Source organism: Mixophyes fleayi, chromosome 2 (genome assembly GCF_038048845.1).
Source record: "Mixophyes fleayi isolate aMixFle1 chromosome 2, aMixFle1.hap1, whole genome shotgun sequence".
NCBI classification, from domain to species: domain Eukaryota; kingdom Metazoa; phylum Chordata; class Amphibia; order Anura; family Limnodynastidae; genus Mixophyes; species Mixophyes fleayi.
The window spans coordinates 116,941,236-117,013,324 of NC_134403.1; the positions used below are offsets into that span (position 1 = coordinate 116,941,236).

The window sequence follows — 72,089 nt, forward strand, 5'->3', positions numbered from 1 at the left end:
TACATACTCTGCCCCCCTGGGCAGCGATGGTGCTGGTCAGCCTGGTAGCTTGCCTGTCAGAGACAACACAGCATAATACTGGCTTTAGCCAGTCTGCATGATAGCACACATGCCTGCCATTTAATCCTGCCGCTGCTTCCCATTCTACCATCATTAACACCTTTATTGTTGAGAGCCGTACAATGTGCCAGGGGAGTATAGACATGCTGCATTAAAAGTTTAATTTACTTAGGAGGATTGTGCACATGACATGAGTGCCACTGCAGTGTGGAAATAGGGTACAATCTGCCACTGAGTAATAACAGACCCTTCAAAATAAACTCTCCCATCTGGTACAAAATTCTCTGCTCCTGATCTTCCCATTTAATTTAATATTACAGCTACCTGTGGTAATGTAAGTAATTTTAAATAAAACAACTCTCTCATCAAGTAACTCATTCTGCACATGTAACTACAATAAGTGGGGAGATAGGGTGCAGAGCATTTTGGAAGAGATGGAAGGGGTTATATTGGAAACAAGATTAATTAACAATTGTTGTAAAACTGGGTATTCAAACTGGTTTATTAGTTAAGATTAACTAACAGGGGCTGGCAGCACACCAGTGGCTACAGTGGCTTGATGAGGAGGGAATTTCAGCAGTAAAATCACTATCCTAGTTGTTCACTTAATAGAGAGGAGTGAAGCAGTAAATCAGCACTCCCCAAAGGGCTTGGTTTGTTGTTATCTTTAAGACAATATTTACTTTATGATTGTTGATAATTATAGCTAATTTATGTTTGAAACTGAATTACCTGGTAGAAACCCATTTTTTTCAGCTAAATACTAAAAGTCTGCTACCTTTAAGATTAATCCTGACTCATTAAGCAAGAAAATCCAGTGCACTATCCATTTATTGGAAACTTTCAAATTAAATTTGGAACAAAAAGTATTTTGCTATCTCAATGACCTTGGCAATTGTCTGTGCAATTTAAAATAAGTTATGCTAGTCCGGGAAAATAGCATGCCTTAGGTATTTTTGAATGTTACAATGCATGCTTTTATTAAGCAACATATCATAGTTTAAATTTAAATGTGTAAATAATAATAATAATAATAATAATATTCTTATTGTTATTATTTTTATTATTATTATTATTTAGCTACATTTTTCAAAACTGTTATGCTAAATATTTTCCTCATTCTGCATGAAATTTTGGCACTTTCCTTGTCTGTAGTTATTTTTAATAAGCACAGAGATAATCTAACAATACCAACTGCTGTAATGTCACAATCCACATAGAGGGCCTGATTCATCTTCGGACATACTGTAGGTCCCGCAGAGTGCTGTATGTTTTGTGAAATTGCTCTGTCAGAAATGGACTTCATGCCAGTGAACACAACTTCATGCAATTTAAATCCAAAGACACTTCAGATTGTCTATGATTTGAAGGACGGAACAGGTAAGGGGTTATAGTATTAAGAGTTGTTAATGCATGTATTAGATTTTTTTTTACATTATTTCTGATAGGACTTTATATTGCAAATGTGCATGTTCGTATCCTGCAGTGTGTTCTGTTTGTCTACATACGGCAAGTAATGTATAGCATAATATATAGCATACATAACAGATTCAAATGAAAATGTTTCTTGAGATCCGCTTGTACTTGAATACAGGTGTGCGTGTGTGTAATTAATGTTCAATTTTAAAAGATGCAAATTGCGTTCCAAGACTAATCAAGTATGTTTTAGAAACTGTAACAGTGTTACAACATGGAAGCCAGTCTGACATGTAAATAGGAAATCTCTTACAAATAACATGTCACAAATGTAAGCCACGTGTAATAAATTGCCAAATCAGGTCACTATTTTATGCTATTGCAGAGGCCTAAGCACCTGAGTATTTTTACCTTTTCTATTCTACTACTCTTCATCTTAGAGAAGGACAATGAACTGCTGAAATGAAAGAAAAATCTATCGTTGCCACTGATCCTTCTGTAATGATTTTTTTCTCCAGTGTGTTACATTGCTTGTTACTATAACTTGCAGTGGAACAGCCAGACTCCAGATAAATATACTGATTCTGGTAAATGAGATTAAAGAGGATTATGGTGAGGTAACAATGTATTTGTCTATACAATTTAAAACCACATCATTTATATGAACCCAGTAATGTTGCCAACCACCAGAAAATGATTCTTAAGATAATAAAATATTGCTTGCCTTCAGCCATACTTAGCAAAAAAAAAAATGAACCTGCATCAATTGGAGTTAATTTAATGATTATCATGACCTTTCAATATGATAGATTTCTCATTATATCATTATTCACAGGACTAGCTGTTGATGTAAACATGCCAGCTATTTCAAGTCATCTAATATTTCTGGGCTCATGGAAAAATAGATCATTTCTATTCTATCTTTTCAACCTTGTATAAAAATAGTACAACAAATAAAAAGTTAAATGAAATGCTAAACAAACAAACAAACAAACAAAAATCCATACATGCCAACCAGCCCCTTTACCAATCACCAAGATGTTATCAACTCATTCTGTGTGAAATAGACATATCATGAATTAATGCACTCAAATAGAATACATAGCATCAGAGGGACAAAAGCTTTTACATGAAAAGTAAAAATAAAATGTTATTATGGGCCTACATCCAAGTCATATTTAGTATTCATATACTGAGATAAACTAGCTGATAAATTGGTGGGGTAAATTTCTGAAATTGCGCTTCCATCATAAAATAAATAATGGGAACAATTCTATTAGTAACATATTCATCAAACAAGAATAATTATGATAAGACGTCAAGTAATGAAACAATAATAAATGTATAATAATCAATAAATGTGCAAAAACTGCATGCCTGTTAGTATCATTAATACTCACATATACTATATATATGTATAAGGGTAAAATGTTGTCCAACTGCAAACACAAAGCATATACTGCATAATCCCATACAGTTCTATCCTAAAAACTAAAACCTAATATTTATTATATGTATTTAAAATGTTAAAAAAGGAGAGCTCAGATGAAAACTGAAAGCCAGTGATCAGGATATAGGGATATAAAACTGTGTAAAATGTATCATTTGCATAACGCAACACAACAAATTTCTACACCTAGGTAGATGACATTATGCTTTGTTTGACTCCATTCATTTCTTTGTCATTTAGTTACCAGATAGAGTAGGTATGGAAAATACATTATATACATAATATAGCATTGTACTCAGATAGAAAGCATAGTGTACAATTGTACTACACTGTATTGTAAATGCTGAATCTGGTGCAAACATGCATCATACCCTTAACATGACATTACCCAGGTATACAGCTTTCTACCTCCATTCATATCAATATCATTTAGATCTCAGTTACAGTAGGTATGGAAAATGTGTCGTATGCACAACATAACACTGTTATATGTTTTTGCTGTACCATTGTACTATACTGTAGTTATAAAAGCTAAATCTATATGTAAATACTATAGCAACTGCTATTAGAGCCATTGGCAACTGCTATTAGAGCTATTAGAGTTATGTCTAGTCTAGCTAGTAGAGCATTATTCTTGAGGTGTGCAGACGTGTCTGCTGAGAGCTCCCACTGGAGCCCTACTTAGAACATCCATCTGGGCCCCGTATTTCTTACCTGGGATGCCTCTCCACGCTGCCTTCCACTGACCTTTTCCATGGCTTTGTCCTCTTCCTCCGTGCCTGACTACCGGCCGCTGCCGCCGCAGCCTCCATCTACTGCAGTCCTCGGCTTCGGCCCTCCATCCAGCTGGTCTCTTCTACTCTGTGGGCCATCCAAACAACCGCTCGGCCTCCTCTGCTCCTCTCCTAACTCCCGGCCGCCGAGATGTATCTGACGCTGTAACCCGGTCTTGCCACCGGTCGACTTCCGTTGATGTGGGACTTCCGGCCGTCGCCAACTCCATCTACTACAGGCCGCGGCTTCGGCCTACCTCTCAGCTGGTCCCCGCTCCGACCTCGTCTATGTTCCGGTCTCTCTGGTCCTGCCGCCTCCAGCTCTCCCGGCTCCTGATACCTCGCCAGTGTGCCCTGCTGGTCGCCCACTCTCCGACTGGACTGTCCCCCATTGTTGGCCTCCTGCTCCAGCCTCACGTGGCCTCCGCTCCAGCCTCCTACTGCCTCCTTGGCCTGGTCTCCGCTCCTCCGGCCTGGCCTGCCTCTGTCAGTCCTCCACGTTCTCCTCCCTGCTTTTGATCTCTGTTCCTGGGACCCTCCAACTGGACTGTCCACCATTGTCTGCCTCCCACTCCAGCCACACGTGGCCTCTGTGATCCAGCCTTTGCTCCAGCCTCCTATTGCCTCCTGGTCTGGTCTCCGCTCCTCCGGCCTGGCTTGCCTCTGTCGGTCCTCCACGCTCTCCTCCCTGCTGTCTGATCTCTGTTCCTGGGACTCGTCCATCCATCCTCCGCTGGCCTCTGCTCCTGTGGACTCGCATCCCAGCCCTGCTCCCATGGTCTCCCATCCTGGATATCCTGCTCCCGTGAACACTCATGCTCTGGCTGCACTGGTGAACACTCTGCCTTTTCCTCTTTGTTATCTACGCTGATTTTATTTTACTGTATTGTATTGCATTTTATCTTCTCCCGATTATTATTTCTGCTCTGCTCCTCCATTTTTATTCTCTGATTGTCCTCTTGCTGTGCCCTGCCCTACACTCACTATTACTGTACCATATTGCTCATTTGGTCACTTGTTTTGTCCCCATCTACTTTTTTCCTCGTTTTCATTGTAACCTCTACCCTCGTGCATTGAAACCTCTACCCCCATTGGAACCTCTACCCTCATGCATTGAAAGCTCTACACGCATTGAAACCTCTACCCTTGTGCTCCTGCCTCTGCCTCCATAACCTTTCTCTCACCAAGCCGCCCCGCTCGGCTCCTATACCCATCCTCTCCCCTCGCCCCCTTTCTGGCCCCATTTCTCACTGCCCCTGCTCTCACCCTCCGCTTCGCTCCATCAACCCTGACAATCTTATCCAAATCTCCCCTCTTCCCTCCCTCCCCTTCTCATGTGCCCTCTGGAACTCCAGGTCCATCTGCAACAAACTCCCCTCCATCCACGACCTCTTCATCTCTAACTCTCTTAACCTCCTCTCCATCACTGAAACCTGGCTCTCCTCTTCTGACACCGTCTCACCTGCTGCTCTCTCCTACGGGGGTCTCTCCTTCACCCACTCCACCAGACCCGATGGGCGTCCGGGAAGTGGAGTGGGCCTACTCCTATCCCCCAGCTGCACCTTTCGGGTCATTCCCACCATACCTTCCCTCTCTTTCTCCTCATTTGAAGTTCATTCCATTCGTCTCTTCTCCCCCATCCACCTCCGCGTCTCTGTCATCTACCGTCCCCCTGGCCCTACTTCCCTCTTCCTTGACAACTTCGCTGCCTGGCTCCCTCACTACCTTTCCTCCGACCTTCCATCCATCATACTTGGAGACTTTAACATCCCCATTGACAACTGCTCTGACCCTGCCACCATCAAACTTCTCGCCCTCTCCACCTCACTAGGCCTCACCCAATGGACCTCTTCTCCCACCCACTCTCATGGTTATGCCTTGGACCTCGTCTTCTCTCATCTCTGTGACCTCTCCGACTTCTCTAACTCTCCCTTCCCACTCTCCGACCACCATCTCCTCTCCTTCACTCTCTCCTCTTGCCAAGCTCCCACCTCGCCTAAAATCTACCTTCACTAGGCGCAACCTTGATGCTATTGACCCTACTGCTTTCTCCTCCTTGCTCGAAAACTCTCCTCTCACCTCTTCCCTCCCTGACCTGCCCTGACCAGGTGTCCTCTCAATACAACCTTTCCCTCACTACTGCCCTTGATGCTGTTGCCCCGGCCTCCTCCATCCGCCAGCGCCGCCTCATTCCCCAACCCTGGTACTCCAACCTTACCCGCTTCCTCCAAAAGTGCTCTCGCACTGCTGAACGCCTCTGGAGGAAATCTCGCTCCCTGGCCGACTTCCTCTATTTTAAATTTATCCTCACCTCATTCTGCTCCGCCCTCTCCCTTGCTAAACAATCCTTCTTTAAGTCCCTCATTTCTTCTCACTCCTCTAATTCTCGCCATCTCTTTGCCACCTTCAACTCCCCCCTCCCATCCCGCCTTCCCTCTCTGCCTCTGACCTCGCCACCTTTTTCACATCAAAAATCGAGGCCATCAGACTTAACATCTCCTCCTCCCATACCTCTCTTCCCCCCCTCTTCCCTCCCCCTCCCCCCAACATCCAACCCTGGTGCTCCTTCTGCCCCACCTCGGGTGAAGAAGTTCGCTCACCTATTCTATCCTCTCCACCCTCCACCTGTCCTCTCGACCCTATCCCCTCTCGCCTCCTTTGCTCTCTCTCTTCCACTGCCTGCTCTTACCTCGCTCACCTCTTTAACTTTTCACTCTCCTCTGGAGTAGTCCCCTCCTCATTCAAACATGCTCATATCTCTCCTATCCTCAAAAAAACCTAACCTTGACCCCACCTCACCTGCTAACTATTGCCCTATCTCACTTCTCCCCTTTGCCTCCAAACTACTTGAGAGGATTGTCTACAACCGCCTCACCAAACACCTCTCGGACTACTCCCTCCTCGACCCTCTCCAATCAGGCTTCCGCCCCCTCCACTCCACTGAAACTGCCCAGGCCAAAGTTACCAACGACCTCTTATTAGCCAAATCCAAGGGTCACTTCTCCCTACTCATCCTCCTCGACATCTCTGCGGCCTTCGACACCGTTGACCACCCCCTCCTGCTACAAACTCTTCTCTCTCTTGGCCTATCTGGTTCTGTCCTCGCCTGGTTCACCTCATACCTCGCCAACTGCTCCTTCTCTGTATCCACGTCTGACTCCTCCTCCACCCCCTCCCCTCTCCCTGTTGGAGTCCCTCAGGGCTCTGTTCTCGGCCCTCTTCTATTTTCGCTCTATACCTCATCCCTTGGTGCTCTCATCTCCTCCTTCGGTCTTCAGTATCACCTTTATGCTGACGACATCCAACTCTACATCTCCTCGCCCGATCTCTCTCCCTCCCTTCTCTCTCGTGTATCCGACCTGCCTCTCGGCCATCTCCTCCTGGATGTCCTCGCGCTTTCTTAAAATTAACATCTCTAAAACTGAAATAATTGTCTTTCCTCCTCCCAGGCTTCCCTTCCACCATGACCTCTCTATCACTGTCAACAACACCTCCATCTCCTCTGTCACCCAACTTCGCTGCCTTGGCGTTACCTTCGACTCTTCTCTCTCCTTTACCCCCCACATTCAAGCCTGTTGCTTTCAACTTCGCAACATTGCCCGCATCCAGCCTTTTCTCTCCTAGGATGCCACCAAAACTATCATCCACGCTCTCATTATCTCACGCCTCGACTACTGCAACCTCTTCCTCACCGGCCTCCCCCTCTCCCACCTCGGCCCCCTCCGCTCTATTCTGAACGCAGCTGCCAGACTCATCTTCCTCTCTCGCCGCTCCTCCTCCGCTTCCCCTCTCTACCTTGCCCTACACTGGCTCCCCATCCCCTACAGAATCATCTTCAAACTCCTGACCACCACATACAAGGCACTCTCCCAGTCTACTGCCCCCTACATCTCCAACCTCCTCTCCATTCACACTCCTGCCCGCTCCCTGCGCTCGGCCAATGACCGTCGCCTCTCCTCCTCTCTGATTACCTCTTCCCACTCCAGAATCCAAGACTTCTCCCGGGCAGCCCCCCTTCACTGGAATGACCTCACTCGCTCCGTCCGTCTCTCTCCCACTCTTATCTCCTTCAAATGGGCACTAAAAACTCACCTGTTCCTTAGAGCCTACCATCCCTCCACCTAACCCGCTCTCCCCTCCCTCCTTTACATCAACTGGCCCCTCTTGTACCTGAGTTTTGTTCACCCTCCCTTAGGATGTAAGCTCATTTGAGCAGGGCCCTCTTCCCTCCTGTGTCCTTACCTACTCTTCTGCTCCGTCCTTTCTGCATTAGCCTGCTTGGAGCTTCAGAACTGTTGGTATTTTTGTTTACTGCTCAGTAATGTTTTACCCTGTACTGTCTATTGTCTGTGCATTGTACGGCGCTGCGGAACTCTTGTGGCGCCTAACAAATAAAGGATAATAATAATAATAATAATGTCAGCATGAATCTAATAGTAATGCCTTGCATGGAATTGCTGATTCAGGAGTACTATATCATTTTAGTGATAAGTCATAAAAATACCTGTGGCATGGCACCACCAAATATGAAGTTTGTAAATGTCATTCTGCATGAAGGGATTCCTATAACTGATGTCATTTAGGCCCTTACCTATTACACTGTAATGGGGAAAAACACAATGCACTTGATTTTAAAAAAATTAAAAAACAATTTTAAACTCGTTATTTTAAAATTTGGTAATTTGATTCCTTTCATTGTCCTCTTTGTTGAAAAAATATTTCCATAGTTATTTGCATATTCTGTTTCATACTTCTCCAGACAATGACTTGAAATTTTATATAGACCCCATTCTTAGATCTGATTGATTGATTCTGGTCAAACATTATATTTTCAGTTTAAAAAGTGGAGATGTTGCCTATAGCAACTAATCAGATTCTAGCTATCATTTATTTAGTACATTCTACAAAATGACAGCTATAATCTGATTGGTTGCTATCGGCAACATCTCCACTTTTTCAGCTTGATAAATTTAGCCCCTGAACTTACATTGTTGCTAGAAGATTTTCCCACAGAAAAAAATTTGCCTTTGATTTTTTGATAACACTAATATTATTTGAACCACAGGCTAAATAACCCACTAGGAAGTCTTGATGGAGAAAAGTTTTATTTGACCCTCTATATTTCTAGTAGGTGCAAGGTTATTTGTTTCCAAGAAGGATTGTGATTTACATACTCTTATTGACTACCTAGGACTTAATAAAATTGCTATCAAATATAGAAGCCCACTGTCTTTGATTTATGAGATTTTTTATCAGCGATATGCTTTTTATCAAGATATATTTATGAGGATTACAATCTTTGTTTGGATCAGGGAAGGCACCTACTACTGCTTTAATAAAAAAGGAGCAAATCTTGACTATGGCTTGCAGAGGCCTTATCTGCTTTTAAGTGCTTGGAGATGGCCTTTACTATTGCCCCTGTCTTCCATCATCACAACATTTATTTTCCTTTTATTGTTAAAGTGGATGCTTCTGATGTTGGTATTGGAGCAGTACTTTTATAAGCAAATCATAATGACAATAAGTTGCATTTGTATTCCTCATATAAAGGATTAATCAATTATGACATAGGGAACTGCAAACTCTTGGCAATTAAATGGGCATTTGAAGAATGAAGACATTGGTTAGATGGGCCCTGTCACCCTACAATGGTATGTACAGATCATAAAATTAGCTATATATACTTCTTGTGCCAGCGGGTCCAATTCGGGATACAGTTGCCCCCATTGCACACTGGGGACAACTGTGTACAGTTGAGTATAACACACATTTTGGGAAAGGAGGCTGCTTGAGGTGAAAACCACGGTTTGCAGGATCAAGAAATATTTTCCTGTGTTCAGACCCCCAACCTCACAGATTATCAATTTATTCAAAAGCACTGCACAGTGCTACACACTTTCTTTTTTTAATTATGGATGCAAAAACAACATTTAATTTTGTGTGACAAGAATATGTTAATGAGATACAATGGGAGATGTTCCCTGTTTATCACAGAATTTTTTCTCCATGCAATAGAAAATAATTTTTATGGTGCTCATAATCAGGAGTTATCCTAATTTTTCTGTAGGATGTTTTTTTCTCCCTTATAGGTGCACTTATACAGGAAATTCCATTTCTAGGCCTATTTCAACCAATTTAATAAAAAATTAAAAGAGACAAAGTGACACATGTAATAAATAAATACTAAAGAGTCGCATACTTGCAAGTTTTACAGTTTTGTAAATTACTTTTAATGAGAGAGATCATCATGACAGCTTATGGTCAGTAAACATAAGTTATTATCAAGTTTAAAGCAATATATTGTGTATTTATGTGTGTGTATATATATATATATATATATATATATATATTAGGGATGTGCACCGGCGACTTTTGGTGTCTCGTGTTTTGTGTTTTGGATTCGGATTTTCGCGACGTTTTGGGTTCGGATTTGTTTCGCAAAACACCTGCCGAAAGGTTTTGGTTCGGATTTAAGGTTTTGGATTCTGATTTTTTTTGAAAAAAGCATAAAAAGTTCAAAAATCAAGTTTTTGGGCTTATTTTCACTCCTACGCTATTATTAGCCTCAATAACATTCAATAACAAGCATTTCCACTAATTTACAGTGTATTCTGAACACCTCACAATATAGTTATTAGTCCAAAACATTGCAACGAGGTATCTTTATGGACTGCGTAGTGGAGTGGCCCCCACAATATAAATTAAAAACCCTGAACTTGTATGATTCGCACCAATAAATGTATCTGGACTGCATAGAGGAGTGGGTCACCACAATATATATAATAAGGAAACCATCAACTGGTATGAATCGCACCGAATAATGTACCTGGACTGCATAGAGGAGTGGTCACCACAATATAAATTAAAAACCCTGAACTTGTATGATTCGCACCAATAAATGTATCTGGACTGCGTAGAGGAGTGGGTCACCACAATATATATAATAAGAAAACCATCAACTGGTATGAATCGCACCGAATAATGTACCTGGACTGCGTAGAGGAGTTGGTCACCACAATATAAATTAAAAACCCTGAACTTGTATGATTTGCACCAATAAATGTATCTGGACTGCGTAGAGGAGTGGGTCACCACAATATAATAAGAAAAGGCCTTACTACTCATTTCATTTACAACTTCAGCAGGGGTGTGCTGTACCTGATCAGACATATATATAGTATAGGGGGCATACATTATTTAGTAATGCTCTGTGAGTAAATACAATGAACTGATTGAGCAATCCCCCAAATGGGTGAGGAGACAGAGGAAGTGATGGGACAGCTAATTGATCAATCAATCAAAAATCATAGACACAAATTAGTGGCTATTTTTTGATTAGCACCTGTCTAATGAGTGGTTTGAGACAATGATATTGGAGGCAGGACTAGAGTATGATCCCTTATTCTAGTTGGACAAACCACCAAAAAGGGAGACAAATATAAATCTTTATTGCAGCAATTCTTTATTAGAGCAATACTGCTTATGTTCCATATGTTCCATAAAGTGCTTATCTGTCTTAGCTGCGGTATTAGTGGCACAATATAAATAGCTACTGCTGCTGCTGCTGATTAATATATGCTTTCTTTTTGAGATATGAAACAATGACCAAATTGAACAAATGCATATTATTTGGTTTATTAAGATCAAATGCTGACAAAATTGGTTAAATATTTCCCCCAGCCACTAGCAAAGATCGCCAGAGCACAGCAAAGGATGTGCTATATCTGAATCACACCGAATAATGTACCTGGACTGCGTAGAGGAGTGATCTGGTCACCACAATATAATTAATAAAAAACCCTCCACGGCTCTGAATTTCCCCAAAAAAAAATCTGGCCTTTGTAGTGGGGTGGCCCCGGTACTAAATTTGATACCGGGGCCACAATATAATAAATAGTTACACCCTCAACTGGTCAGAATTCCACCAAACAAGTATCTGGACTGCGTAGTGGGGTAGCCCCGGTACTAAATTGGATACCGGGACCACAATACCTCCTCCAAGTTCCAAGTGTAGTGTTTATAACATATTAACACTACACTAATTCTAGCACGTCAAACCCTCTTGTTTAAAATAATGACAGGGCATTTAAGTTTTGATTAAATTTTTTGAATTTGTTGACATTTTCTAATTTTCTTTTACTTTGTGAACATGGCAAACGACTGTTGAATGGTCACATAATGCCAAAAAAATAGTTGCAAGATGGAATTGTCCTTGGGCCCTCCCACCCTCCCTTATGTTGTTGAAATAGGACATGCACACTTTAACAAACCGATCATTTCAGCGACAGGGCCTACCAAACAACTGTGGCTGAAATGATTGGTTTGTTTGGGCCCCCACACCAAAATAACAATTCATCTCTCCCTGTTCAACTACAAAGTAAACAGGCTCTACTGAGGAAAGATGTCGTCCTCATCCTCAACCTCTGATTCCTCTCCCCCTACAGTGTGCACTTCCTCCTCCTCACACATTATCAATTCGTCCCCGCTGGACTCCACAACCACAGGTCCCTCTGTACTATCTGGAGGGCAGTCCTGTACTTCATTGAGGAATTGATTATTCATTTTTATAAACATCATTTTTTCAACGTTGTGAGGAAGCAACCTCCTTCACCGCTCACTGACCAGGTTCCCCGCTGCACTAAAAACTCTTTCCGAGTACACACTGGAGGGGTGACAACTCAGTTAAAAAATAGAGCCAGTTTGTACAGGGGCTTCCAAATTGCCTTTTGGAGTTCTACCACGTCACTACCTCTAGTTAATTTAGATTGCAAGGCTTGTAAATATAAATACTTTAAAGATAAAAAAGCAGGCTGCACAGACTGTGGAGCTAGAAAGTGAAATTAAATGGACCACGTTACTTTGGTGGCTATCTATGCCCCCCCCCCCCCCGCCCTACACTTGTAGTTGAATATAAATAAAGCAGCCTGCATAGACTGTAGAACTAGAAATTCAAATATACAAAGAAAATGACAAAGGCAGTTTGGTATCTGTCTGCATCAGATCCCCTCTCCACTAGGAGTAAAATAGAAAACTATCCAGCCGTTATATAATCTAGAATATAAATAGAAATTGAGAAAGGCAATTTGGTATCTGTCTGCATCATAATCATCAACATCCTCCTCAGCGCCAGCTACATCCATATCCTCCTCCCAGTGTACAACATTCACACCTTCATTAGCCAAATCTGTAACTGGACTGTGGGTGATCCTTCCAGCATATGCAGAGGGCGTGCTGCAATTGCTGGATGGAGTCACCTCTTCCCGTACAGTGATGGGAAGGTCAGGGTTCACAACCAACAACACCCTTGGACTCGCCTTGGGGATTTGTGATGTCATGTGTTTAGAAGGCAGAGTTCTTTGCTGTTTTGTTGTTGTTGCTGACAGCATAACTCTCTTAAATTTTTTGTAGGGGGGGAAGAGGAGGGCTTAGATCCTTGGGTGAAGTTGGACCACTAGTCATGAACACGGGCCAGGGCCTAAGCCGTTCCTTGCCACTACGTGTCGTAAATGGCATATTGCCAACTTTACGTTTCTCTTCAGATGATTTTAAGTTTCTCTTTTTGCTATTTTTGGAGAACTTGGGCTTTTTGGATTTTACATGCCCTGTACTAGGAGATTGGGCATCGGGCTTGCCAGACGACGTTGATGGCATTTCATCGTCTATGTCATGACTAGTGGCAGCAGCTTCAGCATTAGGAGGAAGTGGGTCTGGATCTTTCCCTACTTTATCCTCCAAATTTTGGTTTTCCATTATATGTAGCACAAGAGAGCGTACCCCTAAGCCACACACACTCGGCAAAGCCTTTAAAAATTATATGCGGCACAGAAGAGTAGCACTGGACTTATACTGCTGAATCAGTGAACTTTGTAATATAGCAGTACCACTGGACTTATACTGCTGAATCAGTGAACTTTGTAATATATCAGTACCACTGGACTTATACTGCTGAATCATTGAACTTTGTAATAGCAGTACCACTGGACTTATACACTGCTGAATCAGTGAACTTTGTAATAGCAGCACCACTGGACTTATACTGCTGAATTAATGAACTTTGTAATAGCAGTACCACTGGACTTATACTGCTGAATCAGTGAACTTTGTAATAGCAGTACCACTGGACTTATACTGCTGAATCAGTGAACTTGGTAATATTGCAGTACCAATGGGCTTATACTGCAGGATTGGTTTTGCAAATTTTGTTGTAATTAATTATTTTTTAATTTTTTTTTTGTATTTTTTTTTAATTTTTATAACTTTTTTAAATTTTTTAAACACTTGGGAATAATGGGGAAATAGCTATGCCCTTAGAAGCACAGAGCACAGGACACAGGACCACTGGACTGAAAAGGACACAGCACAGGACCCAGCAGCACCACTGAACTCAAAATTGACAGAGCACAGCATATAGCACCATTGGACTGATACTGCAGAACACAGCACAGCACAACACAGCACAGAACTAAACAGCACAGCACAGAACTAAACAGCACATCACGAGATCTACCAGGACAGAGGACCACCTAACACACCTCCCTCTACCCTGATCAATGCCCGAGTGAAGATGGCGGCGACTAGCGGGGAATTTATAGGTTCCGAGTATCGCGAGATCCGACAGCGGGATTATGACTCCGAGCCTCGGTTTCAAGTTTTCATTTGGCGCCAATACCCGGATCTGTCTCGGATCCGACTCGGATCGGCAACGTTCGGATGGGCTCGGATTCAGGAAATCCGAGTGCGCTCATCTCTAATATATATATATATATATATATATATATATATATATATATATAAAAGTAGATAGATAGATAGATAAATAGATAGATAGATAGATAGATGGATAGATATATTCTATAAGACATATCCTTATAAATATATCATTCACCTATTGATTCACAATTGTCGCTCATTCATAACAAAGATACCATAAGATAATCAATGCTTTCTATTAACCAGCGATTTTAAGATACTGCCCATTATCACAACTCATACCAAATTCAATTTTATTATGTATAATTACTGTTTATTGAGCAATTTAACCAGAGTTATGCTCATAACAACACAGTACATTGTATTTCAATTGATACAATTAAATAATTATCATAATTTTCTTTCAAATTTGATATCAACTACGCATGAAAACCACAAAATACTTCAACTAGAACCCTCAATCAATAGAGGAAAATCTATTTACAACATTATGTGTGCAATACAAACTTAGAGCAATCAGTATAAATCAAGTACATCCTGCTATGTGGCTTACAATTTCCATCCAGATTTGCATATATTATGTTCAGAATAAATTTAATTATTTGATTGTACATCTTTCCAAAATTAGCTCAATTAGCTTCAGTGAACAATAAGACAAATCGGTAATGTGACATAATTAATATTATATCGCCCAAGGAAATGTTCCTGCTGGGGCTCAAAAGTGTTTACCTGTAAATCTAGTTATATGCTTACTTACAGCATAGAATCGTATCCATTTTATCTTTATTTATTCTATTAATTTCTCAAGTACCAAGAAAAATTTGAAATATTATTATCATATTCTTTAAGATTTCTACTAATTGCTTCATACAAGGTTGATGTTCTGGGAAGACCATATAGCTATGCATCTATTTATCATATAGTACTAGAAAAAGCACAACCTACTGATGGCACACGGTAAGTCTGAATGAATGAACACTAATCAGTCAAAAATATTAGGTAGGCAAATTCACCCCCAAATCTTTTATAATCGAAAGAGAAAAGAAGTACAGCACTGGGAATTGACACCTTATAATATTGACAGTGATAACAAGTAATAAATAAATAAATAAATGTATTCATACTAATAATAATAACAACTGAAATAATAACCCCAATATTTCTTAAGACAAATAATTGTTAAAAAATATACCTAGAATAATTCTTGCTGTAACAGAGCCAACAACTAATCCCTTTTAGGAAGTAGGTAACAATAATATCTGGCATATGTTTATACAGCTAGATACTGAACAAATCCATTTTGAACTTCTCACCCTCAATCCTTTTCAAACTCCTCACCACCACGTACAAGGCCCACTCCCACTCCACTGGCCCATATATCTCCAACCTCTTCTCCATTCACGCTCCCTCCCATTCCCTGCAATTGGCCAATGACCGTCGCCTCTCCCCACTCTGATCACCTCATTCCATTCCAGAATCCAAGATTTTTACCGGGCTGCCCACCCTCCATTGAAACGACCTCCCATGCTTTATCACATTGTCCCCTAATCTGTGCACCTTCAATCCGGCACTTAAAACTCATCTATTCCTCAAAGCCTGCCAGCCATCCACCTAACCTTTATTCCATACTTACTCTCCTCCCCTGTACCCTCTTAATCGCTCCTCTTGCACTATATTGCCTCTACTGAATCCCCATTTTGCCTGCTGTCGGTTTGGCCTTCCTTAAGTATGTAAGCTCTTACAAGTAGGGCCCTCTTCCCTCCTATCTTTATACCTATTATTTTGCTCCAACTTCACTGTACTTATTATGCTTTGCGCTCTTGGAGTCTTGGTATTATTTGTTTATTGTTCTGTATTGTTTTACCCTGTATTGTCTACTGTTTGTATTTTGTATGGCGCTGCCATAATCAATGTCGCACCTTATAAATATAGGATGATAATAATAATAATAATAGCAATAATAATAATAATAATAATAATAATAGTAATAAAACGAATAGAATCCTAACTCTTTGAGTGCAGTTAGAAGAAATGTTAAAAGTTGGTCTACTCTAATAATATAAGCTGAATAGTTGAATAAAATGAAAATTGATTTATTATAGACAGTTTATGTGAGCAGTGGTAGTCATATTTCAGGCAGTGGAAGTCCCGACACTTATCCTGTCTATATGAAAGTGATGTCAGGGTAATTGCCGATATTTCCACTTCACAAACAGGCTGAAAATACAGACAGTGTGATTGTCGACAGTTCTGTTGACAAACACAATGTAAACATTATGAGCAATGACAGCCGTCAGGTTTATTTATAAGCTGGGGTTTTCCCATGCTTTCAGAATGAAAACCCCGGCTTATAAATAAACCTGCTGGCTGTCATTTCTTCATTCGCAATAATTGTCCTTGCATACAAGTACTAGTTTGAGGTGTGTATTTAGAGTTTGTTATTTTGGCAAGCATGTTCAAGTGGATTATTTTGGTTTATCAAGCAGAAAGAATGAACACATTTTTTTATCCACACTTGGAAGATTTTTTTGATCTTTTTTTTTTATTGCCATTTGGATTTAAAGCTTTCAAGATATGAATTTTGTGGTTGAAAAGAGGTGTCTGGTTTATTTACATTTTGGATTGGGGCACTACATGTCACAGTGGGCCCTAGTGCTTTCAGTATGGGGCTGCGTACTCCTAGGGAGTGGGCCCACATTTTTTCTTTTGCAGACCCCATCTCTGTTGGGAATTCAGTCCCATACTGATCACTGTGTCATTATGCAGGGAGACCCCACTCTGCAGGTTTGCCTGCTATAGTGCCACCAGCCCCGGCTGGCACAGCCTATAACTGGATGAAAATCAGGGGGACGAAATGCATGTGGTTCCTCTGATTTTTGTACTATCAGCACTAGGCATGGGGTGAAACGCTATTAAATTTTTTATTTTTTTTTAACATGTATTATGTCAGTGGTCCGGCATTGTTCATTTAATGTCAACATTGTGCTTGTCGACAGTACTACTGTTGTCATCATACTGTCAGTATATTCAGCCTGTCGATGAAGGAAAAATGTTGACATTTACAGGATAAGTGTTGGGATTTCCACTGTCTGAAATCAGTACCCAACACTATGCAAGTATGATCCAAATGAAAGATAGTAACATCCACATGTAATTCACGGCACTCCACTTAGCTACTTATAGCCTTGTTTCCTTTTTAGTGCCAGTTTCACTCAAATTGACAGTGAATCTTAGACAGTAGGTGTTGATTAAGGATATTTAGAATGGTGTATAATTGTAAAAACAATAAGATGTACTGTAGCAGTCTTAGGAGACCACTGCATTGCAATCCACCTGACAGAGAGTGTCTGTGTCCCTCTAATGGCCGACTGGAAACGTCAAGAACTTTAACACTGAAGTACAATCTCACAGGAATTGTCGATAACATCATGAATATTATATCGGTAATATTAATATCCTTCACAATCCTTGTTTACCATTTATTCCTCACTCAAAAACTGTCTTTAATCACGGAGCATACAATCAATTCAATTCCCAATAGTAAAGGGTAATATATGAAAAACCCTTCTTACATCATTGATCACTGTAAGTAAAGGATTATCCAGTGAATACTTGTTTCATAACCCTCTTGGTGATTTTTTCAGAGGCAAATTTTCAGATAAGAATCGCCCAGGAACAGCAAACAAAATGGGTCTGCTCAGCAGTGTCTTTATACTATTTGAAATGATCTATTTATCGTATATCAGTTTATTGAATTGTTTTTATTTTGCAGTTATGATTTTACATGCATTTATTTTTGCTTTATTCCCAATTCCACTATGCACCCTTTTTCAGATTTACAAAGGTAATAGGGTAAACTGAATCACTCACATTACATATATGGTAAATTAAATCTTATGAACTAAAATAAGTTAATACTAAAATTTCAGATCATAACATAAACTAATATAATAGATACATATATCAAAGTTATATAAAACTTTGAATATTGTAAATTTTGTTGGACTTTAGATTGCTACAGAAAAATTACAAACAAAACAGTTGTTATAACAAAGTGTCTCACATGTACTGATCACAGTCCATTCCTATTTACTATGGCAGTGAAATGAATTTAGTCTTTGGTTATTTTAAAGCTTTACATTCATTATTGCCAAGGTCTGTTCATTACCAAAGTTATTGGTAGTGAATTTTAGATACAAATGGGTATATTTGCTATTCGACGGTTCTGTGGAACCGCCGATTCCTGGCACTTTGAAGGAATTTTGTAAAACAACACTTTTTTTTTTATAATATTTATCTTTATTGAAATTTTTAAGACAGTTTCAACAGAGATTCACAAGAACAGATAAGTGGGTAACAAAACCACCTCATTAATACAAAATGTCATAATAACACAAAACAACACTTTTATTAAAGACAAAGCCCATCGAGTTTTGTCTTTAATAGTATTGCCGTTTGAAGAAAATGACTTCAAAGTGTCGGGATTCGGCAGTTCTATGGAAATATACCCCAAGGACACAACATATTTTTGACATTATCATATTCATTCCTTATCGCAATGATAAGGAATGAAGATTGTGAGCATTTATTAAAAGTGTTCTGCCAAGATAAATGGCTGTCCCGGATAGCACCTATCGCCTATCTTTTTAATGGTCACTAAAGCAAAGTGGACACATTTGCGATAGTAACCAGAGGGAAAAGCAGGTAAGACGCGGTCAGAGATCCAAAGATCCCTTTACCGCATTTTCAGATGGTTTTAGCCATCAGGCACAATTTCCGAAAATCTTTTCAGATCTTACTGAATCATGAAAAATAGCAGTCTTCATAGAATCTTATCGGGAATGCTAATGTGTCTGATAACAGTGGGACCTCAGCAGATATATTTAATATCTGCTGCAATCCCCTAGTTATAAATAGTAGAGATACTTAAAATTGTGGTGGTTTCCCAAAAACTGCCATTTTTGCGGGATTAGGTGCCTGTTAAATTGGCCCCTATTGTCAAGATTCCCAGTATGAACGCCACAGAGAGAAATATAAATGAAACAAGGTGATTTATTTGAAGCATGAAACATACAGGTAAAACAGAGATATAGCAAATGAATGGCAGATAACACAAGTACTAGATGGTCAGTGTATGCAGGTTTGGCCGAGAAGCTGAAGATTCTGTCTTTCCAGGCAGGTGAGGTAATCTGTAGGCACAGAGAATCCGAATATCCAGGAGAAGCTGGAAAACCTATAAGCAGGATACCAGACAGTAGCAATAGTCTACAGGCACAGGTTGCATGGAGGTCCAGGTAAGACGGGAAGCTTGGCGCTGGATTCCAGGTGGTAGCAATAGTCTACAGGCATAGGTAGCACAGAGGTCCAGATAAGCTTGGAAGCTTGGAGCTGCATACCAGGTAGTAGCATACCTGGAGCTGGATGCCAGGCATGTGAGATAATCAGGAAGCCAGTCAGAATCAGAATACAGGAGATACTCTGAGAAACCAGCTGCAGCAAAGACAACTGATGAACTGGCTCAGATTGCAAGGAAAGACAGTCTCTTAAATGCCAACCACAGTTGATTAGGATCTGCATTCAATGAGGGAAGTTAGCCCCTAGTAGGCAGGATCTGCAGAAGGCAAAGCATCATCTACAGAGAAGATGCTGCAGTGTAGCTGGAGGCAAATAGTGACACCTATGTTCCTCAACTGTCTTCTGATTTCCAAGCTTGAGATACCGTGCTTTTGTTGATGATATATGGCCAGCCAGGTAATAAATGTGTCTCTCCCAGTTTGAAGGGTATATGGGCAATATTACTTTGGTTGGCTCTAGGGGTACATTGGCTTGAGCAAAAAATGTGGTTGGTCAGTTATAGTTATGTAATTTCTCCAGCACCTAGTGTAGATTTCTGGGAAAACTCTATCAGTCGGGTCAGGCGGTAAGGTATATTCTAGGTGATAGTTTGTATAGTAACTCAATATGTGTGGGTACAATGTGAAAATAACACATGTGAAAATAGATTTGAACTTACTTCTAGGTGGTGAAATTTGCATTCTATGCCTGCTTCCCAAATTTTAAGAAAAATGACTTAGATGGCTAATGGTTTCTACCATGTGGAGATGGAGCATTTTTGGAGGGTTAGTTAGAAAATTGTTAATGAATAAGCAAAGGGTTTTTAGTGTGTTCTGTTAATCTGTCATGGTTTACACACAAGATTTAACTTATAAGTGTCTATAAAACTCATGGTTTGGGTAACTAAAGCTAGTATTTAGTTTTCAGAAGGGATAAAAAAGAGGCCATCCTTACAACGTGCATATTCAATTTTCATACCAATTTAGCTGTGAAAATACTGAGATTAAGCTTTGGAAAGCCTGACTTACATCAAAAGAGGTAGATATTTATATTTGTTGACTGATCCCCAAATTTTCATTCTATAGGGCCAGTCTATTTTTTCCCTTTCCACAAGCATTTTAAAAAAATGGGTTGTAAATCTTGATAAAAGGTAAATTATTTTAATAGTTATAGTTGCTATCCTGCCCATCAGTTGCACCTATATATTTTGCCAGTTGCATTGCATAAGCTTTATTTAATTAATTAGGAGAATGTAATTTATCTCATGTAAATATTCAATTGATATAGGGGTATTAATGCATAAGAAATTAAGAGAATTATTTTCCCATGTATATTCGTCATTTTATTGGAATGTTTTAAGGGTTTTAGGTGATGTTTTGAAACTTCGATTTTACAAGTGTTAGCTAATTAAATATTCCCCATAAGTTAATTATAAATAATTTTACCCCTTGATCAATAATTTATAATTGCCCCCATAATTTATAGTTAATGGTGCTTCCTCTTATGTTCTGAATGACAATATAGCTCAAGCAGCATGCAGTTTGAGCAATCTCGCCTCTTTTTTTGACGGTTTTCCCGGTGGTTTGTCAAACAACAGCCAAGTTTGCCCTAATTATGTGAAAATAACTATGTGAATAGTCATGGCAACATTGAATAAGATGATAATTACAAAACTATGTTGCAAATAGAAAGCCTTAATGATCCTAATGCATCAATATCAATTGTAGTTGAAGCTATTAAATAAAAGTTATTCATGGTTAATCTGAAAACATCTCCTATAAGTAACATGTAGTCTGGTCATTAACATAAAATATCATAGATAGGCATTAGAAAGACTCTCAAATAGGCAAAATCACATAGATATGGGTTTTGCAAATGGGGAGAATAGAAATATAAATGATAGCAGGGCCATCAAAAGGAATTTGGGGCCCTGGTAGAGCAACTTTATGGGCCCCCTCCATAGATGAGCAGGATAAGAGTAGTATGCCACCTGAATGTGCCGCTGAAGGGACCATAGACACATAGTGTTGAGGGAGTGGTCAACATGGGGTTTGGCTTCGCCTCTTTGGACATGCCATATTATGTATTAAAACTGTTTTGCTCTCACCTCCATATTATTCAAGCTTCCACAACCTGGTACTGGACTCTTGTTTGGGTCTTGGAATGTTGGGACCTTTTTGGAAAATGTATAGGTGCATGAAATATGGAAATAATGAGGAAATAATAAGTAAGCACAGTAACTCAGATCATGCAGCATATAATACATATATTATAATAAAAGTTTACATGTACCTACGCCACCTCCAAATATATTACGCATTCCCCAGCCACCCCATCTTTCTTCCACAGTCTCAAGGTTTTCTTATTGTGCACTTGCTGAGTGAATAAATATTTCTAAATTCTGTACATCATTGCCTTCTATTTAAACCTTTATGTCTCACATTACCTAATTTAAATGCATGTTCTTTATGGCAGGAAATCCGCTCCTGATGTGTCTTTAACTATTCCTATTTTACTGCAATCACCCACTTGCTATGGAGAGCTGACAGATCTAGTGCCAGAAACTTTACTTTAATGATTTGCTGAGGTGCTGAGCATCACTGTCAAGTTGTAATTGCATATTACAATGTGTATACAATATCCTCACCAACTGAGTTAAACTTAATCTTTTTTATCCTTTGTGGAAGAAATACAATGCATAACACATGTGTAGCTTAACAAATTAATCAATAACATACTGCAAGTTTCATATATTTGTTCAATAATGCAACCCCACTTTAAAATAATAAAGGAATTAGAAATGTTTATTTCCCCTCCACAGCCCTGCTGTTGGCATACTGCCTTAGAAGTCAGTACACTTTTTGCATTTACAATAATATGTATCCTGAAAAAAACATATACAATACACACAATAATACTGTAGGTTTAAAACATAACTGGGGTTGTGGGGAGGGGGGAACAAATGGGCTAAAAAGTATATGATCACAATACACACTCTGGGCATAAGTTTGAGTAAGTAGCAAAGACAAGGAGCAAATTTGCATCTGGACAAACCATATTACAATGCAATGTGTACTAATTGACTTATTGTTTTGCATGCAAGGAAAATAGTGGCTGTTTTTTCATTTAGCACACAAATACTTAAATGCTTTGTTTTTGCACTAATATTAAAGTTGATTTACGAAATGCCGTATCCCAACAATAAATTTGTCCCTACATTTATTAATTATTAAGGCATGAATAGGGAGCAGGACATAAAGTAAGTCCAGATCAAATAAGTTAATTTTAAGGTTTTGTTAAATAAAATAGGATGAATGAGTTTTCATGCTTTTATGCTTTTATATATATTTACTTACTATATTCTGGTTTATATATTTATAAACGAACAGAGACCTCAAGTGATTGGGGCTTCCATTAGCCAGCAAATATTAATTTCTTGTAATGTTAACTAAGCAAATAGATTATTTCATAGTAATCTCTTTGTGTGGGACCTGTTGTCCAGAAAGGTACAGCAGTTGAAATGTGATACCATTCTACTAATTGGGTGTACCTTTCATCCACCAATCCATTCCATATCTCTTGGATTTGTCTATTATTTTTCTAAAGTTACAATTACAAATATGCATGCAGAAGACCATAATTGTAGTATTAAATACAGTGGCCAGCAGAATTTACGCTAGCTGAATGAAATAAAAAAACCTTTGCAATTTCCAACTTTTGCTGCCATCCTTCTTCTTTTCAAACAGTATGTAATGTATAATGTGTGAACTGAATATTGTTAAAAAATCCAATTAATACAATACAATATTGTTTTAAAGTATACATTTGTATCAGTCAATTGAGCATTTAACAATACAGTAAGCTGGCATGATTGTTTAGAATTATTTTTATTTATTTATTATACTGCTGTTCATCAACCACATTGACTAGGGCTTCCATAAGCCAATTCAGCCATTCATTTCACTAAGGCCATTCCTTTGATCTAATGTTAACTATGTAAATTGGCTATTCAACATTAATCTGTTGTTGTTTTCTTCTTTCCCCAGTCATTTGACAATTGTACACAGATAATTTTTGAGTTCTAATATGAGTTGGTTTGATATATTATTAATTTATTCCGGCTTGTATATTATTATTATTATTATTATTATTATTATTATTATTATTATCATTTATTTGTAAGGCGCCACAAGGTATCCGCAGCGCCGTACATGGTACGGACAGTAGACTATACAGGGTAAAACAGTACAGAACAATAAACATAAAGTACCAGTACTTCAGAAACTCCAGGCAGGCAAATACAGTAGAGTCGGTGCGGAAGAACAGGTATAGAGACAGGAGGGAATAGGGGCCCTGCTCATACGAGCTTACTAAAGGAGGGTAAACAAAATCAGGCACAGAAGGGAGCCAGTGAAGCAACGGGGAGAGAGAAAGGGGCCAGGGGAGAAACAGAAGAGGCGAGAGGTTAAGTGGATGGTTGGTAGGCCTTAAGGAACAGGTGAGTTTTTAGTGCCCACTTGAAGGAGCACAGATTGGGTGAGAGACGGATGGCGCGAGGGAGGTCATTCCAGTGAAGGGGGGCAGCACGGGAGAAATCTTGGATTCTAGAGTGGGAAGAGGTGATCAGAGTGGAGGAGAGGCAGCGATCATTGGCGGAGCGCAGGGAGCGGGCGGGAGTGTGAATGGAGAGGAGGTTAGAGATATAAGGGGCAGTAGACTGGGAGAGAGCCTAGTAAGTGGTTGTGAGGAGTTTGAAAAGGATTCTGTAGGGGAAGGGGAGCCAGTGTAAGGCAAGACAGAGAGGGGAGGTAGAGGAGGAGCGGTGTAAGAGGAAGATGAGTCTCGCAGTCGCATTGAGTATAGAGCAGAGGGGGGCAAGGTGGGAGCAGAGGAGGCCAGTAAGGCGGAGGTTGCAGTAGTTGAGGCGGGAGATGATGAGAGCATGGATGATAGTTTTGGTGGCATCTTGAGAGAGGAAGGGACGGATGCGGGCAATGTTACGGAGTTGGAAGCGACAGGCTTGGGCAAGGGATTGAATGTGGGGGCAAAAGAGAGAGAGGAGTCAAGAGTGACTCATAGGCAGCAGAGTTGGGAGACAGAGGAGATAGTGGAGTTGTTAACAATGATGGAGAGGTCATGGCGGGAAGGGAGTCTGGGTGGGGGAAAGACAATGAGTTTGGTTTTGGAGATGTTAATTTTAAGAAAGCGTGAGGACATCCAGGAGGAGATGGCTGAGAGACAGTCAGTTACACGAGACAGGAGGGAGGAGGAAAGATCAGGAGAAGAGATGTAGAGTTGAATATCATCAGCATATAGGTGATACTGAAGACCGAACGAGGAGATGAGAGCCCCAAGGGAGGAAGTATAGAGCGAAAAGAGTAAAGGGCCAAGAACAGAGCCCTGAGGGACTCCAACAGGGAGAGGGGAGGGGGTGGAGGAAGATCCAGAAGTGGATACAGAGAACGAGCGATTAGCAAGGTATGAGGTGAACCAGGCATGGACAGAGGCAGAGGCCGAGAGAGAGAAGAGTTTGCAGTAGGACGGGGTGGTCCACGGCGTCGAAGGCTGCTGAGAGTTCAAGGAGGATGAGTATGGAGTAGTGACCCTTGGATTTGGCTGATAGGAGATCGTTGGTAACTTTAGCCAGGGCTGTTTCGGTAGAGTGGAGGGGGTGGTAGCCGGATTGGAGAGGGTCAAGGAGGGAGTTGTCAGAGAGGTGTCTAGTGAGGCGGCTGCAGACAATCCGCTCAAGTAATTTGGAGGCATATGGGAGAAGAGAGATTGGGCGGTAGTTATGTATTGTTACCTCAAGTGACCACAGCTTCTATTAGATAATGCAGCCATTCGTTTTGATGTGGCCATTTATTTCCTATCAATGTTATCAACAATAATCTTTACAGCACTTCTTAAATATTCATAAATGTACCAATTGATGATCAATTGTTAATAGGGTAAGTTAAGTGTATTTTTTTTTACAGTATAGTGTATATTACTTCTGTTAAATCATTCGTATTGCCATTGCTATTGACACAGATCTAATATTGCTTTTGAGGACACTGAATATTAAGGAGATGGTTGCATTTTGGCAAGCTAGCGCGTATAGTCCCAGCACTCTTTGTACCATGGGGTGAAAGATAATTTTAGAGTGACCATGTGAACATAAAGTATAAAGCTCTGCAGTAGACACTGTAGAAAACATGACTTGAAATGAGTAGAGTGACTAAGAAGAGCAAATTTAATACTAACATTACTTTTTATACAGGCCTCTCCATTAATGGCTATATGAAACCCATGAGAAAGTAAGTGCTAATGTACTATATGGTATATGCTATTTTATATAAATTATGGACCATGTACAAAAATAAAGTCTCTCATTTTTTAATTGTTTCATTTGCATGTCATCGGGTTATGGCTGAATGCTTATAGCAAGCAGTCGTATTGTTTAATAAGTTTTTATTCTAAATATATTTTATCTACAATACTTACATTCCGATTACAACAAAATAATAGAAAGAAAAAAAGAATAATTATATTAAAGTGAAAAATGAGAATGATTCAAGGAGTTTTTATATTAATTAAAAAAGTTAACCTTTTTGTTAATGTTTCAGTTACTTATTTGTATGGTTTAATTTGTTTCTGTATTGTTTTCATTGTGTTATTATTAAAATTGTGTTGTTTTCATTTTGCCTTTTTACATTTGAATGGTAATTCAATGGAATTTTTATTTTTAGTGCTCTAATTTTGACTGGGGATATATTATTACCATTATGTTCCTGTTTTTATAAATCGACAAACTTTTACTTAATATTTATATAGCTACTTAGTACAATTAGTGAAAAGTGAGCAAACATTATTTATTATTTACTAATATGATATACAGTAGATATATATATATATATATATATATATATATATATATATATATAGTGTAATAAAAGGAGGCATTTAGCTGGCAATATGCAGAGAAAGCAGGGAAGTAGAGTAAAACATTGGCACAGTTATGTACCTAGGTGGAGATTAAACCAGGTAAAAACATATGTGTAGTTTAAAATTGGTTTACTTACATGATTTAAAAGCTGCTTCCTCTCAGCAAACGGACAGGGTGGGTCTGATAGTCTCAACAGAGCCAGGGATGGGCGTTTCCTTTTAAAGAGAAGGTGGGTGTGTCACCTGTCCATTAAGCTAGGCCTGTGGGAGGAGTGTCAGGTATAAAACCCTGCTTGTTTCATTGTTCAGAGAGATCAACGCTGGGCTAGCTGGCTGATCTGGACAGAGAGCTGGACTATGTATAGTAAGCGTTGAGGGTCTCCATAATTGCTGTGCAAGTATACGGTGTCAAAACATTATTACCATCCTGACGATAAAGAACCATAAAAAGGAAGAAGTTGTACGCGTGTGCTTCTGCAGTAGCGGGCTCTTGCCACAATATATATATATATCAATATATAGTGGCATCTAACCCAATATGTGGATGTGTACAGTCTTATATAGCAGTCTTAACTTGTAACGCCACCGAAACCAAACCAAAATACGAAGTTAATCCAGTTCCAAAACCAAAACCAAAACATGGGAGTCAGTGAACATCTCTAATATATATATATATATATATATATATATATATATATATATATATATATATATATATAATGTGTGCTGACTCCTCTTTTGGTCCTAAAACATTATTGAGCTGCTTTTGTCCCTGTATTAGTATTTCTTGAATTAACATTCATATACAGTTATTTACAGTCTATTTGATATTGATCTCTTCACAGCTGTCCAAATTTTTCACAAATTTTCTGTCAAAGGCTGCAATGATCAGGCAGGCTAAAAATAATGACAAAGTAGCAGTAAAAATACATGGCAGTTTACGAAAAGATAAAATCACCATTTCTGATTTAATTTTCTTTTAATTCAGTTCCATATCTTACATTCAAGTCAATGTTTTGGTCCTACATTAGGACCTTTGTCAAGACAACCATATAGAACAGTGTTGGCTAACCTGTGACACTCCAGGTATTGTGAAACTACAAGTCCCAGCATACCCTTCCAGCAACAAGCTGGTATATATATTGGCAAAGCATGCTGGGACTTGTAGTTTCACAACACCTGGAGTGTCACAGGTTAGCCAACACTGATATAGAACAACAGAAAAGACTGTTATTAAATAAAGCATATCCTGCCAAAATAAAAATGCCAACAGGCTAAATGGCGGTATCTCATTTTCCCAGACACAGATAAAATACTGACAATGGGTCTGATTCATTGCTGATGTTATCTTGTGCATAAGTTGCGATGACTATTTTAAGAACAAATGGAAAGATAAGAAATTCGCAATTCAACAAGGAGAAGAAAGTTCAAAGACACGCCCATCTTAGGTCTTTTGCGCAAAGGAAAGTAAGATGCAATGGATCTTAAGTAGTTAGTTCACTTTAAGATCTGCTTCTTAAGATCCGCTTTCTTCTTAAAGATAAGAAAGTGTTACATAAGGGCAAATGTGGGAGGTGCTAAAATGTTAAAACACAATTGGAGTGTTTTATGCAGGACAATTGTAAACTCATTATTCATTTTAACACTTACATGTTTTTATAGAACCTGAGACAAATCACTTTGAAGAGTTTTTAATGAACTAAATCAACAGACCTTCTTAGTTCAAATCAAAGAATCAAAGAAGATCTAAGAATGTGGATGCAAGTTCATTGCATAATAATTCGCTAGCATAAATATACATGCATATTAAAATTTGTGTATTATAAAAATATATATCATGAAAGTTTCAAAATAGATACATAATATAGTACATACAACCTCCGCACAGATAAAGGTCATGAGACAGGAATCAAACTCATGACTCCATTGTTGGAAGGTGGATTGGCTAACCACTAAGGCAATGTTCAATTGGAAATAAAAATACATTTTATCGACTAGAGTGAGAAGCACAGCAATGCAGCATGTGTGCAACAGATGTTAGAGCTAGATAACAGTACTTCAAGAAAAAAGACAACACAACACACCCACTCTTCCTTATTACCCAAAAATATACTTCAGTTAAGCTCTGCACAGGTACCTTTGGATTAGCACTTCTCTCTCATAACAGTGGCATCATGAGTTTGAATACTAAGCAAGGCCATAGCATCTGTGTGCAGCTTGTGGGCCTTATTCATTAATGAAAGGAACACAAGAAGAACTTTGCAAAAACCAGCCTATGTTTTTTTTGCAAGAGCTAGTATTTAGCTAATATGAAAAGTAATGGCTTGTTTTCATGTAACACACAAACACTTCATAGCTTAATTTTTACTCTGTCGTTCAAATGTGATCTTACTACCACAATGATAAATCTGTCCCCATATTTTAGATGTATCTCCCCCTCAAATGCAACTTTGATAGGGCAAGGTACATTTTTAATTTGAAAAAGGATTGTGGCCCACAGGTCACATTCACATTATTATGTGCATGCTGACATCTAATACTATGAATGGCCTAAGATTCTGAGGGGGGTGGATTGAATTTGAGGGGACAGGCTCCTTGGAGTAAAATGCAATATTGTCTTGAAACCTTGCTTTTTCGCCATCTATAGCTTGTATGTTATGTTATGTTATGTACTCAGCTTTACCAAAAATGCAGACCACAGTGAAGCAGCACGGTGGTTTAGTCACTCGCACTTCTCATTTACAACACTGGGGTCATGAGTTCAAATGCCAATCATAGCCTTATCTTTGTGGAGTTTGTATGTTCTCTTCCATGTTTGCGTGGGTTTACTCTGACATTCTTAGTTGATGTACGTGATGCTCTTTTTCAAATTTTAATCTGACCTCATATTTAACATTTACTTCCCCCTTCAATGCAAGATAGTTTTGGGAAGGTGTTCATTTGGTTTGGCATTTGGCATATATCTTCCTTAATGATTCAGGCCTCCAAGGGAATGGAAAATGTCAGATTGACTTTCATTAATCTGGTCCTCAGAAGGAGGGTGAGGGGTGTTACAGATGTATGAGAAGTGTTTACCGCTATTCGCAATTTCAGACACCTCTATCTGTAACAATTTTAAACTTTCTTGCGTGGAGTTTTTTACTGATGCTGTATAGTTTATTCACTCCTTTCCTGTTTTGTGCTGTTGGATTTGGCAATATATAAGTTTTGTTAGATAAAACATGACAGCGCGAAACAGAGGGCTCCACGGGTTAATGTTCTCAATTGGGATACTAATGAACAGTGGAGTTCGATACACTTCACAACGACTGCAAAACACAGAAACAATACATTTAAAAACCAATCTGTTTTAATATAAATATAAATAATACCAAATGATACCATAAAATCTCAAACTTGAGAACAATCTACTTGTGATTTAGTAATATACTTCCCAATTGCATCAATGGGGTAGAAACTCAAGGACCATATAAGTGTTTCTGTATGTTCAGATAATTCCAAAAACCTTTCAGACCTAATTAAATCAACATGTCCAATGATTTGACCCCTTGCAACTATCTGATGATTGAATGTCCCGTAATTCTCCAATGGTTATAGCACTTTGAACTGCCGGGTAAAGTTAAAGTCCAAACTCATCCTCTGAGTACATACACTGCAATTAATACATTTGCCACACTGTGGATATTAAGCAAGTTACTTGCCTTTTGAAGTGTCCACATGTAGAGGAGAAAAGTTCCTCAATTTCAGCGTCTCTGCAGTCAGATGTCCCGATCGGAGTGAGGTGCACACCTCTCAGCTGTCCGTGTAGTACTGTTGGTAACAGAGAAAAGTTCCGCTTTCGCAATATAAAATGACTCACGATAGTTAAGTGGTCTTAATAAGCGGTATGGATCATCGATATAGAAACACTTATAGCTTTTGGGCCAATGTTCAAATAGCGACGCGTTTCATCCCCTTTGGATCTTAGAGCATATAGGGAATATCAGACATGCTCACCTGGACCAACAACGTTTCAAACCACTCACCACGGTAGCACGCCATTTTTTACAAGTACATGAAGGAAAAACTGAACATTTATGTGCATTTGGCATAGAAAAAGTATCAATAGGGATAAGAGGAGGAGACATTATGAAGGAACTGCTGAAAAGAGAAAGCAGGTGGATATTTTTACTTCACTCCCTTATGCCGTATGGACTCAATGAGAATATAAATTATTATTGCTTTCTGTAGAAACATTCTCTGGAGATCTCAAAGAGAAAAGAATATTTTCCTTGAAAGGAATGAGAACCATTCTCTATACTTTTGTAGAAATACGTGTCCATAGATTTGCAATAGGGATATACATATGTGTATCTATATACTGTTGCATGATTACAGTATACTAAGGATATTTTTCTTCACTACATATTAGAAAGGATGGGTGAATAGGATTATGTATATTTTCATTTTATCCTAATTATTTTTTGTGGATTTATTATTGTTATTTTTATCATTCTATTCTATTTATACCCATATAAGATACATGTTATATCATAGATCACGTTTGGATTTATTTAGTTAACCTTATGTTCTTAGGTGTATTATTTAATATTAGATGTATATTTATAATTATTTAGGTCACAATAAGTAACTACAAATCATAAAAAATAAAAAATAAAAAATAAAAGATATAAAACATTAAAAAAATATAAAAATAAAAAATAAATAAAAAATAAATAACAAAGAATATAAAATAGAAGGCACTCACTTTATAATTTTTAATAAAATTTAGTTTATTCATTTTGAATAAGCTAACATAATAATACGAACATATATCACATGTATTACAATTTATAATTTATATTTCACTTTAATAATATTTGAATTCAATAAAGATTAAAAATCATAAAACATACTATAAGAATATACACATAATATTATAAGAATATATGCACAAATAATATAAAAATAAAAATAAATAATAAACATCTAATAAAGAATAAAACATAAATAAAAAAAATAAAAAACAAAAAATTGAAAATAACAAAAAAACAAAAATTGAAAATAACAAATAAATAATAAAATGATATATAACAAAATACACAAATAAACAACTAAAAAACAAAAAGGTTAAAAATAAAATAATAAAAAAACATTCATAAAAATAATAAATAATAAATAATAAATAATAATTCAAAAAACAAAACGAATAATAAACCATCAATAAAACGAAAATTAATAAAAACATAATGAATGGTAAATAGAGAATAAAATTATAAGTAATAAATAATAAAATGGTTAATGAATAAAAGAGAAATAAATAAACAAGAAATAACAAATGAAGAATAGATATTAAAATAGATAATTAATACCCACTAGATTTTAATCACTTATCTGAATTACTTACCTTATATTCTGGGGATTCATTTTGCACATCACTTATTTCTCTCTCTTTTCAGAGTCTTAGGGTTTGGTTTCATTTTTATGTTTATTTTTCACTTCATTTGTCATTATAAACACAGTCCCTTTATTATTCATATTTCACTTTAGTATAATTTCAATATGTATTTTTCTTTTCACGTGGTATTTACATTATATCCTTATCCACACTTCATAATATTATCTTTTTATCTATATAATCATTCAATAAAAGTGGTTCTCTAATGTATTTGTACATAATCCTATCAATAATCGTTTTACCCTTAAGTCAGCTACTATTTCCCTTTGAAGAACGTATGTATATGTCCTTAGTATAATGGGATCCCTGTGATCCAATACACAACTGGCTTGAAAAGCCATCAATCAACAATTATCCAATACCATTGGACGCCTACAGTATAAAGAGATAGCCCTATCTCAGATGGGTAATTTCCCATGACTAAGCCGATCACGGCAAAACGTACGTCGGGTCACGTGTGATGCGTGACGTCACACACCCGGAAGTGTGAAGCCGGTCAGCGGAGTTAGCCGCGATCGTGTCACACTCTATCTAATGTTGTAATTAATTTTGAATTTTGCAGTGCGCTTTGTTTAGGGTTTTAACACCAGGGCAATACTGCCTGACAAACAGGAGGTGACTAGAGGTCCCTTAATATCGCTAGTCAGATCTTTACTATCAGTATGATTAAAGGCAGAACTGACTCAATCCCTAATACAGCAGATATGTGTTAGAAGGAAATCCTCTGTGGTTATGATAAAGTTAACCCCTCTCTTTCACACATTGCATGAGAGGGTGCTGCGTTAGAGTACCAATCCTGATTTTTTGGAACTATACATACACTTATTTAAGTTCCTTTGTATGTTTATGTCAGACTATCACACCTGAGTGGTTTTGATAATTATAACCCCTACAAGTGCATTCTTACACTACGGTTATTCAATTTAGAGTGGACACACTTGCTGGCTATATGTGACACACTATGTATCGATGAATATAGGGAAAGTAATTAAATCTCAATAAACTGTGTTATTTTGAATGTCATTGATACAATGTCCATAATTATGGGTATTATTCCCAGTTAATTATAAGTGTCACAATTTTGTGACCACCGGCTTCTCGGAAGGGTATTTTTAACCATTTCTATCACTTATCTTTATTTTTCATCACTTCTTTATTTTAATATTCGCCGACTTTGATGTTATCTGGTATATTCCATTTTATAGATAATTTTCAATAAAATTTGTTTTTAAATAATTTTTCAAGGGACTGAAGTGCCTCAGTTAACAATCTCTCCTAGGTGATTCTTTTCACCATTTTTCTCTTGATATTAACCTCGGTTGTGAGAGCACCCCCTCATTATGTATTTCCTACATAATTATAAATAATTCTTAGGTACATATGATGAGGAAATCCTAACCTTAGAGCGAGATGGATTTGCTTTTTTCTAATTCCAAAAACCTCTCAGACCTAATTAAGTCAACATGTCCGATGATTTGACCCCTTGCAACTATCCGATGATTGAATGTCCCGTAATTCTCCAATGGTTATAGCACTTTGAACTGCCGGGTAAAGTGAAAGTCCAAACTCATCTTCTGAGTACATACACTGCAATTAATACATTTGCCACACTGTGGATATTAAGCAAGTTACTTGCCTTTTGAAGTGTCCACATGTAGAGGAGAAAAGTTCCTCAATTTCAGCGTCTCTGCAGTCAGATGTCCCGATCGGAGTAAGGTGCGCACCTCTCAGTTGTCCATGTAGTACTGTTGGTATCAGAGAAAAGTTCCGCTTTGGCCATATAAAATGACTCACGATAGTTAAGTGGTCTTAATAAGCGGTTTGGATCATCGATATAGAAACACTTATAGCTTTTGGGCCAATGTTCAAATAGCGACGCGTTTCATCCCCTATGTGAGGACTTTTTCATAGCTCTCTATATAAGTTTTATATAAGTTTTGATTTTAAAAACATTATTGGGGTCAGTACAATGTAATATAGGTCAAAATGATTTTTTGTGGTACTTGTAAAAAGGTGATTCTCTCTGACATAAGATAAGCCATTTTTTCCACTCTCTTTATATTATAGATAAATATGTCTGATGCAGGGCCAAGTACTCCAACAGCTATTGTGGAAACAAGAAGGCGGCACCATAGTTTTTCTGACTGAGAGATTGCATTTATTTTGGAAATGGAAATTGAAAAATTCGATGGAGCAACCAGTCGCCTGTCCAGGGGAATTTTGGGCTCCGGTACAGCATCTTCATGGGGCCCCCTATAGGTGATTAGCATGTAAAGTCATGGGGGTGAAAGGGCGCCAAAGGGGGTGTGGCCATATAATTGGGGGTGTTGCTGTGCATCATTGAGAGCGTGTCTAGCAGGTGAAAAGCACTATGCCACCCTCCTACAGAAAAATGCATTACTCACACATGTCCCCTCTGCCCACATGCTTTAATCACATGTGCCTCCCTCTGCCCACATACTTTAATCACATGTGCCTCACTCTGCCCACATGCTTTAATCACATGTGCCTCCCTCTGCCCACCTGCTTTAATCACACATGCACTTCTCTGCCCACTTGCTTTAATCATAAATGCACCTCTCTGCTCACATGCTGTAATCACACTTGCCCCCCTTCTGCCCAGTTCTTTAATCACACATTCACCTCTCTGCCCATATGATTTAATCACACATTCCCCCCAGGTCTAGTCACACATGCCCCCTCTCTGCCCAGCAGCTCTTGTCACACATGCCACCTCTCAGCCCAGCAGCTATAGTCACACATGCTCCTCTCTGCCCAGCAGCTTTAATCACACATGCCCCTCACTGCCCAGCAGCTATAGTCACACATGCCCCTCTCTGCTCAGCAGCTTTAATAACACATGCCCCTCTCTGCCCAGCAGCTTTAATCACACATGCCCCTATCTCTGCCCAGCAAATTTAGCCACACAAGCCCCACCTCTGCCCAGCCTGTCTACACTGTGTACCATGTGACCACTGCTGTCAGATGACACTGTGATGTCATAGTGATGTGTGATGGTACCTAAGCTGAAGGGAATTTAGCGACTACAATACCAATCCCCCTCTGCACTAGCGGGTGCGCCTGCGCGACACCCACGAGCAAAAAAAAAAGTATTTTTTTTTCAACTATAGATCTTCAGTGTGGCCCCAGGCCCCACAAGACCGGCCAGGGCCCGTGGAATTTGTACCTGCCCCCCCCCCCCCTCTGGGCACCCTTGCACCTGTCCACTTCAGAAAAATACAACACTGGGAAGGAATCACAGTGCAAGTGAACGCCATCGCTCCATGCCGGAGGATGTCCCATGAAGTGCAGAAATGGAAATATTATTATCTTTTCAAATCCCCCCAAAAATTTGGTTTAGTGTAAACATAGTATAAGTCAGCTGATTGTTACATTGACACATTTTTTACCTGTGTGTGTCATTTATATTTGAAGGCCAGATTTCTACCTAGGAAATGTCCATTGTGGTGTCCAAGTGTAGTCATAAAAATTTACATGTTACTTTCTTACAATTATCCACCCAGGGCAAGGCACACACATTTAGCAGTGTGTGTGTGTGTGTGTGTGTGTGTGTGTGTGTGTGTGTGTGTGTGTGTGTGAGTGTGATATATGTGTGTAAATTGAAAGTCAACAATGTTATGTTCTATGTTTTTTTTGTACATCTGGTCTGACAATAAACAAAAGTTAAAATAAAAATCATTGAGGGAAGGAGGCATGCTCAAAGAACCGGTGGTGGCCCACCACAAGATCTACAATTAACCCCACTGGAGGAGCAAGCTAGTGTCAGCATTTCAAAGGAGTTTCTGGTTGGAGTGGGCCGAATTGATACCGGCTGCGACCCACCCCTAACACAACCATTATCTCCCCTAGGTAAATTTGGACTATATACTACTTGTGTCTGCTAATGTTTATGCTGTGTTTAGGAACATGTGGCGCCTCTATCAGTATGTGGCTTAATGCTATCTTACCAATAATACTTAGTTCATGCAGCATATCATACTGACTCTTACTTACACACTGATTCTCAAATGTGTAAATCTGTTGTTTAAATCTAGCCATAAACATAATTATGGTTCTTTGATAATTAAAAACCAAAAATAAAATTAATTTTCCTGGGTGTTATGTTGGAATACCAATGCATGTTTTTGCTACAGTCCCTATAGTCATAATCATCTAAATGGATGCATTACAATTGGCATTAATTAAAATAGGAAACCTATAGTTTTTTTTAAAAAAAATGTAAGCATCTGGTTTGTTTTTATTTTTAGAAAGCGGGACGAGGAGGAGGATATTTTTTAGGAGCGCTCTAAGCTTGATTTATTGTTTATGTACTCACACTTATTTAAACCTAATAGGACTTTCAAACATGGTGCTTGTCATTCAAGTCTATATAATGTATGAAATGCTCAATCAGAATGTTGCCTTAGTGGTTAGACAATCCACTTTTCATCAGTGGGGTCAGAAATTCGATTCCTGACCCATTTTGTGGAATATGCCTATATTGCATGTTGAAATTTGTGTGGACCTACAACACCGACAAGCAACTGTTACAAAATAAATTTAGTCCAAATATAAAATATCCACAGATAAAAGTAAAAAACACCTAAGTGCCAAGAAAAAGCAGAAGGAAAACAATGACAATCAATTTTAAATCCAATTATTATTATTATTATTATTATTATTATTATTATTATTATTATTATATTATACACCAATGAATTTCCATAGCAAATTATTTAAAGTGTGCATCTACCAAGGATTAAGGACTATAATATTTCATAGTATAATTATTGACATTAATAAAAAATTATAAAAGAAAAAAAGTTTGTTATGAGAGAAGTTCATGTTCAGCTTTTCTTTCTAGTCTATATCATGCACATATTCTTCCCACTTGCATACTGGCTTAGTGGTTAGACAATCCCCCTTTCAACAGTGGGGACTCACAGCCTTATCTCTGTAGAGTTTATAAATCTTTCCCATGTTTGTGTGGATTTCCTATGTGTCCCTTATAGAAGAGTATGCTTGGTTTAAGTTCGTATAAATTAACCTGTTATGTCTTTCATATTATTAGTAGCCGTCTTTTAAAATATCAAAAAAGGCATAGGCTGCTAGAGATATGTATTTTGAAAAAAGAGTGCACATACATTGTTTAATGTTTGATATTAATATAAAATAAAATTAAAATTTTTTTTTTGAGTGAAGTGTATTAAGATGTATGTTGTGCATATTTAGTTGTGAGTGTTTTAAATGAACTATGCTTTTTGAACAGTTTAGCGCTGTTATTCAGCACTGCTGCTATAGTTGTTTTGGACTTAAACATGACCCTGAGCTTCCTTAAATTTAAGCAAGAAGTTAAGAAAAACTCTAAACAATTTTTCTTATCTATTTGATAGATCCAGAGGCAAACGCCTACTTTTCTTAAGTCAGTACGATCTCCGTCCCAATATCTACCCATTTCCCACCCTTTCCCAACCCTTTTTTCTTTAGTGTTCGGAGAACTTCTTAAGTACAGTTAAGAAGGATTTTCATTTTAACATAAGAAAATCTTAACTTACGTAATGGATTTTCCTTCTTATCTCCCTTTTCTGGGCATGTGCAGAGAATATTTTTGTAAGATCCATAAAAAACAGCAGATAAGATCAATAATGAATCAGACCCATTGTGATTGCTGACAGTGAAAATGCCAATTCTCACAATGCCGATATTAAAACGGCAATGCCAGTGGGTCCACCGGCAGTAAACAGTATTAAAAATAAATAAATACATGTAAAAAAATATGTGCCTCTCCCTCCCCAGACTTTTTTTGCAGACCCCAACTCGCAAAGGAATCCAGCCAAATGCTGACCAGCCTGGTGCTGGTTGACATCATTTCCGGGGGATCCCCTGCTGTTGGTTCACCTGCTATGGTGCCACCAGCCCCAGCCAGCTAAGCCTAAGGCTGATTGAAAGAGAATAGGGGGACCCCACTCTGTTTGTCCCCCCGAATTTCCTCCGACTAGCACTAGACTGGCAGCACTTGGATTAATATGACTGGGGAGTGAGGGGTGTTACAAGAATTTATTTTTAGCACAGTTCACTGCCGGTGAGTCCAGCAGCTGTATAGTAGGTGCACCCAATGGCATTGCCATTGTAATGTCGGCATTGTGACTGTCAGCACTTACACTGCTGGCAATAATAATGTTTGTATTTTACCTGTGTCTGGGAAATGTATATACCAGCATTTAGCCTGTCGGCATTTCCATGTTGGCAGGATAAGTGTCTGTCTTTCTTATAAAATATGACTACCACTGATTAAAAAAAAAAAACATGGTGTTACCTGACTTCTTATGCAAACACAGATTATCTTCAGCTGTAGCTCACAATTTATCAAAAGGTTATAATCTGCATATCTTTGCAAAATATATGAGGCAATGGCTCCCTTGCATTCTCTATGAGCCACTCCAAACAATATGCATTCCACCCTGGAACACATAACCAGAAGTGCCAAACAGGAAGTGCCAGAGCAGGACTCACACAAACTGGTTTTCCCTATAACATCCAAAAACAGCGATTCTTAGGTGAGTCACATGGATAGCAGGTCTATATTCCTCATGAGTACCAAGTACCAAGGAGGTGCAACAGCGCATCTCAACTATCTTATGCATACTCCAGCAGTATGCCTTCCAGTTTTGAATGCAATAACCAGAAGTACAATGATGCACTTCCTGTATAGCAAATGTTTTGGTTACATATTTTTCTGGAAGGGACATTTTTTGGCTAGTTTCAGATCAGATTTACCACAAAGAATCGCATCATGTTTTGTATCTTCTCGGAAACTCCAAATCTTGGTTCTGTCAGATTTCTTCAAATGCGAACTGCTCGTCATATATATATATATATATATATATATATATATATATATATATATATATATATATATAGTGGTCAAAGTGGAGGTGTAAACGACGGTTTGCGACTCCTCATTCTGCCTTCATTGTAAAAGTTTTAAATTCCATTACCATTACACTTTTTATAGCCTCACTTCTAAATTTCCATACCGCCACTTCTAAATTTCAACTTTGCCCAATCTGTTTATCTATCTATCTATCTATCTATCTATCTATCTATCTATCTATCTATTTATCTATCTATATAGTGAGAGATAGAATTGTTTGCTACACCACTCCTGCATAGGGATAGGTAAATCTCAAGGTACAGACTGCAGACAGGGTTAAATTCCCACTCAGTTTTTCCTACAGCACACAGACACATGGGTGCACTACTTGGGTGTGATTACGGAGGTGTGTTGTTGTGAACAAAAGAATTGCGAGATCTGGTTGGTGGGGCCACCGACACTGAGTAGCAGCTGGACAATAGCTAGGGCTGGTGGGCTTAGCTAGTGTCAGGAAGCCATGGAATATTTGCCGATTGTGCTACAGAGTTGTTATGATGAAATTAACAATTTGTAAATAAGACCAGTGCAAGGAGTCACTAATTTGGTAATTCATATATATATATATATATATATATATATATATATATATATATATATAAAGACACATTAGATTAAACGCTCTCACATATATATATATATATATATATATATATATATATATATATATACATATATATATATATATATATATATATATATATATATATATATGAATATATGAGAGCGTTTAATCTAATGTGTGGAGAGGAGCAAAAAACAGAAGGTGTGGGCTGTTGTTGGGCTGGATAGCTAACGTGTCACTGAATTCCTGTCATATACTTACAGTTGCTACAGGCATTGCCAAACACTTCATTATATTTCAAATTATTGAACAGGTGTTTTTCCCTATTCTTCAGATGGTAGACTTGCCCATAAGCAATTAGAAATGAAAGTAGTCAGAAGACTGACCTGTAGTCAGAAATGTGAAGAACGAATTACAATAATAAAGAAAGTACATGTGAATTACCAAGCATAGTTTTTTTTATGTTTGTATACTTGAACAGTATGAAAGCTCTATAAATATATACATAGAAATATATACATGGGCATCACGGTGGCTAAGTGGTTAGCACATCTGCCTTACAGCACTAGGGTCATGAGTTCAATTCCCATCCATGGCCTTATCTGTGTGGAGTTTGTTTGTTCTCCCCGTGTTTGCGTGGGTTTCCTCCGGGTGCTCCAGTTTCCTCCCACACTCCAAAAACATACTAGTAGGTTAATTGGCTGCTATCAAAAATTGACCCTAGTGTTTCTCTGTCTGTCTGTGTGTGTGTATATGTTAGGGAATTTAGACTGTAAGCTCCAATGGGGCAGGGACTGATGTGAGTGAGTTCTCTGTGCAGCGCTGCGGAATCAGTGACGCTATATAAATAAATGGTGATGATGATGATGATAGAAATACATACACACACACACACACACAGACACGTTTACGCAAACATACAATGGTCCTGAAAAAAAGAATCAATATGATTTTTCCTCCCTTAATGTTGTATCCTTAGATGTAACAAAGGATCAGGGGTCACTTACATAAAATCAGCATCAAACTTTCTCCAAATGTCAAAATCCAGGAGAATCGAAAAGGAAAAATGAAAGGGGAACTGGCATCAGCTGGTATATCATAAGCAGCAAGTAAGATAAATGAGCACAGAGCAATGCAAGGAAAGGGAAATTCAGTAAACTTAATTGAGAAGTCAGAGATTTGTGTCAGGTTTCGTGGCTGAGCCGCAAGGAGACAAAATGATCTATATGTATCTTGCTTCCAGACATGCTCCACCTAAAGTAAATATCTCACTTGTTTAGAGCATAGCTCAAGATTTTAATGACAGCATCAAAGGGTTTAAATTCAAACAATTGTTTAGATTCTTGCTAACAGCCAAGAACAGTAGATAGAAATGAGAAAATAGAATCTATTTACTGGATTCTGAGTGAAACAAGCAATTGTTTCACTTTAGGGATTGACAAATAGCAGTTAATCTTTGTAGAACTAATAACAGTATAAAAAGTGACATGATCCCAAATATCTATCTATTTATCTATCTATCTATCTATCTATCTATCTATCTATCTATTTATCTATCTATCTATCTATCTATCTATCTATCTATCTATCTATCTATCTATCTATCTATCTATCTATCTCTCTATCTGGCTAATGCTGCTCCTTACCTTTATAAATACACACACAAAACATTTTTGTAAAATCATTGCAAATGACTCTTTTGTGTACTTGACTGTTCCTACTGATTAGATTTTCCTAATTTCGTGGGTTTTTTTTGGTTAGTTTATTTAGGTTGTTTGGGGGGCAGTTACCATTTATAATGACTTTTGCTATTTCAAATTGACTTGATTTTCTATTCATTTGTTTTATTTGCACTTAGTGTTAAATTACTAGGAATATACTTATTAATCTAAGCAACAAAGTGTAACTGCAATGCCACCTGAAAGGCAAATGTCTGTTGTAGGAGTAACTGCACAGCAAGAAGCAGCAAAAATAAGAAGGGCGGAGCGGGTTAAAGCCAAGTGACAAACTATCACTGATGACCAAAGGGAACGCGAACATGATCATCATCACCATGCAAATATGACTCTTCAGGAAATTGCCAGTCCCAGAGAAAACAATCGAAGAGTGAACAGGTCAGAGGTAATATCGCATTAATGCCAACAAAGTCAGTGAGCAAGATGCCACGCCATTATTGATGTCGATAAGTTTGATGGAATAAATTTTAATGCTCATAACTGTTATCCCATGAACACTATTTGCAAATTTTGCCACGCAAAGCATTTTGTGGCTTAGCAGCCATCTGACAAACTATTCGAGCAATGCTGCCACAAGGGTAAAGTCAAATTGGGTGCAATAAGGTCTGCCTCTGTTATTGAGCACTTAATGAACTATAACATGAACATTCAAAAAACACTCTTATTTTACTGTCATTTTGATGGGATTTTAACTATTCTACTACAAGTAATTTTTTACCTAATAAGTATATTTTGTACCTGGTGCTATATGACATTTAACTTCAGTCAACCAACTAATGAGCATTGTTTTCAGTACTGGAGCACACTCATGGCTACCAGTGGCATGTCATTGTTTTTGGTTGTCCACCAGCTTGAGTAAAAGCCTAAAACAGAAGGTCAATGTGGGTTAATAGCAGGCACTACTACATGACATCTTCCACCAGCTAAAAATATTTTGTTTTGTTAATTTGTTAATAATTTGTTATTAACTATTATATTTGTGTATGTGCATGTTCAATCCAGTATTAGCATGGCTACTCTCCCATCACTGCCAGCAAGGTAGCAGTCCTGCTTCAGTGTCACCCAGCTTTCCAGAAAGACATGCAAGGAACAAGTTTGCAGTCCTTCACTATAAGTTCAATACCTTGATCAGTCCAGTAGGACACAAACCCATAGTCTGCCCTTTCTTCCAGTTTTCACAATGTCACTGCCTTTGATTCCTGTTGTGTTTCGCCCAATCACTATCTCTTAGTACAGGGCAGGCATTCGCTCTTCTGGCTCCTGACTGGAGGCTCTTTTCTTCCAGATGCTAGATTGGGACTGAAATATGATCTATCTCCATCTAAGGCACCTTCTGGTGGTGGATTAGCAATTTCTGCAGATAAGGAGATAAAGAGTTTATTGATATGATATGATCGAATCATACTTGATTATTGCAAGATGCTTTATAAAATATTTTTTTCTTTATCAACAGGTTAGGTCTGTGTTCAAAGGCAGGTGACCTACACAATTTACAGCCAGAGACTTTGTGATGGTAAAGATTTACTGAAGAAAGACTGCACTTACTCCAAGTGGAAAGGACCAATATTAAGTGCTTCTTCCCAAAACAACAGCAGTGTAGTTGAAAGGTGCAGCTACCTGAATACATGCTTCACACTGTGTGGTTCCAAAGCCAAAGGGCAACTAACCAACATTATTTACAATAAAGGTCTTTCTCTCTGTATCATGCTTGTCTTATCATATTTTACTCAAGTTGGATGATGAAGCAAGCCAGCTCTTTGTTGACAAACCAAAATATTCAGGTCTGTGAGTCCCAGGGGTAAATGTATGAAACATTAGTTTTTGCAAGTCGCCGGAAATCGGCGACTTTACAGGGGTAATTTAAAGTGGCGATGGCTTTAAAAGGCAAACTTGATTTTTCTTTTTACCAGAACGCTCTGGTTTCCAAAGTCAGAGGTGACCAATTTATACACTCAAAAAAGCAATGACATCACAAAGTTACACAGTTACAGTACTATGGTCCACATTCATAAGTTGATGGGTCATGACCTCCTAAGAACTCGACGCACCATTGGCTGATTCCTCTGGTCATTGTTCCTTGAGGTGTGTTTAATCTATTCATGTGTGGCCAGGTGTCCTTTACTCAGGCACCTGCCTCTAGACCTGTATAAACTAGTTCTTTTATGACATCTCTGGAGTTGCTTTTTGGTGTATGAAAAGTAATATTAGTTATAACTAGCGCTTACAATGTGCGGGCACTACATAAATTATACTGGAATTGTTTCAATGCGAACAGAATGAGAACCAAACTCAGTGCAATTAATATGTTGGAAACATTAATTAGCTTTTTCACATCATTATATTTTATATTAAATGTTAAAAATACATTAAACTTATTTACATGTTGCTAAGATAATGATTAGGTTGCATATTAATCACATCGCAAATGATTGTAATGTATAGAAGTTATTGATTACCACCTTTGTGAAATTATTAAACTTCAACAGTAGTGATCTGCATGTTATTATGTGCCACTCATAGCTAGGTGAGTACTTTTTTTTAAGACACTAGCACTGTCTTCCAGCCTAAACTGCAGGCAGTAGGTTCAGTGTTCTCTTGATTTGCTCATTTGCAGGCTTTATTTTGACAAGGATATGTTGAAGAATAAATTTAGTCTAGCAGTGTACTAGGCACTATACCTTTGTAACTTCAAATTCCCCTTAGTGGGGTGTGTGACAAATTCCCATTTAATGATGGATTTATGGCAATTGCATTTCATATAGGCAAATGTACCTTTCTTTTTAGTTTACACATATCTATGTGTCAAATCATATCTTCTCAGAATATCCCTCAGGAATTTACTCTACTTAAAAGAAAACAGGTGTGAATCACAAAAGAATATGCCAACTCTCTTTTCATTTTGAATATCAAGCTTTGCTGTGCTTACAGTGCTTCATGGCAAAAGGTATTCTTCTGTGTATTAATCTTCTTGGTGAATTACTTATCAGTAACACATCCCAATATTGTAAATGATACTTCCATTGAATAAATATAAGCTGGTTTTTTTGCAACCTTTTTCATAAACTTAGTCATCGGTGTATCTGATGCACGTTGATATTTGTGCTTCGGAATATGTAATCCTTCACCACACTCTCTGAAATTTCCCTTGGTATTCTTTTAATGACATGTTTACTGTGAATTTTAAATTATTATGCTATGCTGGTTTTACATTAAGATCTGTAAAAATATTGCCACTCTATATTTAAACTGCTATATATTGATTATTAATAGTACTAGTGGAAACCTCATATATAAATTTTATTATGGGATATGAAAAAGTTGCATCTTTCAAGCAAGTAGGAATTTTAGATACTAATGATTGCAGATAGTAATACACAAATCAAAGGCTGTAAATTATTATATCTAAGCCTGATGTTAAAGAGCTTTGAGAGAAATCTATCATGATCTTATGTACTTTAGGAGTGAGGAGTAAATGCAAAATTGCAGAAGGAAAGGATCAGGAACAGAAGGAAATTCAGTAGTCCAAAAACTGTCAACAATCTTAGAGATCATAAGGGGTGGAACAATAGCTTCCCGGGTCACCTCTCTGCTCATAAAAGATCACAGCAGGGGCCATGCTTGGTGTTTTCTAAAGGGGAAGCCTGCATTTTTTTGTGGGCCCCATTACCCTAGTGAATTCAGGTCTGTACTAAAAAGATTAGGACTGTGTGACATTATGACAATATTTCCCTGTTACAGTGTCATAAAGTAAGACTGTCATAGCTTGGTCTAATTGCAGATTTTGCTGGGGGACCCCATGCTGTTCGTCCCTCTTGCAATTGCCACAAACATCCCAGGCTATGAGAGCTGGTGAATAGGTCACTTTGGTGAAGGGAAACGGTGGCCACCGTTTTTTCTTTTAAAATTATTTATTAATGTAATTTTAATGCTACATTAATCATCTAGCTGATGAGTATGATGATTGGCTTTTCAAAAGCATCATGATACACGTAAAGCATATCACGTTTTAATGATACAGATACACCTTTCTCTGCTGAGTCGCATACATGTAATTGCATGTTTTTTAACACTTTTTATGTTCGTGTTTTACATGCAAATGCATTCAAGCTCTGCTCCAGTCATTTAATCTAGACTTCAATATAATAAATGCAATAAATACACATATTCTACCATTCATTAAAATGGTAATATATTATGAAAGTTAACACAGCAGAAAAAAAATGATATGAAACAAAAAACATTCCACCTCAACTGCGATTCTGTTTTCCTAAACTCCAGTTTATGCGCTCACAAATCTACACATGCTCATGTTACCCTAATGCCAAATCTGCATGACAAGATATTACATTGGTTTAACAGGGATCCAGATATAACAGGGATCCAGATATAATAATTAATTATGTTAGTTATTAAAAAATCAGTACTTTGAAGTCATACATTCCTTTACACATATATTAACGGAGACTCATGAAGTCCCTACAATGTGGTTTCTGTTATTGTTATTAACATCCTTCCCCCACTGATAGTATGGTACAGCTTTATTTCCCAATAATAGACAATAATAGAGGAACTCTTCAAATAATAGTAAAATTAGAATGAACATTTCTTTACTATAAAAGTGGATAATAAAAGTTTTTCGCATACATTGCTGTGAAAGTGTTATCATAAGAGTGTTATTAAACTAGCACAGGGCCTGTGATCATCAACAGTCCAATGCCAGCAACTATCACTGTACTGCTAATCATTAGCTGCCTTGAGGCACGAACCAGCACAGTGCCTGTAATCATCAACTGTCGAGAGCCAGGAAATAGCAAATTACTTGTTTCTGCTAAAGGTCTGGAGCCTGGAACTATCATAGTGTCTGTAATCATCAACTACATGGAGCCAACAGCTAGCACTGTACTTGCAATCATCTGCCTGGAGCCTGGATCAAGTATTATTCATAAAAATGTACTCCCACCAATAGTAACTATGTCACTCACCGGACTGCTAGTGCCTCTAGGTTGGTACATGGGTCTCTCTCGCTCCTGCCGGTGCCTCTCCTGAGCCGCGGCTGTCTGCCATCTTGACTAAGATTGCGCATGTGAAGAAACCCTGAACTGTTAAAACCTCGCCTCTAGTCTCATTGGTTAATTAATCACCTCTCAGTACTTAAGGCACCTGTTGCCCTATTACCTTTGCCTGTTCTTGGTTCTCATTCCTTGAGACTCTGAGGTGTTTCCTGTTTCTGCTCGTGTTATCCGTTTGCTCTGGACAAGTCTCCTCTCCTCATCGGTAGTAGAACTTACCTGCTGCAGACTACACTCGCTACCTCCGTTACCTGCCTGCTTCTGGACAAGTCTTCTCTCCACATCGGTAGTAGAACTTACCGCTGCAGACTACTCTCGCTACCTCCGTTACCTGCCTGCTTCTGGACAAGTCTCCTCTCCACATCGGTAGTAGAACTTACCCGCTGCAGACTACTCTCGCTACCTACGTTACCTGCCTGCTCCTGGACAAGTCTCCTCTATACATCAGTGGTACAACTTGCCTATTGCAGACCACTCACGTTGCTCCGTTACATGCCTGCACCTGGACAAGTCTTCCCTTCACATCAGTGGTACAACTTGCCTATTGCAGACCACTCACGTTACTCCGTTCCACGCCTGCACCTGGACAAGTCTACCCTTCACATCAGTGGTACAACTTGCCTATTGCAGACCACTCACGTTGCTCCGTTATATGCCTGCACCTGGATAAGTCTTCCCTTCACATCAGTGGTACAACTTGCCTATTGCAGACCACTCACGTTACTCCGTTCCACGCCTGCACCTGGACAAGTCTTCCCTTCACATCAGTGGTACAACTTGCCTATTGCAGACCACTCACATTACTCCGTTCCACGCCTGCACCTGGACAAGTCTTCTCTACACATCAGTGGTAAAACTTGCCTATTGCAGACCACTCACGTTACTCCGTTCCATGCCTGCGCCTGGACAAGTCTTCCCTTCACATCAGTGGTACAACTTGCCAATTGCAGACCACTCACGCTATTCTGTTACACACCTGCGCTGGACAAGTCTTCTCTACATATCCGTGGTGAAAATTACCAGCTGTAGACCATTCATGTTTTCTTGTGATATAGCTACTACTCTGTATGGTACTTATTAGCTGGACTAAAGGCTACAAGTGCCTCTGTATTGTAGCTGCAAGTCGCTGACTCTTCTATATTGTTGATTGGTCTTTGCCTAACGTTATCCAGTTATCAAGTACTGGTCTGCTATATGCTACCTGCGTGCTAAGGCACTTGGACTCTTTCCTCATTTAATCCTGTTCACTAAACTGCTGTACCATCACAGTTCCACGGTGCCAAGACTCAGCATTTATACTATTGACATTCCTTTCCTTTATTCTACTGTATGGTTCTACTGATTCACCACACTACCCAGAGGTCCGCACTTCTGGTAAGTGTAGCTACACCTGGTGAATTCTGGGTAAAACTCCTAGTGCCCGTGACAAACTATCGATATTCTACTACCTTATATATCAAGTGTACCCCACACCTCTTAGATTGTAAGCACATTTAGGCAGGGTTATCTTTGCATTCTGTTTCATATCAATGCATGTCATCTGATTGTATCATGACCCCACTCAATGTACAGCGTTATGTAATAAATGTAAGCACTTTCTAAATAAAATATAGTAATAATAATAATATTGTAATGTTTATAGTCAATGCTATGGAGATGTTTTATGATTTCAATGCTCATAGATGTAGAATCTTTTATGTTAAATCATCAGTGGCATTATTAAAGTAATTTGTAATATCATTTTTAAATTCATGATGGTCCTTGAGCATAGAGATAACTAAAGATTTCATACAACTGTAAATAGTGAATTCCAAGTCATTTGTATTTCGTGCAAGGTTAATGTTTTTAAAGGCAATATCTAATCCAATTGACAGTAGCAAAAAATACATTTTGCAAACAAATTTATTTAAAAAATAAATAACTTTAAAATAATATCATGGCTTAGATATAAAAAGTAGTGTTTGTTCTCTGAAACATATATCCTTCACAATCGGTTTTAAAGTGGCTATATACATATACATAGTGGATGCATACAAACTGTGGTACCGTTCGTACAATGCATACCTATAAACTATTGTAAATGTAGATGCTGTAGAATAGTTATAGTAGTGGTGCAATGAATGTTATAGTGGCTATATATCAGATACGATAGCATGGTTGCCAACATTTTAAAATATGTTGCAGGAAAAGTATCATGCATCACCTCCAGGGATGCTGACGCTGCGCATCCATGGAGGTGATGCATGATACTGTCTTGCATAACTTGTAACACTATAATCCATATTATGTAATTTATACTGATTTTGATAACAATATATTTTGATGTCTTTTAAATACTTAATTACAATAAATATTAATTTGTTCAATCTAAACATTAGGAATAGATGTTAAGAATTTCATCAACAGGCAGGAAAAGAGATTTTTTTGTTATGCAATTAGTCAGTAATGATAATATACACATTTGTTGGAACAAAATTTTACAGGAACAAATCTTTGATATCATGTCCCTGGGATTAAGGGGCAGTTGGTATCCATGCAGTAATGGATATACAGTAGATTTAATAGTGGTTATACGGTAAATATAATAGTAGCTGATACAGTAAAAGGCATGGCACTCATTATTCCCCCCCCCTCAATACTTAGTACATGTAAACAGCTGGGTAGTTAATAGAAACAAAGTACCTCTTCACATACTGGGCCTGATTCATTCATTAAGGAACATAAATGCCAATATTGTGCACAAAATCACTATGCACATGCCCACAATCGAACCATACGCCATTGAACACAGCAACATCTAATTAATCTTCGAGCGCATAGGTCCCTTACTACAGCCTACGATTTTATGTTCAAAATGGGGAGGGGACTGAGACTGTATTTTTTAAAAAAAGCAATTTAAGTTTGTTTTACATCTCTTAGTGAATCTAGCCCACTGGGAAAAAGGGAAGTTAAGGCAAACATTTTTAAATTGACATCTACATGCAGGGCCTGATTAAGGGTTCTGGCCGCCCTAGGCTAATACGTTGGAACACTCCTGAATATGAATGTTCAGGTCTATTTTCCAGCATTCAAATTTAGACAGATTGTGCCATTGTCTCTTACCTGTTTTTGCTCTTCTCTCTTGCAACTTTGTTATCCTGCCGCTGGCTTCTGGAAAGTTGGCGTCCTGTTTTGAAAATGCTAAAATTTATTATAATGCAAAATGTTAACAAACCCTGAATGATTAGGCCCTTTAGTTAAAACAAAACACTCTATTATGGCCAGCTAAAAGTACCCCATTGTACAGGCATATATAAGCAATATCTGAATATTTGTGGACAATCAAATACAAACCTCTACCAGCCCCATCTCACTAATATTTAGTATTCTAGTGATTGTTGAGACCACAGAGAGCATCCAAGTAACCACCACACAATCATGAGATTATACCCTCCCAAAGCTGCTCTATTTTTTTAAAAAACCCTGAAGCCATTTTCCTTAACCCCCCCGCAGCCATTTTCCTTAACCCCTGCTGCAGCCATTTTCTTTAACCCCCCCTGCAGCTATTTTCCTTACCTCCACTCTGTAGCAATCCCCCCCATCACATCAAAACTCCCCCAGTCACATATATCAGCCCCCCTCCTCTGCCCTCCTTCACACATATAAACCTCTCTCCCTCCCTATAGATTTTCATGGCAGCCCCACCCCAAACCCCCCTATAGATTTGTATGACAGTCTCCCTCTCCCACCCTATAGATATGTATGGCAGTCCCCACCCCTCTCCCTCCCTATAGATATGCATGGCAGTTCAACCCTCTCCCTCCCTATAGATATGCATGGCAGTCCTCCCCCCTCTCCCTCCCTATAGATATGCATGGCAGTCCCCCCCTTTCCCTCCCTATAGATATGCATGGCAGTCCCCCCTTTCCCTCCCTATAGATATGCATGGCAGTCCCCCCCTTTCACTCCCTATAGATATGCATGGCAGTCCCCCCTCCATCCCTATAGATATGTATGGCAGTCCCCCCCTTTCCCTCCCTATAGATATGCATGGCAGTCCCACTGCACTTACCTATAGTTGACTTGTGCTGGCCAGGGTCGCTCCTCGCTCCTCAGATCAGCAGGCAGGAAGTGAAGACTTCCTGCTTCCTGTCTGCTGCACAGCAACAGACAGCCTAGCAATTGGCTGCCTGTTGCTGACCACTGACCACCAATGCTTTTGATCGTCGCCACCTCCACCCCCCTTCCTGCTGCGACCCCCCCTCCCCCCAGAGACCCCCACCTCCCCCACCCCAGAAAAAAAAAATACTGAAAAAAAATAAAAAAAACAAATACACGCAGCGCCCCGGGACCCAGCGCCCCAGGCTGCAGCCTGGTCAGCCTAGTGGTTGATCAGGCCCTGTCTACATGGGGTAAACTGACTGTTTATATGTTATACGTTTGCAACAGAGAAGAATCTATGTAAGATAATTTCTTTGTTTGTGCCTTGCTCTTGGATTGAGGGAACAGTGGATTGCTTTTTTCTGTCTATTGGAAGTAAAGAGTTCTGATTGGATTATTTCTGATAAAGGCCGGAGGCTTGAAATGACTTGAATAAGTTAAATAAAATAATTTTTAGAGATGTGTGTTGACCCCCATGTTTTGGTTTTGGATCTAAAATGTGTTTGTGTTTTGGTTTTGTAACTTGTTTTGCCCAAAAAAAAGTTCTGTTTTTGGCTTTAGATCTGGAGTTAATTAAAAATTGTGTATATTGGTAAAATAATGTAGTTTTGAGCTGTGTTAGCTCCCAGCTTACTATTTATAGCATTAACATTCTTTTCCAGCCATTTCCAGGCTATTTTCTAATGATCCCTTCACAACTGTCCCAATTGTCACCAATCTGGCCAAACTCTTCAGTGATCTGACTTAATAAAGGATTTTGAAGTTTTACCATCTTTGCATTTGTTTTCTCCCATTCAAGTACAAAAATAATTAATCAGCATATACGGTTCTCTAACTCCATCACTTAGTGTAAATTGTCAGCCACCATATCTACATCTCTACATATATTCTTTATTAAAGCCAAAATATGTCCTCTTAATTTCTCAGACTGTGGACTTTTCAATTGCATTGTTAAGACATGCTTCGGCAACCAAACCTGCATCAATGTGAGTATTATACATATTTACATGTGTGGGAAGGGCAACAATTGGCCTATCTGTACTGTTTGTTTTACATATTTGTTACACTTAACTAATAGAATATATAAATTATATATATATATATATATATATATATATATATATATATATATATATTTATATTCCACATTTATATACATGGGTCTTGGAAACCACCTCCACTGCAAGTCTTGGGCAGGCCCCTTTACACCGCGGTTGGACAAAGCTTCCCCTGTGGGACTCCTTCTTCAGCCCTCCCCATAAATATACACAAGTCCCAATGTTTTATTTAGAATGGCAGCATTATTGCACAGATCTACCTTACTTGTAGCTTTGCTCTTAGCTAACAATGAATGCTCTGCACATCAAGAATTGCATAGTACCAGTCTTTGAAATTTTTAGTACGAGTGCTGGGCACTGCATTTCAGCCCTGCCACAAAAGGACCAGCTGACAACAGGTCAGTGATTTTCTCCTTAACACAGTTGAGAGTGTTGACAAGGACAAGGCTGGAGATCACTCTGTCCTGCTTGTTGAGTTAAATAACAGACTGGAAGCTTTAAAAGGAGGGTGGTGCTTAAAATCATTGTTCTTCCTCTGTTAGCCATGGTCACCTGCAAGGAAACACATGTAGTCATCATTGCATTTCACAAAAAGGACTTCACAGCACATATTGCTGCTAGATTGCACCTAAATCAACCCTTTATCGGATCATCAAGAACTTTAATGAGAGAGGTTCAATAGTTGTAAAGAAGGCTTCAGGGTGCCCAAGAATAGCCAGCAAGTGCCAAGACCGTCTCCTAAAGTTGATTCAGCTGCCGGATCAGGACACCACCAGTGCAGAGTTTGCTCAGGAATGGCAGCAAGTAGGTGTGAGCTCAGTGAGGCGAAGACTTTTGGATTATGGCCTGGTGTCAAGAAGGCCAGCAAAGAAGCCCCCTCTCTCCATGAAAAATATCAGGGACAGACTGATATTCTGCAAAAGGTACAGGGATTTGACTCCTGTGGACTGGGGTAAGGTCATTTTCTCTGAAGATATTCCCTTTCAGATCTTTTGGGGCATCTGGAAAAATGCTTGTCCAGAGAAGGAAAGGTGAGTGCTACAATCAGGCCTGTGTCATGCCAACAGTAAAGCATCCTGAGACCATTCATGTGTTGGGTTGCGTCTCAGCTCACTCACAATTTTGCCGAAGGGGGTGCTGGGAAAGGGGATGAGAGCCAGGGGGTGCTGGGAGAGGGGGTGAGAGTGTGTGAAAGTACTCTGTTCGTTGTTGCTATTTTGTGGGAGATTTAAAAAAAGGCAAAACATTGTTTCCTACAGTGGCGTCTGTATAATTGGTGGTATTGCTGTAGTATGGGGTGGCGTGCTGGTGGCAATGTTGTAGTGTGTTTGGTGCTTAGTATTGCTAATAAGTAGGAGAGGGTATTGCTATAATGTGGGGGGTGACGCTGGACGTTGTAATGTGGGGGGTGATGCCGGTTGCTGTAATGTGGGGGGTGATGCCGGATGCTATAATGTGGGGGGTGACGCTGGACGCTGTAATGTGGGGGGTGATGCCGGTTGCTGTAATGTGGGGGGTGATGCTGGACGCTGTAATGTGGGGGGTGATGCTGGACGCTGTAATGTGGGGGGGGTGATGCTGGACGCTGTAATGTGGGGGTGATGCTGGATGCTGTAATGTGGGGGGTGATGCCGGTTGCTGTAATGTGGGGGTGATTGATGTAGTATGAGTGTGTGTGGGGGGTTATTTATTGCTGTAATTTGGGTACTAATAATGTATTGTCATGGTGTTTATTGATGTAATTGGGGTGCTAATAATGTAATGTTGAGGGTCATTAGGAGAAATAAATACCCCCCCACACATACACACACTCATACTACATCATGTTGTACTGCGCCAGCATCAGTGTGCAACAATATAGTGCATGGAGCCCACAACACGTGGGCCTGTGTGCTTTAAATGCCAGGGCTGATTTTTAGTCCCAGTCCGGCCCTGGTTATAGGAGATAGCATTAACAACAATTTACCTGCTATTGTTCTGATAGAGCAAGCATTTAGCTATATGTGGTAGACAATGAAGGTTATCATAGCAATGAGCTATTGCCCTCCAATTCAGGAATCACATATGCCTACGTCTTCAAGCTCTATTTATGTTTATGGTGAACAGGCAACAGATGGTAATGGTGCTGGTGAGACATTTATTGTTAACAGAAGTCAAGAACTGACCATTGAAGAAGGTGAAGCACTGATAAAAAATATATATATTTTATTCAGTGATAAATTAATGGCACACGTTACGTTGTTATCTTTGCAAAATGACAAATGTGTTCAAAATATCAAGAAAGAGATGATTATTTAATCACAATCCTTCAGGATCTATGCAACTAATGTTAAATGTGTACATTTTTTGATTAAACTGAAAGGGAGTAAATGCTTGTGCATTGCCAAGAAAAGGTAATACAAATTCTACAGTCAATCATACAGCAAGAAAAGGAAATACTTCATAGAAAAAAAAACATCAGTGTGATCACAACACATTCAAACCAGTGGTAATGAACATAATAATTAAATTCAGAAAGCTATCAATAAAACATCTTCCCAGGGAAATATATTATCTATAAATACCAGTAAAATATATATATTTTGATAGGAATGATACAGATATTTTTTGAAAAAGAGGATGGCAAATGCAATTCTCCAGCTTATGGACAGAAGATGGTGAAAGCTTACCTGAATTGAAATTGGAGAAATAAATATTATACGAAAACAGTAATAGATTTCATAAGATATTAAACTGCATTTACAATTTTTGGTCATACATTTGCAGCACAACTCTCTTGAGATATGTTGATATGGAAACTTTTTTTTTAATGTATGTAAGTGAGTATCCCAAGTGCAAACTGTACACAATGAATTTTGTAAAAATGATAATAATAATATACATAATACACTAGTACTACTTTTAAGTCATTTGAGGAGCTTAGAGTGGAGATTAATGTCCCTAATGCAATGTTTTTAAGGTATTTACAACTTCATAATGCCTTGGTTGCTCAATTTAAAGTTCAACCTCTGGCTATAAAGAAAGACAATCCTTTATCCTTTTGGCTTGAGGAAACAATTTTCTTTTTTATACTCTTGTTTGTTGGTAGTATTAAATAGGGATGATTTTGTGGGCCTCAAGTGGGAGGCAGAACTATGCAACTTGCTTTCTACTATGCAGCAACTGCGATTTTACCTTATCTATTAGAAACTCAATTTTCTATTATTCATAGTGCATACCTTACCCTAAGGTTGAGGGGAGGACGAGTTAATTCTGTCCTAAATGTTGGTGTGTGCCAGACTCTTTCTGGCACCTTACCTGGGAGTGCCCTATGATACAAAGGATCTAGAAAAAGGTTTTAAGCTGAAACTGGTATCTCTATCCCACTTACTGATTAGGGTGTCTGTCTGTTTGGTATATCTCTTAATAATACTGTCAATAGAACTACTAGGCAACGTTTAGTAAATATATTAATGCTGGCTAAAGTATGCATAGCTCCAACTTGGATGGCCAATTGTGCTTCTAATGTAGGAGATTGGAAAATTTTAATAGAAGAGATTGTTTTACATGATATGCTTGTGTACTCTAGCAGAAATTCTTCTACAACATTTGAGAAAATATAGGCTAGATGGATTCACTCTAGATTTGCAATAGGACTAAATGATATGCTTCCAGATTGAAACCATGAGTGCGAATAACCACATTGTACTATATATTTTTGTTGCTCACTTGTATCTATCTATTTTATTTTGCTACCTATTATGCTGGAAATTATTGAGTTGGCAACGAGTATTTCCTGAGAATATGTATGTTTTAGGTATCCCCCATGACAGTATTATAATATCATTAATAGTTTACTGTTCTATGTAGCTGTTTTGCACTATGACAGAAAATAATAAATTAAATCTGAGTGAAATAAAAAAGTTAATAGAGCCATATACCTTTATAACAAATCCTACAGAGAAAAGATTTGCTGTGTAAAACAATTTTGGGATGGTCCTGATATTTTTGCCCATGCTTTATTGGGAGTTTTACTGTTTCCACGAGTAGCTGTCATTGACCACACCTACTGGCATCACTTGACCAAGCCAATTCACAGCTTTAGGAGAGGTTGACACACTGACACCTGGTGCCACTCATATTTCTTGATCAATATTAAGCTGTTGCAGCACTTTTTTTGCTGGATGCTCTGACCCAATCTCTTACTATGGATGTCTGATAAACTGGCAGAGCTCTGCTTTCAGGAATGCCGAGCTCAATGCAGGACAGATGGGAGCTTTAATATTTTGGTCACAGGAAGACAGCAGTGAGGGAACAAGCATTGGAACTGAAATAAACAGGATCTAATAGGAACTGTATTTATTGGTTCAATTAACTTTAATAAGAACTGTTACAAGTGCATTACATATACCACAAAAATGTAGTGCTTTTTATGGGTTTTTAGCATTTATTTTATAAATTGTCACACATAGGTCTAGAGGTGGATAGACCAGTCCCCAGTCCCCATAACCCAACAGGTGAGCCTGGACATCACATATTAGCTATAGTGATGGGTGCGATGTCCTAAGCTATACAAAAGCAGTAAGAAGCTCAGAGCTGGTATCATTTAGTTTGGGCTGGGAGATCAAATTTTTATTGTATTATTTATTGTACTCTAATTATTCTCAATGCTTGTCCTTACTATTGAAAATATGTATAAATGTTACCAAATGAAAGTATGAGGTGTTAGCTCATATTTAGATCAAAACATTTAAAATTAAGCTTGCAACCCACATTATTCCTGCAAGCTTTACACTGACATCTATGCATTAAATACAACTGAACTGTTGTTGATCAAATGTACTAACCCATCAAGCATGGAGGTTGGCTGCACACACAAACAACACAAAAAAGCATTATAAAGGGTGGATGGAGAGCAGCTAAGACAACATTAGGCATTATTTGGAAACAAAACAAAACAAAATAAGCCTTAGCTTGGCCGATCCCACACTTTACAGTGTACCAGTTACGTGGCAATATAAATGCGCTATATGGATACAAAACAGTTGTTGTCAGTGCTTGTCCTTACCACTGCAAATCTGCATATATCTAGCAAAATTTTCTAGCACACTATAACACATAATTAGGGAAGGGAAATTGGCTAAAACAGCGCCTGAAAATAAAGATGAGCCTAATGCTGAAGTACATACACCTGTTTACATAATGTAAAATACAAAATATTGCACTGAGTATACTCACAAAGAGAGCACACGTATATGAGGGCATGTGGACACTTGCCCACCCTTACAACTGGAGAGGTGGAATGGTCTAACTTATACCAAATACAGTAAGGGCATAGGTTGTCATCTTGAGATGCTCTTTCTAAGCACCAAAGTGTCTCTGGAATTTATTTTAAAATATTTTGACTATAGATTTAATGCCACTAGCAAGAGCAATAAGGAAGTGTTTCCATGTCCAAGACTCACAGTGAGGTTATGACATTACTAGCTTCCAGAGATTGAAAGTTAGTTAACAGTTGTGGGGGATCAGATTTGGGGTTTACTGGTAGAAATAGAAGAATGTTAATTTTTCAGCAATTTCAAAAGTTTGAGTTAATCATCACAAAGTGAATTTTAGAAGATTCATATGTTTTTTGGTTTTGCTAAAAAGAGCATAGACGTTTTAATTCCTAAATGCGAGATAAGGTTGAATAATCAAAACTTGAATCCAGGTCTTGTTAATTAGATCCATTTTCTCCTGTGTAAACTTTTAGGCTAACGCAATTTCTCTTATTCGTCTAATATTCTGATGCTATGAATCCTGTCCCAAGAAGAGAGTCTGTAGATATTGGAGGATAAGAAGACTTGGAGAGCTAAATCTACTTTATAATAATTCATCATCATCATCATCATTTATTTATATAGCGCCATTGATTCCGCAGCGCTGTACAGAGAACTCATTCACATCAGTCCCTGCCCCATTGGAGCTTACAGTCTAAATTCCCTAACATACACACACACAGACAGAGAGAGAGAGAGCGAGACTAGGGTCAATTTTTGATAGCAGCCAATTAACCTACCAGTATGTTTTTGGAGTGTGGGAGGAAACCGGAGCACCCGGAGGAAACCCACGCAAACACAGGGAGAACATACAAACTCCACACAGATAAGGCCATGGTCGGGAATTGAACTCATGACCCCAGCGCTGTGAGGCAGAAGTGCTAACCACTAGGCCACCATGCTGCCCCTATATGGTAACTATTTTACTGCACCAGTTATCTTTAAAGGGGTCAGATGTGCAATATTATCTATTAGATATATGGTATGCTTACCTTCTAACTATTTGTTTGTTTAACAAGTTTATTACTTTCTTTGTAGTGTGTCCGATTTGTGGGGGTTAATTCAAGAAATTGATCGCTTGGATCTCTGACTCTATTTAACCAGCACTCTCAGGCTGTGTAAGCCTGTTAGACTGAGTTAGCAAGTGAGGATTTCTTCTAAATGTGGATTTGTTCAAGTGTATTGATGAATTTAGATATCATAGTAAGAGTTACACAAAAATTTACCAAGAGGAGAACGGGAGGGAAACAATCCACCTGGAAACACTCCTTCATGAGGAAAACATTCACCAATCATCTGTGAGCTCTGATATCCTTTACCTCATGCACCTACATTGTGCACTGCCTGGACACTCCCTGCTCAACTGTTTCTCAACCCTAATTTTTACAGCAGTTTTATTATGACTTGTTGGTTTCGCTTATGCTGTTGCTTGTATTCCCACCTTCAAACAACACTTGCTTCTCCACTTACCCTGAACCTTTAGCTGCCACGCCAGCTCCCCCCTGCCCAGATCATACACAGCCAACTCAGTGCACCTTCCACTATGACTATTGTAATATAATCCCTCTCCACTTCTGACTAATGTCACTGTCTAATCTAACAGTTTTTATTACTCATTCATCCCTCATCTCTACTGTCCTAACTACTTTCCATTTCCAGTATGTACAGGAACTGAAACTCATGATCTCATACTCTTCTATTCTCATCTGTGCAACTGTGCATGAATTTTTTTTTAAAAAAAGAGTATGTAGTAGGGCTTTGTTATTTGCTGTAACCTTTGTTAAGTAGCTGCTAATTGAACCATTTTTATGACTGTGGCCTGGCACTCATGCAACCTGAGTAATCCCAATAGTCCCTCCTGTACCTTCTCTGATCAACTCTCTGATTAGCACAGTATTAACTTATTTTGAAATCGGCCTCACTATATCTTTGCATTCAGTCTTGAGGTAGACATAATAAGGGGCAGGCGTGTGTTTTCTTCACTAAGTGGCTAGAAAATACAATTAAACAAGATAGTTGAACAAACATTGAACAATTAATGATATCTAGTAATAATCTACATCTGCTGCAGCCTTACTCTGCTACTTCTTTGATTGCACAGGACATTACAACAAGGTGATTCTTTTACTTCCCTAATTTTTTGATATTTTACTCTTAAATCCCAATGTTTCTCAAATAATTTTTCTTGATCTCCTTTCATTGCATTATCTTTAGTACTATAACATCCTTCACCTTTCCTGCAAAACACACATTGTCCACATTGCCCCTTCATTTCTTCACTCACCTCTAGTTAATACTCACCCTGTCAACAGAAACTAAAAGGACACACATCTTACATTCATCTTTCCTATCTTTCTTCCTCCCCGCTACTATTACCTGGGGATATATCACCGAATCCAGGTCCCATTCACTTCTCCCACACACATATATGTGAACACTACTGAAATTAAGCAAACCTCAAAAGCATGACCTGTCTCCCCTCTATTCCAAAGACCTTTAAATGTGCCCTTTGGTATGCATGCTCTGTTTACCTCCATACATTACCTCTTCTTCTCAAATAACCTCAACCTTCTTGAAATAACAGATTCATGATCTCACATTCAGTCCTTTTACATGGTGGTCTACATCTCACCCACACCACCAGACCTGGAGACAAGGAGGCGGGGTTGGATTACTTCTCTCCCCACAGTGCACATTCAAATTTTTACCAAATGTCCCATCACTCACGTTCACATCTTTTGAAGTACATACTTTTAAGATTTTTAACCCATTCTTTAGCCATGTTGCTGTGATCTTTCGCCCCCATGGACCTCAACAACAATTTCTTGAACATATCTCTGTGTGGCTCTCTCACTTATCTTCTGACATCCCCAGCATCATCATGGTTGATTTCAACATCCCTATTGCTAATCCACATTCCAATGCTGCTTCAAAACTACTCTTTCTAACCTTCTCACTTGACCTCTCCCAGTGGATTGAATCCGCTGCTCATCAAGATGGGCACTGTCTTGTTTTTGCTTTCTCTAGACTATGCTCAGTTTCTAATTTCCTTAATACTCCTTTCCCCCTTTCGGATCATCACCTTATTAGTTACTTGCTCACTCTCAGTACTTTAACCTTCCTGCTGTCAAACACTTCCTAGCCTCTTCATAGCCACAGGGGTGTTAACTATTGATTTTTCAACGGTTTTCCACCTCTCTCCAACACCTTCTCTCCACAATTTTTACATTCTCCTTCCCTGATATGGTAGTTCCTCATTTTCACCAAACCCTACTACCTTGTAGCTGCCCTTGATCAAGTGGCTCCAACGACTGTTCATACTCTTCGCAGACTTCGTTGTCAACCGTGGCACACTAAAGTAATATCTACAAAAACTTTCTTGTAAAGCAAAACGTCACTGGTGCAAAAATCTTGCACCTCTAAGGATTTCAGCGCATATACTGCTATCTACCACTTCTATTGAAATGCTCTGGACACTGCTATACAAAAATATTTCCTATATCTCATCTATGATCAGGCTTATAATGCCAAATGCCTTTTTTTTTTTTTTTTTTTTTAACTGAAATAAAGTTTATTGAATTTTCTAAGATAATTGCAAAGGATACAAAAAAAAAAAAAGAAATAGGGAAAGGGTAGGACATAAAGGGGAAAGGGGTACATAGTGGGGACGAAACACAACAATATGTCATAAAACACCAGCAATCTAGACATGTATCACTTTGTAGTATTTAAATATAATTATAGTCAGTTGACAAGTAAAACTAAAGATTGGCACTCTAAATATAAGTCACTTTAACTTTACAATGCGTAGACTAGTCCATTCCATCCTTGTACCTAGGCCCAAAAGCAAATATTTCTTAAATCAAGGCAGGAGACACTGAGTCGGAGATATCCAGCCTATGGGGGGACTGGGATGGGGCCCCACCTCCGTCTGTGACGTAATTATGCCAGCTACGCCATTTCACTAATGGGGAAGTAGCTGCCGTAGAATACGGAACTCCTAGGGTCTCCATCTCAAAGCTGAAGTTCACTTTAGATATCACCTTAGCCAAAGACGGGGGAGACAGTTGTTTCCAGGCCTGAGCTATAGCAGCTCTGGTTGCAATGAGCACTTGGCCCATCGCGTACCTGTCCCAGGAGGGAACGGAGGGGGGATAATGATGTAACAAAGCAAGCTCTGGGGAAGGAGATGTAGGATATCTAAAAACCTTTACCAACAACTGGAAAACCTCTAACCACATGGGTTGTAGGACTGGGCATGCCCAAAAGATATGGAATATATCCCCTCTCTCAGTGCAATTACGCCAACATGTCGGGGGGTACTGAGGGCCAAATTTTGTGCAGTTTCTCAGGGGTCACGTACAATCTATTCAGAAGTTTTACCAACATTTCAGTATGATTAAGGCATTTAGACATTGTGAAAGAGTTTCAAAAAATACGTTCCCATTCCTCCTCCGTGAATACTACCTGGAGATCTACCTCGCATTGGAGTTGAATTTTCGATTTGGTGATAACGACTTACGAAGTTAAAATATTATACCAGGTAGTTATGCTAGCTTTGTTGTAACTCTTTGTCAAGTTTACCTGATATATAGCCGGGGGGGAACCTATGACTATACCTCTGAATGAGGGCTCTGACAGCCAGTGTCTAAGCTGAAGAAATTTATAAAAGTCGCTCTTCGGCAAATGATATTGTTCACTCAACTGAGAAAAGGAGGAGAGTGTACCTGAATTAAACAATTGGCCTAAAGTCAGAATCCCCCTAGATACCCATCCCGACAGGTTTAAGTCAGGAATCTGTTTTGATGCTGCTTGTATTGAGACATTTTCCGTGGGTTGAGCAAAACCCTCAGGGCCTTCACACAATCGGTCACAGACTATCAAGGCGTCCCTGGTGAGAGCGGGCAGGTTATGGGCTTGCGGTCTCCATTCCCGAGGAGCCCAAACTAGATCAACTAAAGGAAAATCAGGATTACGAGCCTTTTCCAGGCCCACCCATGGCTTCCCACACCCTGGGAGGAACCAATCACGCATCTGAGAGAGTAAACAAGCATCATGGTATTTTCCCAGGTCGGGGAGGGCCAACCCCCCCTGTGCTTTCTTCCTAACCATACGCTGCAAGGCCATCCGAGGCGGCCTAGCCTTCCACACATATGTCCTCATAACCTTGACTAGTTTATTTAACAGGTGCTGTGCGAGATGGAATGGGAGCATCCGGAACAAGTACATCATCTTTGGGAGGAGCATCATTTTGAATGCCGATATTCTCCCCAGCCAAGAGACCTCATAGCACATCCATGAAGTAGTTAAGGACTGGAGTTGGTCAAGTAATAAAGAGAAATTCTTATCTATCAAACTATCAAGATGTGGGGTAACCTGAATACCTAAGTACGAAATTTCTGTGGATTTCCATATATAGGGATATTTGTCTTTCAACTTCTGTAATCTCTCCTGCGGAATGTTAATGGGAAGAGCCTCCGTTTTGGAAGTATTCAATTTATACAGAGAGGCTGCGCTAAATTGGGCTAGAAGTGTATAGATGGCAGGTAGCGAGGTCTCCGGGCTGGCAACGAATAATAGGACATCATCTGCAAATAAGCATAACTTGTGGGCTTCTTCTTCCACAACCACTCCCACACACTCCTGATCAATTCTCACTTTAGCGGCCAGTGGTTCAATAGCCATGAGGTACATGAGAGGAGACTAAGGGCAACCTTGACGGGTGCCATTAGAGATTGGAAAATTATCGGACAAAAACCCATCGCTAAATACTCGCGCCGATGGTTTGACATACAGCGCCAGGATAGAACTCAGGATCTCCCCGGCCAGCCCCATACGCTCCAAAACCTTTGTCATATACATCCAGTGGAGTCTGTCGAACGCTTTTTCAGCGTCCAATGAAAGCAAGAGCAGTGCATCCCCCTTCAAGTGGGTCTGCTCTATAATGTGAAAAATACGCCTTGAGTTGTCTGGGGCTTGTCTGCCGCTGACAAACCCCACCTGGTCTGGATGGATCAACATGGGGATAACCGGGGAGAGCCTGTTAGCGATGAGTTTCGCAAAGATCTTAATGTCCGAATTCAGTAGGGCTATAGGACTATAATTTTTACAATCTGTAGGGTCCTTACCCGGCTTGGGAATTACAATTATATGGGATTACAGCATTTCAGGAGGAAATTTCCCTACTGCTGTACCTGCATTAAATAGTTGCTCCAAAATGGGCACTAAATCTTCATGGAAGGTGGTAAAAAAGTTATTAGTGTAACCATCTGGTCCGGGCGCCTTATCTTTGGGGAGATACTTGATTGCCTGTCTAATTTCCTCCTGGGACCACGGAACATTGAGCTTTTTCCGTATCGATGGGTCTATAGAAGGGAGTGGGAGACCTTCCAAAAAGGAGGATATATCATATTCAGATGGGTGGTGTGTAGCGGGGTCTAATTGGAGGTTATATAAATTTGAATAAAATGAAGCGAAAGTATTTGCTATATCACGAGGGTTAGAGCATTTAGACCCTGTAGAGTTTACAATGCTTTTAATTCTGTTACGGGCCTGGAGGCCCCTTAATTTTCTTGCTAATAACCTGCCCGCTGTATTACCTGCCACATAGAATTTTTTGGCGTAGTCTAGACAATGCTAATGAAGTGCGGGTCAGGAGTAACTTATGCAGTTCAGATTTAACATGGGAGATCTCTGCACCAATAGATCTAGAAGGATGTTGTTTATGTTGTGTTTCTAGGAGTTTAAGCTTGGTTTCTAGCTCTGACTGTCTATGAAAATTTGCTTTCCGCATTCTAGCTGCCACCTGAATAGCTGCACCTCTCACTACAGCTTTGAGGGCACACCAGTAAGTAAAGATAGAGGTCTCTATGGGGTCGTTTGTTTGCATAAATGATAAAAGAGCCTCTTTAATTGCTAACTTGGCTTCTAGAGAAGAAAGTAGGTGGGCTGCCAAACGCCAGGGCCGTAGGGGAGGGGGCTGTCCCGAGGGTTTCCAAGACCATACCACTGGCGCATGGTCTGACCAAGAGATAGGGAGAATCTGCACCTTACGTGTATTCTGCAATGACCATTTATCTGATATAATGAGATCAATTCGTGAGTACGTGTTGTGTACTGAGGAATAGTATGTGTAGTCACGAACATTAGGATTAGCTACCCTCCAAACATCATACAGACCATGTTCTGCCAGGAGTCTCCCAAACACTAATGACGGGTTCCCCGGGGTTGGGGAATTTATTGGTCCAGAAGGGAGCGATCTATCAAGCCTAGGATCTATGACTAGATTGTAATCTCCCAAAATTATCACGCTACCCCGTTTAATCTTATCTATTAGTGCAAAAGTCGACTTCAGGAATGGGACTTGTCTCGAATTCGGGGCATATAGGGATACTAGGGTGACCCATTTACCCTCTAGTTGACCAACAATTATCAAAAATCTGCCACTCTTGTCTTCAACCTTTGAGGATAATGTAAAAGTGCATTTGGAGCTGACTAGAAGAGCTACTCCACATCGTTTATGAGACCCATTAGCGGTGAAACATGTGGGATAATGGTGATTCCTAAAGACTGGGGTGGCCCTAGCTGCGAAATGAGTTTCCTGCAGACCTACTATATCCGCTTTATGTTTATAGAAAGAGGACAAAGCTAATCTACGTTTGTTTGGAGAATTTAATCCCCTGACATTTAAAGATAAAAACTTAACCATTATCAATGGTGATGTGTACTGAGGGATATGGGTGACCTACTAGAGTCGAGATACTTCTAGGGAGTTTCAATGCCAACCAAAAGGCGAGGAGAGTGAAACAGGGGATGTTGTGTTCCGCTAGGAAAGGAAGGGAAAGGTGACAAAGGGGAAAAGGGAAAGGGGTAAGAACCCCCCAACAGGATGGGGAAACGAAAATAACCCTATACATAGGGTCAAAGCATTTGCCGGAAGGACAGGGCACCGGCAAAATACTTAACTTGGGGCACATGGCACAGGCCACAATGCGCCACCACCCGCATACAAAGACAGACATAACTGAACATATGAAAAACCATACCAATTACCCGAATGAAGTGAGAAATCTTAGGTTTATACCCTCCAAAAGCTCAACTTCTCAAAGTAGGAGTATTAATTTGATGTAAGCTGCCAACTACAAAAATATATAACTTTCCATTACTTAACAGATTAAATATTGTGCTTCCCATACTGGCATACTGCAAAGTACAAAAACCCACCCCAGAAAAAAAACGTTTTCCCTCCCTCTTATAGACATCAACCCCTAGAATACTAACAGATTTTTAAGGCACAAACAAGCGCAAAGCTAACCATTGTATCCGTAGGGATGGCTGGAACGACTTGTTGCAGGTACTATACCCTGGAGGGAGAACAAGATAAAGAACAAAGACAAAAACAGCAATAGTCCCCCCCAAGCATCCGCATAGTGAGACTTATAACCCACACATTATTATTTCAGAGAATAGAACACATGAGTAACCATGAGGGAGCCTACACACTGGGCAGGCCCAGCTAGACAAATATCAACATTGGAAAAGGATATCAGGCTTTTTAGAGACTCTCACTATATAGTGTCCCGGCAAGAATGTCCAAAGCCATAAAGAGAAATTCCAGAAGAACCGGACCTGAAACCTAGGATCACAAACTCCCAGGGATGGCTGTCCTCAGCTCTTACAAGAAAGATTGACGATGTGAATAGAAAATGTCCTCAACCCGACTCCAAATTTCACCTATATGGACATATCGACACTGGGAAGGCCCCGGGAATTAGGGTCAGGCCGAGGTGATTGGATATTCCAGGCCTCCAATGTCTTTGATCCTTCTTCCACTGTAGAGAAGACATGCATCTTGTTATTTCTATGGACCAGGAGTTTAACTGGGAAACCCTATCTATAGGGAATGTCATTGTCTCTCAGTATTTTAGTAACAGACTGAAACGAGCGGCGTTTGGTTATTGTAGCTTGTGAAAAGTCAGGAAACAGCTGTAAACCTTGCAGAATGTCTGAGTCCTCTGCTTCTCTCACTGCTCTCAAAATCTGCTCCTTTACATGGAAGAAGTGAATGCGCATAAGGGTATCTCTAGGCAGAGTATCTGATACATTTCTGGCTTTAGGTAATCTATGTATTCGATCAATAAGTAAATCCTGAGTGGAAGCTGTTGGCAGGAGCTTCCGAAACAGCTCTGTGGTGTAAGACAGGAGATCCGCATTGGAAACTTGCTCCGGAATGCCCCGTATTTTAACGTTGTTCCGACGGGATCTATCCTCCGAATCAGCCAGTTTATCTCTCAAACTAGACACCTCAGCTTTGAGTTGTTCATGCGAAGTTATCAGATCATTATGAGAGGCCACCATCCCGTCCATATTGGTCTCCAGATGGCCCGTCCTTTTCCCAATCTCTACTACTTCCTTCCGAAGTGCGTTGATAGAGGAATGCATTTCAGCAAGTATGTCTGTTTTAAAGGTAGAGAGTAGGTGTTGCATCATTTGGAAGGTGGTCGGAGCGTCTGGGTTAATAGAAGCTGAGGCATCACCAGGTGGTTGTGATACCGGTGACGCCGTTCTGACTGGTGAATCGCCACGCCTGTCAGCTTCTTTAGGGGAAAGAGAGGAGGCAGTCGGCTTCTGAGGTTTAAAGAAAGGTAATGGTTTGGCTGGATTAGCTGGTTTGTTCTTTTTAGGAGGCATGTTTACGTCAATGTTCCAGCAAAATGATAACAGCTCTCAGACAGTTATGCTTGGATAGCCCACTCTAGGAGAAGACAATGAAATATAATCAACACATTGGTAGCGTGTAGCGTAGAGCGACTTCACCTAGCGGAGGGGAGAGAGATGCATGCGGGTGGCAGCTATAGTTACATTTTAGGTCAGATGCATTATTTCATGATTGATCAACTTCTAGGCCAAGTATAAGCCTTGCCTTAAGTAGACTCTTGATGCAGCACAGACCGGCTACAGGGTGTTAAAATAGATAATTCAGGCTACAATGGGTGCAAAATTTATTAGAATATCGGAGGCCAGCAGGTGGCAGTGCACGTCAAGCCAGTGTATAATATTGCAGGGTTAAACTCAAGATTAAAGACTGCAGTAGCAGCTCAAGACCACTAGATGGCAGCGTTCCGTAACTTGTGAAGGGAAAGAGCTGATCTGCACAATCAGATTGTCCCGACCCGACTTTTATTCAGTTACTCACTGCTGTGAACCAGGCCACGCTGCGGGGAGACAGTCAGCAGGGTCAGCAGACAGGCTGGTACCAGGACTACTGCAGGACTCAGCAAGCCTCCCAGACTACAGTGCAGAGCAGCAGCTGCAGGGGCACAGATTTCCAGGCCACTTCTTCCAGCACCAGACCCGTCCAGAAGGCACATCACAGATGGAAGGAGCCCCTCCCAGCACTCATGGAGACATCTTCGGAGCGCAGGTAAGTGTATGGGGTACTCGAAGGACCGCTGGGCTGTGCAGGAAATGCCACTGTGATGGAGGTCTAGGTGGCAGAATAGGCCACAAGCTGCAGCTCACAAAGCTGTGTCTCCAGACGAGCTGCGGATGTCACATTCGACCCCAGACAGTTGGGGGGCCACCAATCCGTCACTCAGTGCTGTCTTGGGGAGGTAATGAGCCCAGAATTTCCTAAAATATAAGGCAATCACAGGAGCCTTAAAAAACTGCGTCCTCGCACTATGGCGTCCAAGCCACGCCCCGCCAAATGCCTTTTTAACACATTTAAATCTCTTCTAAACCCTTCTCCCCAAACCCTCCGTGTCAGTGTCAAGGATCTTGCTTCCTTTATCAAGGAACATACACACAACATTTTTTCCCCAGCACACTGCTATAGCCAGCAACAGATCTGCCATTTCTACTGTAGATAAAAATGCAAAAGTCTTTGTTGCACACATTTGCAAATGTATGTTAAGCCATCCTGCCACGCCAAGGCGCTTTTGCATATAGGATGGTCCTACTCTAAACAATGAGAGTCCCTATATTTGGGCCATACATATGTGTTTTTAAATTGAGAGCTAACTTACCAAAGAGGTACCCCAGAAGCCTCCAAATAGCAATCCAATGTCAGCACTCCCCCTCAGCTACTGACACCAACATGCCTCTCAGACAAATACAAAAGTGGAAGCTGCTCAAATCAATTTATAGGCCATAACAGGTGCTGAAAGGGTGGGGTTATCCTGCAAGGAACATACACACAACATTTTTTCCCCCAGCACACTGCTATAGCCAGCAACAGATCTGCCATTTCTACTGTAGATAAAAATGCAAAAGTCTTTGTTGCACACATTTGCAAATGTATGTTAAGCCATCCTGCCACGCCAAGGCGCTTTTGCATATAGGATGGTCCTACTCTAAACAATGAGAGTCCCTATATTTGGGCCATACATATGTGTTTTTAAATTGAGAGCTAACTTACCAAAGAGGTACCCCAGAAGCCTCCAAATAGCAATCCAATGTCAGCACTCCCCCTCAGCTACTGACACCAACATGCCTCTCAGACAAATACAAAAGTGGAAGCTGCTCAAATCAATTTATAGGCCATAACAGGTGCTGAAAGGGTGGGGTTATCCTGCAAGGAACATACACACAACATTTTTTCCCCCAGCACACTGCTATGGCCAGCAACAGATCTGCCATTTCTACTGTAGATAAAAATGCAAAAGTCTTTGTTGCACACATTTGCAAATGTATGTTAAGCCATCCCCTGCCACGCCAAGGCGCTTTTGTATATAGGATGGTCCTACTCTAAACAATGAGAGGACTCTCATTGTTTAGAGTAGGACCATCCTATATGCAAAAGCGCCTTGGCGTGGCAGGATGGCTTAACATACATTTGCAAATGTGTGCAACAAAGACTTTTGCATTTTTATCTACAGTAGAAATGGCAGATCTGTTGCTGGCTATAGCAGTGTGCTGGGGGAAAAAATGTTGTGTGTATGTTCCTTGCAGGATAACCCCACCCTTTCAGCACCTGGTATGGCCTATAAATTGATTTGAGCAGCTTCCACTTTTGTATTCCTTTATCAAGGGCAAGATTGATAAGATCCTATTTGAAATGGTATCATCTGCCTCCACTAGCAATCAGCTCAATTCTTTTCCAGCACCCTCTTATACCCTCTCTTCATTTGATCCCACAAATGAATAGGAAGTTTCTACTCTCTACTTATCTCACTACTCTACCTGTCCTCTCAATCCCATACCCTCACAAATTGGTAGATCCATGTGTCCTGTGCTCATTCCACCTCTAACTAAAATCTGCAATCTATATCTCTCTACTGGTATCTTTCCATCACTATTCAAGCACATAGTGATTACTCCTATTCTGAAAAAAATATTGTGACCCAAACTCTCTCTAAAATTACCACCCCATCTCTCAACTCTTATGCCCCTCCAAACTTCTCAAGAGAATTGCTACACTTGCTTCACAGGCTTTTCTTTTCTGCAAACAACCTATTGGATCCTTTTCACTCAGGCTTTCGCTCTCAACACTCCACAGACACTGCACTGACCAAGGTTGTCAATGATATGTCATTACTCTCTTATTCTCCTGGATTTCTGCACTGCATTTGACACTGTTAACCACTCTCTCTTCATACAAACACTATGATCCCTAGGTGTTCAAAACACTATCCTGGTTCTCAAAATACTTATCTTACCGCTCTTTCAGTATTAATTTCTTTGGAACGACCTCTATTTCGCTTCCTTTATCAGTTGGAGTGCCACAAGGCTCAGTCCTCAGTCCTTCTGCTATTCTGTATCTACACCACTTCTTTCGGAAAACTAATAAGCTCCTTTGGATTTCAGTATCATCTTTATGCAGATGATGCACAAATTTATGTATCCTCTCCTGATCACTTACCATCTGTGTTGTCTCGCGTTACTGACCGTCTTTCTACCACTTCATCTTGGATGTCTGCTCACCAACTCAAGCTTAAAATTTCAAAAACAGAATAAACAATATTCCCATCCACCAATAAAATCTTCCTGCCTCACATCTTATTTCTGTTGACAACATGAGCATAAATCCCACACTGCAAGCTTGCTGCTTAGGTGTAATCCTTGATATGACAGTTTTAAAAAGTAATCCAAAAACGAAGTCTCTTCAGAATATTCTCAATTTATTTTGTATGCACAATACAGACCATTCAATTCATTTAGAACAATGGTAATTTCATATTACTTTTGCAAATATTTTATACCCTAAAACCACAAACAAATACGTAGATAAAGCATCATATAAGACTTTAGACCAATAATATCACTCCACATGTCAGGATGACTCAACATCACCAAATCATCTCCCAGATTCAGGCATAAATCTAAGTACATCTTACTGGTTTTCCTAAAATCAGACTCTTACCCTTACAATCTATTTTGCATGCAGTGGCTAGATTAATTTTTCTTGCAAATCATTATTCCTCTGCTGAGCCACTCTGTCAGTCTCTACATTGGTTACCAATGAGTCCAATTTAAAATTCTTCTACTAACACACAAGGCCATCAACAAAATTGCACCAACACACATCTCCTCACTTGTCTCAAAATATCTCCCAACTTGACACCTCCATTCTGCACAAGATCTGTGTCTCTCTTCCACTGTCATTACACCCTCCCATTCTCGGTCACAGGACTTTTTTCAGGGCTGCACCTGCTTTGTGGAATTCACTCTCTCGCACAATAAGAATTTCCTTTAGTCTTGAAACCTTTAAGCGTTCTCTGAAAACCCCTCTCTTCAGACAAGCTTATAATTCTTCAACCACCCTTGTAATCTCCCTAGGCTACACTATTACCACCCTATACACAGCAAACACAAGACAACAACCCTCTGACCAACTTAGTTGTGTGACTGAACATGTAGCCCACTAAATACTTTGTAACCTTTGCATTCTAGTTAGACAAATATGCAATATGATGCAGCACTTATCCTTGTGTATCAAACCATTGTCACATAGATTGTAAGCTTGTGAGCAGGGCCCTCTTACCTCTCTTTATGTATTACCCAGTATTGTTTTATTACTGTTCCAAATTGTAAAAGCGCTACGGATTCTGCTGGCACTAAATAAATAAATGTTGATGATGATGATGATGCCACCTCACACAGGGGCATGCCTAGTGCTTCTGAAGTGCTAGGCTATCCCCTCACCCTTAAATAGACCAACGCATCATCAAGCAAACCAATGGCAGGTTCACCATGATTGTACCTCCTAATATTCCTTGCAGTCAGAAGAGTCGATTAGAATAGGGACTGTTCTTTTTAAATCAGACAATTGGGAAGTATGTACATGCAATGTACAATTATTAATACACACAACATTCTTGAGGAAACCAGCTAAAATGTTGTACTTCCCCCTCTGTCATAAATTAAATTACTTTACATAAATTACTTTTTAAATCAACTGGTTTTCTAGGCTGGAGATCCTGTCTGCAAAGCTGGAAAATGTTGATGTCACAAAAAGTTTCTGAGGTGCATAATAAGCCTGCTGCTACCAGTGCATGGGAAGTTCACACATATCAATATTTATATCTACCCAGAGGACATATAATTTCATGCATACATGTACAAGATATATGCCTTGGAGACACAGTAAATGTTTTATTTATATTGTATCTATTTAGATATCTGTTTAATGTGCACTGCATACTTTTACATGACATGAAAAAAAATTTGTTTTACTAAGATTTAAATATCTCAACCATGCATTGTGTTATTTTGCTTCAGTTTTAAAAATGTGTTATTTTTGTCATTTTAAAACCATGTCCATATTTACTCAACATGCATTTTTTAGTTCATAAAGCTTTGCAATAAAAAATTATATTTTCTTAGAGAGTTGGTGTTCAAAATTAGATTATAAAAATATATTTAATGTCAGTTTTTACTGGCTCCACTTTTCATCCATATGTTAATGTGTCTGAATCTGAATGAGTACAAACAGCTAAATATTTGTCACTATGTCACACATAAAAACTAGTGTGTCGCTTGTTATTTATTAATTTTATGGCCATTTGTAAAGTCCTGTTGAAAATGTTGATATAAATGCTGATAATTATTTCATAGAATAAGATATAGATGTCTATGTAAGCACTATGTAAAAAAATACGAGTGATGGTATTAATATTATGTAACTCTTTAATCTTAGAAAAGCAGGTCTTTTAAATATATCCCACTTATAGCACATATACTTCA

The 72,089-nt window shown here is 39.2% G+C and overlaps 1 long non-coding RNA gene across 2 annotated transcripts; it reads left to right on the forward strand.

Annotated features, from left to right (window-relative positions):
- Positions 1 to 4,124: 4,124 nt before the first annotated feature.
- LOC142141414 (uncharacterized) lies at positions 4,125 to 43,005 on the forward strand. 2 transcript variants are annotated; one of them, XR_012688665.1, is made up of 3 exons: positions 4,125 to 4,531; positions 41,546 to 41,724; positions 42,625 to 43,005. It is a non-coding gene; the product is annotated as an uncharacterized LOC142141414 (long non-coding RNA). The 2 variants fall into 2 exon arrangements; XR_012688664.1 differs by having other exon boundaries at positions 42,793 to 43,005.
- Positions 43,006 to 72,089: the final 29,084 nt, after the last annotated feature.